We start from the raw sequence: 72,089 nt of genomic DNA on the forward strand, positions 1-72,089 counted from the left end.
GAGACGCCCGTGTGGCTCGCCGGAGGCCACGTGTCCGCCAGATGTAGATTTTATTTTATTTTATTTCATTTTTTTCATTTTTTGAAAATATATTTTTAATTTATATTTAATTTTATTTGTTTTTTTAATTTTTTTATTTGGTCCATTTGAAAAAAAATTAGAAATTTTAAAAAAATTTAAAAATAAAATAAAATCCACGTGTCCGTCAGGTATTGCTGAGCTGGCGGGACACCTGACGAACACGTGGATTCCGGCGAGCCACGCGGGCATCTCTGGCGCCGAAGGACTAAAACAACGAAAATTTCCCATTTATGGGACTAGTTTGCGACATGCTCCACTTACGGGACTAAAATGATAAGAGGTACAGTTACGAGACTAAAAAAAACAGCTTACCCTATATTAAAAACACATAGTAGACTATTCAATAATTTTATTAAACTAATAACGAATCCTTATTTTAAATAGCAGATGTTACATAGAAAAATATCATATATCTAACATAATAATAGTACACACACAACAATAAATATAATTATTATACAAGTTCATATAGAAAAAACAGCAACACAATGACTAGAAAATCACACACCGTGCAGCAAAAAAGCACAATAAATATATTTAAAAAATATATAGTAAAAGTAAGTAATTAAACCCTGAAACCTTAAAACTAATATTTGGATCGTACTACAATTTTTTAGCGTATTAGTAAAAATTCATTATTATTAGATTTTATATTTTTAAATAATTTTACTAAAATAATAACAATATCATACTTCAATTATACACATAATAGATAAATAGCACACATAATATAATATATATATATATATATATATATACAAAACAACCACATTATAGCAATACAAAATCACATACATCAAAACAAAATAACACAAAGAAATATATAAATATATATAATCAAAATCTATATATAAATCCTAAAACTAATTTATTGGCCGTACAACAATTTTCTAGTGTGTCAGTAAAAGTCATGATTATATTTTTCCAGTAACAGTACACACACGTAACAATATTATATAATATTTTCACATAAAATAAATAAATACTGAAACCCTAAAACTAATCTTCAAGCGCGTCAGTAAAAGTAATAATTATGTTTTCATAATTTTTTAATAATTTTATTAAGATAATAATATCATATTTAATATAAATACATTGATAGCACAAATTACAAGTAAATAAATCACATATACAATATATTAAAAGCGCATAGTAGATCATTCAATAATTTCATTGAACTAATAACGAATCATTATTTTAAATAGCAAATGTTACATAGAGAAACATCACATATCTAACACAATAATAGTACACACACAGTTATAAATATAATTTTTATACAAATTCGTATAGACAAAACAGCAACACAATATGATTACAAAATTACACAGCACAAAAAATATATTTTTAAAAATATATAGTAAAAATAAATAATTAAACCCTAAAACTAATATTTGGGTCGTAGTGCAATTTTTTAGTGTATCAGTAAAAATTAAGTATTATTAGATTTTTATATATTTGAATAATTTTGTTAAAATAATAACAATACCATACTTCAATTACGCATAATAGATAAATAACACATATAATATATAAATAAATCACATATACGACATATTAAAAGCACACAAAGTCTTTCTATTTATTAAACCATAACAACACACGAAAATATTTAATTTAGCAATTATTTCAACGGTTAATATACCACGTTAAATACATAAAAGAAATGAAATTATAGATATAACTCTCTTTAATGCGCACCGTCAGATTTAATATTATGTCGATCTAACGGTCATTAATAATTCAACACGATGCTGACGAAAAAGACGTCAGTATTGTAGCCGCCGCCAATCAATTAATTATAGGGAAAAAAATCATTTTTAGTCTCAATATAACCAAAATTCATCAATTTTGGTCCAAATATAAAACTTTTATCAATTTTGGTCCCAATATAACCAAACCTTATCAATTTTGGTCCCAATATAAGCAAAACTCATCATTTTTGGTCTAACTATACATTTTTTTTTTTTTTTATCAATTTTAGTCCAAATATAATCAAAACTCATCATTTTTTGTCCAAATATAATCAAACCTTGTCTTTTTTTGTCTCACCGTCAACAAACCGATGGAAAAAGTTGATGTGAAAAGAAATCAAACCTTATATTTATATTCGAAAAAATTGCATAATCTTGCAAGTCCACGTCAGCATTTTTCGTCGGTTTGTTGACGGTGGGACAAAAAAAATAAAGTTTGATCATATTTGGACAAAAATGATAGTTTTGGTTATATTGAGACTAAAATTGATAAAAATTTTATATTGAGACCAAAAATAATGAGTTTTGGTTATATTGGGATAAAAAATGATGAGTTTTAGTTATATCGGAACCAAAATTGATAAAATTTTTATATTGAGACCAAAATTGCTGAATTTTAGTTATATCGAGAAAAAAATGATTTTTTCCCTATAAAAATTGTGGTATTGAAAGTAGAATTAATTTTTTTGTGCAAATTAATAGTGGCTGTTCTTAAGTGGGATTTTGATTACCAACAATTTTTCTTCCTTCTTTTTTTTTTTATTACTTTTGAAATAACATTATTTATTTATTGTCAGATAATTGCATACTTTAACAAACTATATATAGCATTAACAAGTATATATTGTAGGATTTATTTTAATATTGTTAAAATTGATTAATAGTACATAAGTAGTACATTTTTTATTATAATAAAATTTCATTACATTTTTTGTTGGAATTTTTTTGAAGGTTTTGTTTATTCATGCTTTGGGGATACTAGTTCATTTACTTTTTCCACCAACAAAATATATTAAATCAAAGAAAATTATCAATTTTAAATTTTTATATTATATTGAAAATTCAATTTATATTAACAAATATTGCATTATAATATATTTATATCATATCAATTTTTTTTTTCTATTTAAAATTTAAATCCAAGATTAAAATTCCAGATAAACACATTTTATATAAATTTTAGCATTTTTTATATTATTCTTTTCTTATTATCTTAAATGACCACTGTTATTTTACACTCAATTAACACGCTTTCATGTCAGGACAACGATGAACGATGAACAAGGCGGGTGGGATTCAAACATGTGACGTTTTTTCTATGATATTGTTGAGTAAGAAAAAATCAATATATAGGGTTTTTTTAGAATGGGCTTATAAATTGGATTCATGTATATTCCAATGGGCCTGATAATGGTAGTAGGGTCTTAAATAAAGTCGGGCGAAGAAAAATGAGATGGCAGACACGGAGGTCGGACAAGAGGAAATGTCTGTTAATTGGTCGCTTAATTAAGCGACCTGTTAATCGTTTGATCGATTGGCCGGTCATTTGGTCAAACTGTAGTTCAGTCGCTTGAAAGGGCGGTCAGTTGGTCGCTTGATTGGGCGATCGATGAATGGTTGTCCAGCCGTTTGAAGGGACTGAATGGTGGTCGCTCGAGTGGGCGACTGATTAGTCGTTTGGTCTAGCGACCAGTTAGTATCTGGATTGGTCGGTTGGTCAATCGTTGGGTTATTCGGTAGGTTCAGTCGGTGGATGGTCCAGAAGATTTCTCAGTCGGGTGGTGATTTATGATCTGTCTGAAAAGGCGAAGGTTGTTTTCAAAGTTATAGGGTCGAGTAAACGGTTGCTAAATATAAATGCAACCAAAGACAGTTTTTCAAACGGTTGTAAACACGAGGAGGTTTCTCTGTCAGTTCTAACTGGTAGTGCACGATCTGATTACAGACTTAGAAGGCATATAAGGGAAGTTATAACCCGCGAGCGGATCGGACAAGTGGAAGGCGGGCAAGAGGAGACGTAGCAGCAGGTGTGCCGGTCGGACGAAAAGCAGTTCTAAGACGGTTGAGAGAAGTTACAACTGGCGAGCGGATATGAAGGCACGACCTGGTTGTGGCGGTTGACATAGGTTTTAAATAAGTCTGTTCATGACCTAAAGAAACCATCTTCAATCGACATCAAATTCACTAGAATTTCTTTTGGGGATCATGACCTGCCGCGCGGTCAATCAAATATTTCACCTAATCCGTGATCACAATTTAATGTAATACAGGGGAAGGGATCGTCTCCACAGGGATTGTGTGATTCACTATTTCGTGTTCTAATGCAGTAAATAAATGGGGGATTTTCTTTTATTATCTAATGAAAATAAAATAACAAAGCAATTAAATTAAAGGGGAACTGACTATCAAGGGGATGTCTGGCTCAAGGGATGATGCAGATATGACACTTGTGTTTTATCATTAATTCAATAAAGTTAATTCTTATTAAAGTATCAATAAATTGGTTATAGTTACCAACAAGCTCTGACAACCAATTTTTCCTTACAGTGTAGGTAATTAAGGTACGACCGTTAACTACCCCTAATTAAGCAAATAAACCAAGGTGCGCCCATAAGAATATTGCCTAACCGCATTGTAATATAGAAAAACCCAATTCAAAACAATTACTACCTAGGAGGAGCAATTATATTTGATTGTCTAACCCTTGGGAATGAACTATTTAACCCGGTTATCACCTATTCAAGTGTGAATACAATTACGGATATCCTACCTAAATTGACTTTAGATTATCAAACTAATTTAAATATCGGTACCAAAATATTCAATCAATCTAACAATCACAAACGCTATTATCAGAATTAGACAAATATTGATAATCAAAAAGAACTTTTATAAAGAAAATCAAGAATCTCCAAAACAAAAGAACCAAAACATTATCACCTCTCAAACTAGAAAAGTATCTACTCCATAATCAAATAACAAAGAATAAAAGAGAAAGATGAAGTCATAGTGGGAGGGGAAATCTTCTCTGTCGATTTGCTCCTGCGCGATCTATGAATCTGTCAGTCTCCTGCTCTTGTGCGTTTCTGCCCTAGCCGTCCTCTCTTGCCAAATAAGCGTGTCTTTTTCTTCTTATTTGATTTTTGCCCTAATTATTTTGTAGATGGGCTTTTGGGTCTTTAATTAATTTTATTTCCTTTTTTCTGCCAATTATGCTAAATTTAATATTTGCCCTCTGCACACAGTAAATAAACAATTCGCATATAAATTAGGTAGAATCCAATCAAAATCACCCAAATATCGCATATGATATGAATATAAAACGCATGCGATTTCTAACTATCAGATCACCATTTACTTTTACAGTCTGTAGTAGTTATTTTTTCTATTTTATTTATGTATCATACGGTGTCTAGGGATTCTTAAATCTCAGAAATTTATTTTAATCAAATTCGAAGATAATTTTACTTTCGGGTTTTATTTTTTATTGTTGAAAATCGGCATCAACAAATATATATCTTATTAAATAATCATCTCATGTAAAAGTTTAAACTTAAATAGATACGCATACTAGTTATTACTATATGATTACTCAACACTAGGCATAATTTTGATTCGACATATTAGATGATGTCCACAAGTTGAATATAATAGAGTGCGAAGTTGGTGTGAGACTTTAGAAAAGACGGCTGTTAGGACGTTGATTTGGTCAAGTCATTTGACCAAGTTTAGTAGTTAACACACTAAGTTGAAGCAATTAATATTTTATTATAAGACAAATATCATATCTTGTGTTATGTAGAAATATGTGTGCTATGAGTTATATATTGTGATATACTCCCTCCGTCCCACGTACCGTGTCTGCAACACTGTAGACACGGTATTTTAGGAGGTTTGTAATTAGTAGATAATTAAGAATGTATTAGTGAAAATTATTATCCTATAATATAAATAATTATAAATTAAGATTAAGATAACTAATTAGTTTAATTAAAATTTTTAAAAAAATAAATTAAAAATTTTAAAATAGGATTAAAGTTTGTAATCATTTTTCAAAAAAGGAAAGTGACATGGAATGTGGGACGGACAGAAACGGCAACATGGAAATGGTACGTGGGACGGATGGAGTATTATATAATGTTCTTATTGTGCTGAAATTATAATACATTGTGCTATATAAAATTATATAATATTTCATGCTATATTTGTTGCATGAGTTATATATTGTGTTTTATTGTATAATATGTTTATTGCACTGAAATCAAAATATATTGTTCTATATTTAATTATATAATATGCTATCAAAATATATGTTATATATTATATTAAGATGTATTATCGGATATGTGTTATTTTATTTATAAACATGTGCGGATTTGGTCAGATCAACATCATACTGATTTGACCAAATTAGCACAGTAACCAAAGCGTTTAAAACATATATGTATATATATACCTGAATTTGGATATAATTAGATTCGTAATGATGAGGGTAGTTAGGTAGTATTCTTTTATAAAACAATAGATAGAGACACGGCCGACTCTTAGCAGGAGCAACCTGAGCAATTGTCGAAGACCTCTACTTCAAAAGGGCCCAAATTTTAAAATTTTAGCTATTATTAGATATATTAAACTTTAATATAAATTTTATCCCATATTTTTCTCAATAATTACTTAATCTAATTTTAATTCTAAAATGAAATTCTTATCAGGATTTTTCTAAAATTAATCTCATCTTACCCGCCTTTAGAATTAGTACATATTTTTAAAGCTCATAATTATTATTAGATATATTAACATTTAATATAAATTTTATAAAAAAATTTCTACAATTACCCAATTCAATTATAATTCTAATAAATTATAATCAATTTTTTTTCTAATCTTATATTCCTTGTCTTTAAAATTTTTAGTTATTATTATTTAGCTATTGACTATATAATAGTCGAGATATTGTGGCCATCCTTTACTCGACACATAATATATATGATTAATATAATTTTTCTTTTGATATTTATTATTATATTGTTTGTTGACAGTATTTTTTTTAAAAAAAAATTATTTATTTATAGGGTCTATCATTTATTTTTGTTCAAGCCCTGAAAAAGTTCGAGACGCTGAGGATAGAGATTTATCCTTGAATGGCATGATATATTTCATTTGTTGAATTTTCTTTATTGCAGGATTGAATTTGACTAGAAATTGTTGTGCTCGATCCTCAAATGTAACAAGCGCGTAATAAAGTTTGTTTGTTAGTTCATCTTTCTAGAAAAATAGAATGAAAACACGATCAATTTGGTAGTGTTGTTAGATAAATCATTAAATTGAAAGTTACACAGATCCAGAAATACCTTTTCATGTGCATACGAGGACTATCATTTTGAAATTTGTAAATGTTCATTGCCCTAAAAGTGAAATTAGATCGGTCTTGGTTAAAACAATCTATTCACTGTAGAGGCAAAATTATATTCTCTTTGTCCACAAACTATAGCTTATTTCAAACGTTCAACAACTATTATCATTTTTTTTTGTCAGACACAAATTTTATTCTTTTCTCTTTCCCTTATTTATTTATTCTTATTTTATACACAAGATGAAAGACAAATTTATTAACTCATAACAAAAAACTCATTGTCTAAAAAAATGTGTAAATATCAATCAAAAAAGTAAAAATGGACCGAGAGAATATATTATAATAGGGTTATGTAAGACTTTAATATTGCGTATCCATTGAAATTCATTCCTCTAAGATTGATACATAAGTAGTATGTTGCTCTAGTTATATCGTGGGCATTACGGCAAAACATGTGGTAGCAAATGGTGGTCGGTAGAATTAGAGTGATGGCGAAAGCAACTTGCCTTTCATTCACCGATTTTTTTAAAGTTGTGTTTTTTTTTTTTTTTTTTCGGCTCTAACCATTTGATATTCTGCCGCATATCAATCATACTTGAATGGAAATTAATGATTTATGGTAGATACGGTAAGCTCCATCATTTTTATGTTCTTGTGGCATGTTGGATTAGGAGAGGCATTCACAATTTTAGTTTTATTGAGTTTGTCACATAAAATGCGATGTAGATTTTTCAAATGTAGACACCTTCTCTTGTTCTAGGTTTCATGCACATTTGGCTATACTAACATTTGCTATAAATTTGTTGTTAAAATTCACAGGAGAGGCCAATTTCTTCAAATTTAATAGCAGCGAACTTAGGAAATCATAAGGGTTCGCACTTCTGAAAAATATGTGTACAAATGATATTTTTCTATAGATGACCAAGTACAAATAAAAAATAAACAACAAACATGATTTGATGACAGAGTTAGGTTTAGAAGACGTCTAATAAATCTACCACTAGGTACACAATGGACTGTACGACTCAACAAATATTGACCAGTGATAATTCTCTCCTATAGCCCCTCTTAGGATATCCATCTATTAGAAATTAGCAAGAAAATCACTTTTAAAATACTAACAGACGACTTGGCAAGTTGAGAATAATTGTGTTCATATGTTAATATTTTTCTCCGGTTGAAAACTAAATTCTTTTTCTTGAAATTCAAATCGCCATGAAAACTCTGGTCTTCTTGAGCCTAGAGAGTATGAAAAACAAACTATTTGAGAGAAAATAGAAAGTTTCTTTGATTACAAACCAACCACTTTCCCACCTCTTAAATTATCTGATATAGTCTCCCAAAAACAAAACGTAGTCTATTCAGTGTTTGACTCTCGATCTTTTGGGAAATTAATTGCACCTTATGTTCTGAACCTGAATTTATCTTCTCCAGATTGTTCTACAACATTTGACTCTGCATATCCAAACAAATATGACCATAAAAAGACATAAATGGTCCATGCACAATGTGTTTAGCATTGTCTATCAATTTTATTTTTTGGTGTCGACCTCGAGTTTCCACACATTGCACAATAAATGTAACATATGTTAAAACAAGAGAGAGTATTTATGCATTATTGGCGTAATTGAATTGAAATGAGACGCTGTAAAATTTAGCTCCCAAAACTTTGAATAATTTTAAAAAATCAAATCAAATCAAGAGTAAAAATTTTCTAAAAACACAACATAAGAATTATAGGTTATTTTTTGGTTGATTTCTGTATGAAATGGTAGTTGATTGGATAAGAAGATACGAATAAATGTGTCAAGTTGTAATGTTTAACAACAGTCCAAATTTTAAATTTTCAAAGTCATTTTTACTAATGAGTGCTACGTTGATTTCTAGTTTAAAAAAAAAATAAAAAAAAATAAAAAAAATTTACCCTCTAAGTCTTATGAAAATGAGAAGTGGCGATATTTGTAATCGATGGTGAGAATTGGATGAATGAAGTGATGTTGGCGATTCCAAAGTAAAATAGAAAGCATGCACTTAATGATGCAGATAAATATCACATCACATCACTATATATTACCAGATGGAATCAGTCAAAACTATCTATGGCGGACCATATTTGCAATATTTTTGAAAATGACATGATTTATAAATATATATGTAATCCAACTAGAGACTTTAAAAACACAGTTTACTGTTACTCAAATGAGATTTAGTTGATACGTGAGAATCCGCAGCCGCTATCCGAAAGTGTACACTGAATAAATTTTCGGCCGAACTTAATAGCCTACAAATTAGGCCCGACAGGCAAGTCACACCGGACAAATCATGTGTCTCAGCTGAAATTTAGTCCATATTTGATTATAGCGTTGGTTGAGTGTTAATTTTACCTAGTCAGCACATTTATATAAGATACACAATGCATATCCATCACTTCAGTAAATATATATATATATATATATATATATGAGACCAATACGATTAAATTGAGTCATATATCTTTGCATAAATTTTTTATTTTTTTCATTTCTTAATGTCCGTAATATTATATTGACTCTATTTCTTTGGTTAAAAAAAAATTATTTAAACCTTGTATTTTTTAAAAAATAGATTATTTGTTTTAACAAAATATTACGTCAAATATTATTTAAATATGAATCGTATACTAAGTTTTCTAAACCAAACTCGAAGAAACACTTCAGATGAAATCATAATCATGAGTTTAGAATTGTTTGACTATATGTTTTTTTTTTTTTTTGGTTGAATTTTCTTACTGCATTTTTACTACTTTCCATGTAGGCTTTTTTAAAAGTGAATTTCACCATGAGTTTTCTTACTGAATTCATTTGGTTTGTTTGTTTCTTTAGTGCTTTGATTTGATTTTTTTTTTTTTTTTTTTTATGTAAAATATAAAAAATTGTGTCAATAATATAAAAAAAAATAATATATTATATTAAATATCGACTTTTGTAAAAAAAAAAGATATATATGAAAAATCATGTCGGACAAAAAAGTGTGTGGACACAAACTATTTTTGATAGGTATTTGTTAGGGCATATAATGAAAAATTAAAATAACGACAAAATGAAACACTACCAAAATCACTACTATTATTAATGTAAAGTCCTCATAAAAAACATTTTGATTTTCCAATATAATAAAAAATATCATATTCATTTTTAAAATTGCATAACAGCATGATAACGGAAATATTGTAAAAAATATCACAGACGTATATCCCATTATCACTTTTGTTTTGTATTTATCTCGCTGGCAAAATATATCCCACATGTTTGCAAAAGTTGCTATTTCTATCATTTGGCCGCGCGTAAGGGTGCGTGGTGTGAATTTCACGCGCGGACAAAAGACATAAATAGCGACTTTTGTAAACATGTGGGATATATTTTGCTAGGAAGATAACTATAAGACAAAAGTGATAATAGGGTATAAGTGTCAGATATTTTTTGCAATATTATCGCATGATAACTTTATAATAAAAAATTGAAAAAAAAAACCAAATCAAAGTAGAGCCAGAGTCGTGTTGTATTGATGACTCATTTTCCAATATTAATTTTTAACCATATCTATATTCATTCAAAGGAGAGGAGTCGACCCATTGTTTCCCATTTGAAATTTCTGCTCTACTTTTTTATCATAAAGAGAAAGTGGTATCAATGTGAGTGATTGTGGTAGAAAATTTTCACAACATTATTCGTCAACCACTTGTTAGGATCAACCATGCGTATTGACGCATTTTTTCAATAGCTTATGGACACATGTGCACAAAGACAATACAATAAGAAAAATAAACTATAATAATAATAATAATAATAATAATAATAATAATAAATAAATGTGGAAAAAGAGGTTGGGATTCCCTGTGCAAGGTTATCACTAACGTGTAGTAGAAATGCGTATATTTAGAATAATCTCTTCAAAAAATATATATATATATATATTTATATTTATATTTATACTTTATTAAAATTTAACGAAGATTGTTAGAAATATTATATTGCGAGAATATTAAATAATTATCGAAAATTAATAATAATTTATTGAAATAAATTCGATAATCACGTCGAGTTGAGGTAGAATCTCTCTCCGTAAAAACGAATAGCCTTGGTAGTACATCCTGTTCGTGGCGCCCAAAGGTAAAATGACTTTTGTCTCCGAATTAGGTGGTACACAATATTTCGGAGTTCCGGCGAACTAAAATAAGAGGATTTGAGCTATGTCGAAAGGCTTAATATTTAAGAAAAAGTTTACGAGTTTGTACCGGACAACTCATCGAAAACTTTGTCGGAAAATATTTCAGGGGAGGAGAGGATTAGAGAGAAGAGATTTTCTCTTGGTAGTATGGAATGGAGTGGTGGGAGATGGCTTTTTATAGACACATCCACCCTTATGATTTAATTACCAAGCCGAAACCGTCGGCTCATAAAAGCCTGTAATCACCGATCATAATTTCGGTAATGTACGACTATAAACACCACATTTAATTTTCGGTCATAAATATATAATTTGAATTTTCAAATTTCAAATAATTATTTATTATATATGCATGTATTGATAATTTTTGGGTCCGGGCAAGTGGTACGCGAGTCTGTAGTTTACCGTCATTTATATGCATAACCACACCATCAATAACCACTATACAACCTATATACATTTCAACTCACCGAATAATTAGTTCCGAAAATTATAAATTTAATTTAAATTCCATCGATTAAATAATTAACCGATTTTCCAACAATTCATTGTTGGATAATCGGTTAATCGGTTATTTATTTATTAGATGAAATTTAATTTATCATTTAAACTCAGAATTCTCGAAACCGATTATTCCCTGAGTTGAAATGCAAAAGAGCTATATAATGGTTATTAGGCATATGAATGCCAGTAGACATAGGCGTGCGCCGCCTGCCCGAACTAGATAATATGGTTGTGGGTTTGTGCTTGGACTTGAGTTTGGTAAATAAATTGATTAATATAGTTCATTGTGCTCCGAAGCTTAAATGAAATGACATATATTTTTTTTTTATCAAATCTAAAACCCGAGAAATTAAATTTATATACCAATAAATAGCCCCAAATTAAATGCGGGCATGCATGAATAATATAATGCATTTCAAATATAATTGTATGCATACTGTAAAATAAAACTTATGTTTTTATACACACATGCATGCATGGAGGTTTTTGAAATACATGCATGAAATCACCATTATATGCAATGATTAATAACACACAGTGGTTATGTAATTAAAATTTTAAATTGCATAATAGTGATTAATGCATGATATATTATGCAAATTAAATTGTATAAAAATATTTGCTACGTGGGCGGTTCTTAAGGTGCTGATGTTGTAAAACCATCAACACAATGCTTACTTTACTAGATTAAATTTAATTATTGATCAAATGGACGTCAATAACTAAGGTAAAATTTATAAATTTGTATAGAAAGATATTTATGAATATTTTTTTAAAATATACGTAATTTAAGTTAGTCAATTATAATGTCTCATTAATAAAACACGTTACTATAATTAACGATAATATTAATTATGGTATTAAATCTTATCTAGTTATTAACCCATATGATGTTATATTATTGGTTATATACACATATGCTATCAAAAACTCGTTGATATGATGTCTCATAGGATTTTATGCTATCAGTTGTATACAAATATGCTATCAATAACTCGATGATACAATATCATGTTATACACTGTTTGTTACACATTTTATTTGTTAAATTAAATTTTATATCTATTATATATGACATATTTTTTTAAAAAGTAAAATATTTTTTACAATAATTTTATTTATAGTAATTAATCATTTAAGAAAATAAATTGATATGATAGTAATTACAAATATTACCGTAATTATCAATATTACGTTAATTATGGTTTCAAATTTTATCCAAATATTGTCCCATATTTCAATATACTATCGACTAGATATGCATATGATATATGTAATTTTGTAATATACTTTATTCATGATTTATGATGTTTACTAAACATGTTACTTGCATAATTAATATTTTATATTTATGTAAATTTTTTTTTTTAAATTAAAACATTTTTGGTAATATTATTTAACCTAAGTAATTGTTGGATCCTGAAATTCGGAATATTCGTTGATTTGTCGGTGTGGGTTCCGGAAGTACTCCAGAGAGCCAATCCGTCGTCGGACAATGCGAATTTCACACGATTACTGAACTAAACTACGATTAACTATGGAAAACGAGTAAATAAATTGCAGAAAGCATATAATCGGAATTAAATTGCATAAACGAAAATAAAACAAGGAAGAAAAATATGAAAAGATACGATTTGTTATGTCGTGCGTGTGTGTGTTGTGTTTCTTTTCCTAATTGTAATTCTAGGCTAGAATAACCACTTCTCCCACTAACAGGGGTGGTTACAATTATTCTTCCACTGCTTTCTACCTCTCTTAACCACCAAGTAACCTCTTTCCATCAGTTCCCAGCGGCTTCCATTGCTCCTGGACCGGGTTCCATTCGTCTTGATCATCTTCCATCGTTCCTGGATCAAGTTCCATTCGCTTTGGATGTCTTCCATTGCCTTCAGATCAGACCTGCAGCCTACCCAAATTCGTTTCCATCATACTGTCAGCTGGTCTACGGGAATGTGTTCCCAACAGCCTTGAGTTACATGGAACACTCACTCTTCATGGTCTTCCATTAGTATCATGAGGTTGCCGATTCAAAGTTAATGGAGCTTGTCGTCCGAAGGTCTATGGAAGTCATATCTTCTTGCTCCATGGGAGCTCCGCAGCCTGATGGAAGTCCTTACCTTCGACATTAAAACCCTTTTGGACTTGGGGTCCAATAGGGTCCAACAATTGCCCTCCTTAAAAAGAGATGAAATATAAGCTATGTGAAACTTTGCTCTCTTTTTGGGATTTCCTTTGTGTGAGATTTACCGTCTTGGGCCTTAACACAATATTCCACCCAATTTGATATCTTGCGTAAAGCCCTTCAACCTTGATGTGACAGTAGCTTCCTTCGATTCCCGCGTCATCTGAGGAAGAAAAGACATTCAAGGGTTTTTCTTAAGGGTTTGACATTACTTCTCCTTTTCCACTTCCCTTCGTTTCTTCACCCCCTCTTCCTTCGAAGGATTTGTCTTGTTTGGTGAACGCGAGCTTCAAGCCGTATGGCTTCTTCGACAGCCTTTCCTTCCGGTAGTGTAGCTGAACCTTCACCACTAACGGTGGTCCCGAGTCCATTCGTGCGTAATGGGTCAGCTTATTTTCCAAAGTGAACACTTTCGCCCAATGCCGTAGGATGGCGAAAGAGAACCGAGATTTCGGGAGGATGCATTTGGATCAACTGGGAACGCTGCGGGATCAGAAACAATCCTTGCAAGACGAATTTTCGCATACTGAGGATGAAGCTTCCGATGCTTCGAGCTGGCTTGAAGCATCTCGCGCTGAACATCTAGCAAAACAAGCCGAGCTGGCTCGTCTCCAAGCTCGGCTCGCCCAATTAGGCCCCGAAATTGCGGGCTTGGAATGGCTATTGGCGGAGAAACGTCGAATACAAGCTGACTTGTACAAGAAGTCCCAGCGTCTAGATGCCCCCATAGCCGCTTTGTCGCAGAAAAAGGTCCTATACGAGTTTAATGCCGCCAACGGAGAGGCGAATTTGAAGGAGTTGGAGTCGGAATGGGGGGCCCTGGCCTTTTTGTGGGCAGTTTGTAAACCTTCAGCCCAGGTGTTTTCTTCACCATCTCCAGGTTCTGATGACAAACATGCAGGGGGTACATCACCTTCTGCTCCCGTGTTTGGTACTCCCATGGTTTCCCAAGCTGAACCTCCATTGCAGACTGTTGCCGACGTCCAAGTGTCTATTGCTCACGTTGTGAGGGATTTGATGTCGGCTTTAGAAGTGGCAGCAGACCATAATGCCTCCGGATTGCCTTTGACTTCAGCAGTCCCCGTCTCCAAGGAAGCAGCATCGATCCCAGAGGGCTCGGCCTTAGCAGGTGCAACCTCGAGCTCTAGTGGAACAACTTTATCTTCGGGGGGGTCTCATTTCTGCAGGTACAATTCCGATCGTTGATGGAGCAGCCCCGACCTTAGACATTTGAACTCCAGTGGAAGCGGTGCTAGTTCCTGGTGGAACAGCTCCAACTATTGAACATCCGATTCCACCCCCAACAATCCAATCCCCGTGGTAGCGGTTTCAGGGCCTGTTGGATTGGCTCCAGATTCGGAAAATTTGAGTTCAACTTCGACGGATTCAGTCCCTATGAGAGCGGCGTCAAGCCTCGATGGAATGGTTCCGTCTGTGGAAGATCCGATCCTAGTCCTGACAGATCCAACTCCCGAGGACACCGCACCTGGTCTTGATAACTCTGAACCCACTGTGGACCCAGTAGCAGAAGATACTCCTCCTGCAGTGTGTTAATTTTTGGAACCATCCGCCTCTCTTTGATCCACTCGCCGTTTTGTTTGGATTTTATGATCTACTACTCATTCGGCCATTTACGATGGCTCATTTTCGTTTTGTTTCCATTCGCATATTAGTGGCTTGCTAGCTTGCTTTCATTTTGTATATTAACGGCTTGCTAGCCTGCTTTCATTTTGCATATTAGCGGCTTAATAGCCTGCTTTCGTTTTACATATTAGCAGCTTAATAGCCTGCTTTCGTTTTGCTTTATATCTAACGGCCTAAACAGGGCCTGCTTTCATTTTGCATACTACATTTCTTTACCCAAGCTCGAGTGGCGACATGTATCCCTTAAGGTGCTTAGCATTGATAACGTTTCTATGTTCTGTCCCATCAATATTCATCAATCTATAAGCGCCGTTAGGTAACACTTTACTCACTTGATACGGACCTTCCTATGTAGGAGACCATTTCCCAAATGTATTATCTTTGAATCCTTCGGGTAGCACCGCCTTCCATACCAAATCTCCTTATCGGAATGTTCGCCGACGTATCTTCTTGTTGTAGGCTCGCGCCACTTTCACTTTATTTGCCCTGATATTTTCTAGAGCCATCATCCGATCCTCGTGTATGTCATCCAATCTTTGTAACATCGCTGTATCGTACTGCTCGGGACTAAGCGAATTCTGCTTCAACACTCGTAGCGATGGCACCGTGATTTCCAACGACAGTATCGCTTCTTGTCCGTAAACCAGTTGGAATGGAGTGCAACCAGTGGCTTTATTTCGGTATTGCTTGCAAGCCCATAAGGCCTCCCCTAACACTTCGTGCCATCTTCTCGGGTTATCTTCTACGGCCTTTTTTATTACCCCAATTAAGACTTTGTTGGCTGCTTCGGCCTGCCCATTTGCCTGTACATAATACGGAGACGAATGCAAAAGAGCTATCCCATACTGTGCGGCGAAGGCGGCCACTCTATCGCTGGTAAAAACAGTACCTTGATCGGCGGTGATCGTCTGCGGGATTCCATATCGGTGAATAATGTGCTCTTTAACGAACTTGATCACCTCCTGATACGTCACATTAGCCAACAGCACAGTTTCTATCCACTTTGTGAAATAATCCGTGGCCACCAATATGAACGACTGGCGTCTGGAAGATGGCGGGTGGATCTTCCCGATGATATCCATCACCCATCCCCAGAATGGCCATGGTTTCCCCACTACGTGCATTTCTTCCGCCGGAATTCGGATCAAAGGACCATGTCGCTGACACGCTTCACATCCTTGAGCGTACTTGATACAATCATCTGTCATTGATGGCCAGAAATACCTATATCGTCGGATCGTCCATCTCATGACTGGCCCGGATTTGTGTGCTCCACAAATTCCTTCATGCACATCACCCATCACCTTCATGGCTTCTTGATTATCTACGCATCTCATTAACATTCCATCGGCGGCTCTGCGGAAAAGATCTCCGTCAATCAGAGTATACTTCAGAGCCTCTTTCCGCAGCTTTTCCGGAGTTTCACCGGTTGGTTGTTCCAAATATTTCCTCAGCTCCATACGCTAGTCTTCCGCATCCACTGCGTACAGATGTACTCGACCTGATTTGAAGTTTCCTGCGGCTGATGACTTGTACCCAGATGCTTCTTGAGCCAAATCATTAGCTATTCTGTTTTCGGCTCGAGGTACGAATTCCACCACCGCGTCGTCGAAAGTTTGCAACATCCTAACTGCTTCCATTCGAAGATTTCTCATCCTCTCATCTTTGCATTGGAACTCTCCAGTAATCTGCTTCAAAATTAGTTGTGAGTCGCCTTGAACTCTGATCGCCTTAGCCCCCTTTTTATGTATGATTCTCAATCCAACTAATAAGGCTTCGTATTCTGCTTGCTTGTTAGTGAATCCGGGTGTTAATTACCTGGCAACAGTACACTTTTGTCCCCAGGTACTCTCAATGAATACCCCAGCCCCAGTATTAGTCTGCGTGCTGGACCCGTCGAACTTCAAGATCCAGGGCATCGGACTAATAACAGCTTCCACGCGATTAGCTGCTTGGTCAGCCACCGGACTCGGATGATCTGCTAGAAAGTTAGCAACAACCTGTCCCTTAACAGCTTTGATCGGTACATATCGTAGATCGAACGTGGCTAGCTTTACGGCCCATTTTGCTTGTCTTCCCCTTAAAGCTGGCCTGCCTAAAAGATATCTCAAAATATCGATGTGACATACCACTTCTGTTTCTCTCGGGGCTAAATAGTATTCAAGTTTCGTACAAGCGTAAAATAATGCGAGACATAATTTTTCCATAGGGGTGTACCTTGTCTCCGCATCATTCATTACCTTACTGAGGTAAAAATTGGCACGTTCGGTTCTATCGGGAGCTTCCTGCGCCAGTAAGCAACCAACCGTATTCTCAGTGGCGGAAACATACAAGCGCAGAGGTTTGCCTGCTTGCGGCGGCATCAACACTGGTGGATTGGCCATAGCTCCTTTAATGGTTTCGAAAGCCTGCTGGTGTAGTGGCTCCCACACGAACTCTTCTGTTTTCTGCAACTTGAGCAGTGTAGAAAAAGCTTTAAGCTTGCCTGCAGCGTTCGAGACAAATCTCTGTAGAAAATTGACCTGCCCAAGGAATCCTTGAAGTTGTTTCAGATTCTCAAGGGGTCGGGCGTTGATGATAGCTTTCGTTTTATTACTATCCACCTCAATGCCCTTATTATGCACCATGAAACCCTAAAAGTTTCCGGAGGCCACTCCGAACGCGCACTTCGCTGGATTCATCTTCAAGTTATAGTGCCTCATTCTTCGGAAGGCTTGTTCGAGATCCACCATGTGCTCCAGAAAACTCTTGGATTTCACCACTATGTCGTTGATGTAAACTTCCACCGACTGCCCAATTAAATCGCGGAATATGGTGTTCATTGCTCGCTGGTAAGTCGCTCCAGCATTCTTCAACCCAAACGGCATCACCACCCGTTCGTACACTCCAAGGGCTCCTGGGCATCGGAATGCCGTCTTTGCAACATCCTCCTCGGCTATAAAAATCTGATTATAGCTGGAATACCCATCCATAAACGACAAACTCCCGTTCATGGCGGCTGCATCTACTAACATATCGGCAACAGGCATGACGTACTCGTCTTCGGGTGTTGCCAGATTCAGATTGCGATAATCGACACATACCCATAATTTTCCGTTTTTCTTGAGTACGGGAATGACATTGGCTACCCATTCCGGGTAACGACAAGTCCGAATGAATCCTGCTCCCAAAAGCCGTTGGATCTCTTCCTTGATCTTCGGGTATACATCTGGATTGAACCTTCGCGGAGGCTGCTTGTGAGGTTTATATCCGGCTTTTATGGGTAGCCGATGTTCCACTAGTTCTCGAGCCAAGCCTGACATTTCATCGTAATTCCAAGCGAAACAGTCCCGGTACTCCTTTATAAGTGTCACCAAAGCAGCTCGATCTTCTGACTTCAACAGCGCACTAACTTTGGTGATTCGCGGAGATTCATCGGTACTCAGGTCAACATCTTCCAGTGGATCCTGGGCCTGGAACGCTGGATAGGCCTTATGCTTTCCACTTCACCAGTACTTTCCTTGGACAGATCCGGACCGTCGGTGCATTTTCCTCTAAGCTGTTCTGCGTCTTCCTCGGGGTTTGCTCCGGTCGGCTCTGGATGTTGCGTAACAAAGCCTGTTTCCGGCGGCCCAGGGTTTCCCAAGGGGCCAGCTCTAGACGGCTCCGAACTCGCTACAGACCCTATTTCAAACCGCTCATCGCCTTTTGTGGAACCTACTCTGGACGGCTCTATATTCGTAACAGAGCCTGCTCCGGGCGGCTCAAATTGAGTTTCGGCGCATTCGAAATTCATCATAATCTTCTTCATTCATAGGCCGTGGATCAGCCCTCGCTTGAATTCTGAATTGATTATCGCTAAACACGCATTCATAATTTCCCTCGTTAGGCATGGAGGCGATTACTTCAGACAACAGGATTATCTTCGAATAGTAGAAAGTTGCATCTACAGCTGTAACTTCCGCTGGGAATGGGTATTTCTCCGCCTCCACTTCTTGAACCTCATCGCCATCCCAGAACAGCAACTTCTGGTGCAAAGTTGACGGTACACACTCGCAAGTGTGAATCGAATCTTGCCCGAATAATGCCGCGTACGAAAGACAACTGTCTATTATTACGAACGCTGAAGACAACTTCTTAGTGCATACTTGTACCTCCACATTAGCGATTCTTGCCGGTTTATACGAGTTTCCCATGAAATCCGTAGCTCGCACCGAAGTTGGTATTAAATCATCCCTTGTCTTCCCTAACTTTCTGAACGTCTGAAATGGCATTACATTGGCAAATGCGCCGCCGTCTATCAGTACCCTGCCTACTGGTCGTCCTTCCATTAAAGCTCGTACGTATAAGGGTTTTACGTGTTTATTTTGCCCGGATCCAATCCGATCAAACGTGACCGTTGTCACTACCTCGTTCCATGCTGCCACTGGTTCTTCATCTACAATCACTCCCTCATAATTCTGCTCCCCTTCTGGAGCTTTGAATTCAGATGGCAATACCCCACAACCGATAGCTGACCACCTTCAGCATTACACTCCTTCGATTGTGTAGTTTTCGGCACCCATCGGCGTTGCAAGTTTGGAGTTGGTCCGGTTTTTGGAGTAGAGAAAATTAGGCGAGGTTGTAACTCTTGGTTTTCCTGAGGTCTCTCCTTCTGCTCACGGGTTTCCGAGGCTTTTTCGCCTTGACTTGTTGCTTGCTGAATTTCCGATTCAATTCTCTAGCCTTTAGACCCTGCGCTTTTCTGGTTTGGTTGAACACCTTCAGCTTCCAACTTAGCCTTGTAGCCGTCTCCTTTGTGCTCTTCTTTTCTGGGAACGTGTCAGGTCACCCATTGCCCTCCTGACATTTGTCTCCGGCACATTAACAGTCTATTTCTCCGAATCTACGGCTGACGGAGGTTTCCGTGTCTTTCTTGGAGTAATAGTAATCTGATCGGCAGATGTAATGTTCCGGACTCATTTCCCACTAGCAACTTTCACTTCAGCCACCGTAGCATTCGGCTTAATAGTGGAGCCTGGAGCTGTGGCTTTATTTATCATAGCATAACGCTCCCGAACTTCCTGGGCATTCGGAATTGTCACTTTCAGATTAGGGCTCCTTTCTACGACCTTAGGCTCCTTATTTCCAACATTTCCATTAGGCGTCTTTCTTACAGACAACCTATTGAACACTGAACCCCGTTGTGGAATCCTGGGCCTGAGTCGTTCATGAACCGATTGCCGAACCGGTTGCTTTCCTTTGTTCTGTCCCTTGAGACCTTTTGTAGACATGGTATTGATGGATGGTGCAGGAAACAGATTCGCATCCACCTACATACTCTTTTTTGCTAGCTTCAGTCTACCTTCGTCTAAAGCCTTCTGAATTGCGTTTCGTAGGTACGTACAATTGGCGGTAGCATGTGTATAACTCCCATGCCACTTGCAATAAACTTTCCCTTTCAATTCCTCTGGTAACGGCACTCGCTGCCCGTCTCGGAGTTTGATTTGTTTGTCCTTCAGGAGATGATCAAAAATCTGTTCTACTTTAGACACATCGAAGGTATACTGCATGCCTCCGACCTCTTTACCTCTTGTAGGTTTTAATGCCGAACAAGAGTAAGTTTTTCCTTTCAACAGTTCAGCCGCTAGCACGTCTTGTTCCTCACCACAGTCTTCGTCGGCTGAACTTTCCTCATCGGCACAGTAAGTTATTCCTGCTTTTCCATCATTTTTCCACCTACCTACAGCAGCATCCCGTCTTTCTCGAATAAGCTTTTCTGCCCTCATTGCGAGTACACTTAAATGCGAAAAATCCTGGAAATCCTGAACTCCCAACCGGTCTCGAAGATCTGATCGCATATTATCCACTACCATCGCGGTTGCCTGCTGTTCAGGTATCTGCACTGTGTACCGAGTCTTAGCTTGTCGAAATCTCTCCAAAAATTGTGCCTTAGGCTCATCATATCCCTGTTTTACAGCTACCAGATGGGATATTGTAGTTTCCACCGGTGGCGCATAAAAACGGTCGTGAAAAAGCCTCTCCAGATCCGACCAAGACTGCACAGTACCTGGAGCTAACGATGTATACCACAAAAATGCCGTACCCGTCAGAGACAAAGAAAATAATTGTAAACGATACCAATCATTTCCTCCCAAATCTCCGCACTGAGCTGTAAACTTCCCGATATGCTCTATCGTTGATCTCCCATCTTCGCCTGAGAACAGTGAAAAATCCGGTGTTTTAGTTCGAACGGGCAACGGCATCATCTCACTTCCCAAGCTAGGTAGGGTCTTTGATACACCGGTCGCTCTTCGAATTTCATTCGCGGGAAAGCTCTTCGGATACTTTCCACTAGAATATCTGTATCTATTAATGGTCGGGCTTCCTGCTGATTAGGAATCAGCGGCTGCCCTCCTGGTCCCCAAGCTTGACCAACCATTCCTCCTTGAGGGACAGCGGCATAAGGAGCCTGCTGCGCCCATGGCGGTGGAGGTGCGTTCCAAGCAGGTTGTCCTGCGACCTGACCTGACAACGCTGTTCCTGGAGGGGCTCCGTAGACGCCGCTTCCTGCGACATCTTGTCCTACCACCATATGAGGGCCACCACCTCCATTGGCTTGCCTTCCTTGCGGGCGTTGGAGAATCGTTATATTGCCGAACTGCAACCCTGCTCCACCCGTCGGTCCACTAGGCGATCCAGTGTTTCCCTGAACCAAGTTAGAACCGACGTTTCCTGTGAGAGGTGGAATCCTTGCAACAGATGGAGTTATCCCTCTCGGTCCTCCATATGTGTTTCCTGAAATTCTAGAATTCTGGATTCCACTAGCCGCTGCTTAGCGTTCTCCTTCGCGAATCTGAAACGCTTTATTCCTTACAGTTGGCCGGATCACATCAGCCAATTGCCTGGAAATTTCATACGCGATGTCTCCGATTCCGGCCTGAATACACTGATTCACTTCTCTGCGCACCATGATCACCATCATCTCGGTCGACGATGATTCCTCATCTCTCCTCAGCCCTGGGATGCGGCTTCCACTGGGATGAACCGGCATTCCAGTTCTAGTAAATCTTGCACCCTGATTCTGATTGGTCCCGACTTCGTCCCACTGGGCGTGCCAATTGTTGGATCCTGAAATTCGGAATGTTCGTCGATTTGTCGGTGTGGGTTCCGGAAGTACTCCAGTGAGCCAATCCGTCGTCGGGCGATGCGAATTTCACACGATTACTGAACTAAACTACGATTAACTACGGAAAATGAGTAAATAAATTGCAAAAAACATATAATCGGAATTAAATTGCATAAACAAAAATAAAACAAGGAAGAAAAATATGAAAAGATACGATTAGTTCTGTCGTGCGTGTGTGTGTTGTGTTTCGTTTTCCTAATTGTAGTTCTAGGTTAGAATAACCACTTCTTCCACTAACAGAGGTGGTTACAATTATTCTTCCACTCCTTTATACCTCTCTTAACCACCAAGTAACCTTTTTTCATCAGTTCCCAGCGGCTTCCATTGCTCCTGGACTGGGTTCCATTCGTCTTGATCATCTTCCATCATTCTTGGATCAAGTTTCATTCGCTTTGGATCTCTTCCATTGCCTTTAGATCAGACCTGCAGCCTACCATGATTCGTTTCCATCATACTGTCAGCCGGTCTACGGGAATGTGTTCCCAATAGCCTCGAGTTACATGGAACCCTCACTCTTCATGGTCTTCCATTAGTATCATGAGGTTGCCAATTCAAAGTTGATGGAGCTTGTCGTCCGAAGGTCTATGGAAGTCATATCTTCTTGCTCCATGGGAGCTCCGCAGCCTGATGGAAGTCCTTACCTTCGACATTAAAACCCTTTTGGACTTGGGGTCCAACAGGGTCCAACAGTAATTAATTTAATTAAGTCAAGAAATTGATATGACATTAATTACAAACATTAACATAATTAACGATCTCATTAATTATGGTATCAAATCTTATTAATTATGGTATCAAATATTATCTAAATATTAACTCATAAGATGTTGTGCTATCGGATGTATATATATATTATCAACAACTTGATGACACTATTTGTTGTATATGTTATTTGTTGAATTAAATTTTATATCTATTACATATGAAATTTTTTTTTGAAATTAAAATATTTTTACCAATAGTTTTATTTAAAGTGATTAGTTCAAATAAAGCAAGAAATTGATTTGACATTAATTAAAAATATTTCCATAATTATAAAACATCTTATTAATTATGATATCAAATTTTATCTGGATTTTAACCCATAGGCTATTAAGCTATCGGTTGTATACACATATGCTATCAACAACTCGATGATATGATTTTACGTTATGCACTGTTTGTTGTACATATTCTTTGCGGGACTCCCAATTAGATTGCAACCTTATCTTCGACATACACCCGGTTCTTGTTTCATGTATTGCCCTTAATTTCGCAACTTTATGGGATGTACTTATATCCTCTGAATTATTTTTTTTGTGTTTTCTGGATCAAGTACACTCCCAGTCCTATGTTTTTCCTTATTGCGAGAATATTCAATGTACTATATGCACTGTGGATCATTTTTTATTATTTTTTTTGCATCTTAATTTTGACGGCGTACCCTATGTGCGTATCCACAATAGAACTCGTCACCTCATTGGGTGTGCTAAATTCAAGATCTCTCAAATCAAATAAATCTACGAAAATGTGAACATTATTTAACTAATTATACGTTCAGCATAACACTAATCGTATGCAATTTAAAGTATAAGACATTTTTCATATAAGCAATATATGATGTCAACTATTGAATAATATGCTATTAGAAACAATAAAATATACTGTGGAGTATATTCCGAACAACCAGCTGGCAAAATGTATATATAAGCTTACTTGTGTTTGGTGACGAAGAAGAGACATTATCGTTGTATACAATAGCAGGGTTGGGATGTACGTCTTCTAAAATATTGTTCATCTACTTCACATGGAAAATAATTAACCGATTGGAGGATTTAGGAAGAAATTTAAAAAAAAAAAAATGGTCAATATAAAAAAAAAATGGTATAAATTTTTGTGGATAAATTTTGTTATTTCTTTCCATTTAGAAAAATGATTTCTATTCCGTATGTAAATCATATTAATTAGTAATGATATAATAGTTTTATATTCCTATAATTATTAGAGTATATAGAATTACATTTTAATCATTTCTTCAAATCTCAATCGTTGATTTCATCTTCCATCCGTCGGCCCGGATTATTTCAGCACCGTACTAATTATAAAATCAACATCATAAGCAAATTGTTGCTCCGTGTGTAGGTTTCAAAATCGCAATTTATTTGCAATTTATTGGTATGCAATTAATCTTCGACCATTATATCCGTGGGAGTGCCTATGAAAAAGGTGTTGTGCATCTTATTTGAAAAAACTAACACCAAGGGGAATCATCTTCCTCTCTCTAAACCTCTCCTCGTCGGAAATGTTTTCCGGCAGAGTTTTTTGAGGAGTTGTCCGGTACAAATTTTTGGAAACTATATGTTAAATATTAAGCCTCTAGACACAGCTCTAGTCCCCTCATTTTAGTTGGCCAGAGCTCCGAAATATTGGGTTGACACCTAATTTGGAGACGAACGTTGTTTTATCTTTGGAATATTGTGCCACGAAACGGAGGCACTGCCAGGGCATATTCAATTTTAAGGAGGGAGGTTATACCTCGACTCGACGTCATTTCGAATTTAATTCCATAAATTGATTATCAAATTTATTTTGATAAAATTATTGAGATTATCGAACTTGTTTCAATTAATTGATTATCGAATATAAAATTGTCTTGATTATCGAATTTATTTCGATAAATTATTATTGATTGCCGAATTTATTTTGATAAATTAATGTTATTATCGAATTTATTTCGTTCAATTATTTTGATATTGAATCTTATTTTTCGATAATATTTGATATTTTCGCGATATAAAATATACTCTAACAAATTTGGTATCCAACATTAAGTATTTTTATTTATGTTTAGAATTTTATTTTTTTGAAAATTCTTTTTGGCATATATTTCCAACTAAAGTATTTTTTTTTTCAATTTCTGTTTGTTTCGCTTAGAAATATTTATTTTTATTATACTAAAATAATAATATCAAAACTGTCTTATATACTTCAACCAACTAATAAAATACTAATATTTTTTAATTTATTATAAAAATTCAAATGAATACTTTGAACTGAAACACAAAGTAAATCAAAATGCAATATTAAAGGTAGTCTCTCTGTACAAGCAGACTATGATATATTTTTTGCTCTTGTCAAATTCAAATACTAAGTTTATGAAAATTGATAATTTGTAGTCAATATATGACATTTTTGGACTCAAGATTCGCTTGGGTGCGAAGGACGGTTATTTTGCATACTTTAAAAGTATATGTTTGTGTTGGACATGGGTTCAAAAGTACCTGAATGTAAAGGAGACTCAAAGATAAAAGTGGAGTCCGAGCTCATTGGTTACAAAGTTGCTCAACAGTAATTAAGCTTCAAGCCTTGGAGCCAAAGACTGTTACCTCCAAAAAGCCGAAGACAACAGTTTTCATTGGATTGTGGTGCTTCCACAGGGCCGAAAGCAACAGCCTCTAAGGACCTTAGGGCAGCAACTCCTTGGACTATGGTGCCTCCATCCCGGAACAATGTTTCCATAAGGTCAGAAAGTGTTGTCTCCATTGGGTTGAAAACAACTATCTCCATTGGACTGCGATGCTTCCATAAAGCAGAGGAAGGTTGCCTCTACAAGATAGAAAACAACATCTTCCACAGATCATGGGATAACTACCTCCGTTGGCTCTGGGTTAATAATTTTGTACTTAACATTATTGGAGGGCCTATGCATTTTCATACTGTAATGCCCCGATTTTGGAGTGTATAAAATAATATTATTATAGAAAATAAATATTTTTATAATATTTTGGGATCAAGAAATTAATATTTCGGAATAAATTTTATTCCTATTTTATAACTTGATTATGATTAAAAAAACTGTTAAACAGATAAATATTCGATAAGGATAAATATAAAATATATAGTATATATAATAAAATATAAAGATAAGGATGATAATAATAATAACGTTACTACCAATAATAATAATATAATATAATATATAAAAATAATAATAATAAAAAATTATTGTTATTATTATTATAATATAATTATAAATGTAAATACAACCTTACCTACGAAGGAAGAAGAAGGAGAACGCGTAGGAGAAGAAGGCAGAGAAGAAGAAAGAAGAAGAAACAGAAAAGAAGAAAGAAAAAGATTTAGTCGTTCGATTTCGATTCCGACTTCGGTATTGTATTCCTTGTTATACGTAGAATTTAATTATGAATTTTAATATGAATTTAGAAATTGAAGATATTAAATTAGAAATTCTTCAAAAATTCATAACTGGTTATTTGGCTATCTAATCGACGAATTTCTTTAGTTAATAGCCTATTCATAGTCCTAGCATTATATTCTGAGAATTTCGTATCGATCCGAACCAAATTGAAAACGGCAGTGTACTGCACTAGTCTGTTTATTCATATATTTAAGTATTTTTATTTAATAATCGGCTAATATAAATATTATGAGGTATAAGAGTTTAATGGCTAGAATATCGTATTATGCTAAATATAAAAGTTTGAAACCCAACGAGCTAATTATAGAAATTAGCTTTTGAATAAGTAGGTAGCTCATATGAATAAACATATAGCTCAGCCGATTTGAGTAAATAATAGGGCAGGTGTACGTTGGAGGAGATTCAGGTGAGATTGCAAAAGCTAAGTAATGTTGATAAGAGGTAAGTAGTAAGGAATTAAATCTAATTTTAAGAAATTAGGTATGCATGTTGCATGCGATTCTGATTAATATGTTAATGTGATATTATGTGAATCATTTTGTCAGTGCATGTATATATTTATATATATGTGTGCGTATGCATGTGGGAGACTTCACGGTTCATGATATTTGATATATGTATTTGATCGCGTAGGTGAATTTATGAAAAGGAGGATAAGTGAGCTGTTTCACCAGCTCTTTTCGGTAAATTCACTTATTTGACATGCTGCAAACATATTGCAAGGTTTATCAGATATGTTTTATGGATCTATCGTTTAGTCGGCGTGTGCGGTAGTGCTAGGCGAGGGCATCATCTGGGGTTAGAATACTCGACCCCGATGTACCGTAACACTTTGGCGATAGTAGACGATAGTAGTCGGACAATTGGGTGACTCAGTCGCACGGTCATTCAGGGATTAGACCCATTGTAGTTGAGACATATTTGGTCTGATCATTCGTGTTCGGTGTTGTTCCACTCATTGGACTGATCACTAGTGAGGTCTACCGGTAGTTTAGGATCATATGCCAAACTCCAAACGCAATCCCGTTAGGGCGCGCGAGGAGGAGTAGAGTTTCCGGGTTTCCCTTGGGTGATTCCAGGTTGCACGGATTCTACGACATTACACGGGATAGGGCTAGTCAGTGGGGGTCCTATCTTCGCTATCACAGACTATGGGGCGTTTTGTGGTTAATGGCGACAATGTTCGGCTATCTATGTATTGATTGTGGGAGTCGTATGGTGGGTATATGGGAGTGACCGGATGACCGTTATATTATTATGGGTTTATCAAGTCCTTCCTTGAGCCGAGGATTTTCCGGCTATTTTATTGATGATGGTCTAGTGAGATTGTTATTGCGGGGCCGAGGATTTTCCAGCTGCTCACTTAGACAGATGCAGTGAGCCTACTATTATGGAGCCGAGGTTATTTCGGCTGCTCACTTCGGCGGATGTATATATATATGCATGTGCATTTTTGTGGAGTTTAATATCTTTCTTACATCATTTCACTATTGACATAACATGACACGTATTTTATGATTGACGGGAATTAGACTTTATTTTAAAAGGTATAACATGACATACTTCACGTTAGTTCTTAAAATGGATTTAAGTCTAGACTGCTTTTAAGAAAAATATTTTTTTCAGGTATGCATGGCACATCCGAGACAGGGGACGTCTCGGGATATAGAAAGACGGGCTGAGTGAGTGAACTTACATCTATTGTATTATATGTAAATTTTTAACCGGAAAAACTTCTTGTTAAGGATTGTGTTTTGTAAATATTCATAAATCAGATTTTGTTATATAATAATGCGTTTTTATGGTTAATTTTAGCCTTAACACTGTATTGTGGGGCCCGAAGTAGGAGGTGACGAGCTCAGGATGCAGTGTGGCGGTAGCATTTCCAGTATGAGCCTACTGGGGGTGTTACACATACTTCATTCAAAAAGCTCCATGGAAAAATCCAACAAGAGGAAACCCGAAGATTCCATTTAACTCGAGGCTGCTGGGATACATCCCCGTGGACCGACTAGGAGTACGATGGAAACAAGTCGGAGTAAGCGGCATATCTGGTCCAAAGGTAATGGAAGAAGTTCAGAGCAAGTGGAACCCGGTCCAGACTCAATGTAAGTGATTGGGAGCAGATGGAAGAAGGTTACTAGGTGGTTAGGAGCTGATGGAAGGAGGTTACCAGGGAACTGATGGAAGGAGGTTACCAGGGAACTGATGGAAGGAGGTTACCAGATAATTGGAGGTAGTCGTAGGAGGTTACCAGGCAGTTGGAGGTAGTAGTGGGAGGTTACCAGATGGTTGAGAGTGGTGGAAGAATAATTAGAACTGCCCATTTTAGTGGGAATAGGCAGTTATTCCATCTTAGAATTAAAACTAGGAAAAAACACATCTCACACACGCACAAGAAGATGAACTCGTATTTTTCTCTATTTTCTTTTCATGTTTTAGTTTTGTTTTATGCATTTTAATTCGAATTACATGTTTTTTTATTCGCTTTCCAGTAGATTTATCCGAGTTTTAGTAGATGTTAATTTAAATCCATCGAAATCTATTGTTTAGGCTCGAAGTTGTGCAGGCTCCACCGAAGGAGCCGCCCAAAATCCGACGACGGACAGGCTCTTTGGAGTACTTCTAGAACCTACACCGACAAATCGACGAAAGGTCTTGGAACCTTCGAATTTTAGGATCCAACAACTGGCATGCCTGGTGGGACCAAAGTCGGATTTTTCGAAGAGTGATGTCGAGGTTGACATGGGGTTCATTTGTACCACCTGAAGAAAGCTACAGAATTGTTGCAGAACATCCAATGCTTCAGGTCTTAGGGTTGGGGCAGACAAGATCAGGCTGGAACCAACAGGGTTGGAACCACGAGACTGCGGAAGGCTGGAACCAACAACCTGTAGGAACCTGAAAGCAACAGCCTGCGGATGGCTGGAGCGAACAACCTATGAAAGGCTGGCAACAGCCTGCGGAGCGCTGGAGCCAACAGGCTACGGAGGGCTGGAATTCCTTGTCCGTTGGAGTTTTGAAGAGCAGTTTTGAGCCTCCACGAGGGGCAAGCAAATTTCCAGCATTTGGCATGATCCTGCCAGGGCGATTAAGCGCACAACCTATGTGGAGTGCACCAACACCACCATGGGGATGTCACGGTCCGAACGTGGCTAATCTCCAATGGAAGGGGATCATCGAAACACAAGGGCAAGGAGGGCAACCGCCAACCTTCCATCAACAGGCAACTGAAGTGCAGCCGCTGACACCAAATCAATGGGAGGCCAAGCCTCTACTGGATGTTGATGTCATCGCAGATTGCAGAAGGAGGTCATTTTCAAAAAGAAGGTTTGAAAAGAAGCCTATTGCTACTTTGATCATGGAAAATTCATCTCCATATGAAAATGAAGCTGCAGGGGCAGAGACTCCAGATGATGTGGAGGCTCCATTCGAAAAGAAGTTTGTGGAGACAGAGGTTCCAGAATCCAAGAAAGCTCAAGAGCTTTTGGAGGCAGAGACTCAAAACGCTTTGGAGGCTCCAGTTGAAAAGCAGTCTGCGGAGGCAGAGGTTCCAGAAGCCATGGAAGCTCCAGAGCTTGTGTAGTTTATTATAAAAAAATATAATGTTAGAATATTATAATATGAATTTATTTTTCACAAAATCTATTAAATTAAAATTTTTATTTTATATGATCAATATAATGACAATTTGAAACATCTTAAAAAATATGTAAACATTTGGATTTTTGGTCCAGTCCACCCCAATATAAGATAACACAACCATGCAACCCAAGTGATACCTAGGCCCTGACCCACTTCTCAAGCTCACGACCTGTGCCTACCTTTACCCATGACCCGGGTCCACGACCCTTGACACTGTTAGGATCCGCATCCCTTGAAAGATGAAGCGCCAACCGTCCGGTCTAGGGGTTTAATATAGGTTGTCCGTTGGTTTTTGACCTATGTATATACATTGAGTCAGAGAGAGGAGGCTGTCAGATATACATTTTCATATCCTCTCTCTAAATTCACCCTCTCTAGCTTCTTCCTCTTCTCTCTCTTACGCACACTCTTTTTCGGCAACTTTTCCCGACGGTTCCATAGCTGCCTTCCTCATATTCTTTTGTGGAGTTTCCTTGGCACGTTTTCTCCCTTGCTTTGTTGTTTGTCCGCAAGGGGTAGTTCAACTTGGTTGGCTTGTGGTTTTGTTCGTGTATGCCTTGTTTCGGTCTGTGGGGGTTATTTATTTATTTATTTTTTGTGAGTTTTGGGCCGGTGTTCTTTAGTTAGTAGCTAGTTGGTGTGTGCTGTGTCGATTTTGTATTTCTAAGTTGGTTTGCGGCTGAGCCTAAACCAAATCTAGTTCAAAACTTTTTGTCAATTTCGTAATAATATCTCGATCTAATTCTTTATTTTTAGTAACAAGTGGTATCAGAGATTTTTGGTGTGGTTTTTATTTTGAAATTGTGTTCTCCTTTTGGTTTTATAAAGTTTCGGTTGTAAATAGCATAGATCTAAAAGGATCTGGTTGAATAAGACTATTTTTCAGTGTTTCGATTCTTTTCTTTTTTTGATCCACTCTAAACCGGCCTAAATCTCACTCGATTTGTGCTTTCTAGCCTCGGTTTAGTGCAATTTGTGTAGTTTTGATTTAATCCCTACAAATCCGTGTAGTTCGGTTAAGCTTGAGACTAGTTTTGGTTAGTTTGTGACAACCGTTTCCATTTTTTATAAATGAGTTTTGTTTACAAACTTCCTTTAATAAAAAAGTGTAAATCAATGTTCATTGCCTCTGTTTTGTAAAGTTCCGTTAAAGAATTTTTAAAAAACTGTTCGGATCTATTTTTCGAGGAGTCAAATCTAAAAGGATTTTCAAAATCTTAAAAGTTTTGTAAAAATCTTTTAATATACAAACCTTCCTCGTGTTATATATTGTATATTCTTTAAGCCTTCTCATGTTTTCTGTTTGTTCTTGTCGGATCTGTGCTTAGTCTTCTTTCAGTTCAAGTTTTGGTAATACTAACCTTTTGTTAAAAGAGGAACATAATTTTTTGTTTCTGTTGTGATATATAATCCTTGGCTAACCCCTATTTTCAAAAAGAGAATAGGTTTGTTTGTGTATTCTCCTACTGTTTTGTAGGAATATATTTTGTTGTTGTGCTACGAGGATAAACCCTAAATTTACACTTTACTGTTTTTTGTGATTGGTTTAATTTCTACATTTAATATTTGCGCTTAAACAATTGTAAAGGCTATTGTGAAACCAAAGTTACTAAACTCTGATCCTAACTGCCGTGAGTGATTCGCGAGTACCTTCGATTGAACGGTCACAAATATATGTTGTAATTGTTAGATGATATATTGTTGTGATTATTTGTTTTTGTATGATAATCTGGATTTTTTTTTTGTTTCGTGTGCTTTGCTTGCCAAATTCTCTATCTTGTGAAAATTATAATATATTTTTTTTCTGAAACTAAAACAAAATATTATTTTTAAAAATACATTGTCTATTTTTTGAAAATAATTAAATTTCTAGTCAAACTGTGTATGGTATTCAGCCTTTTGACGGAAAAATAAATTTTGCAATTTGGAAACAAAAATTAAGAGTATTTTGCTTACTCAAAGATTAATTAGAGCAATTGAGCTGGATGAAATGGTTGCCTCTATTATAATATTGAATTTGGCAGACCATATAATTAGAAAAGTAGGCAAATAAGAAACTCCTTTGTCATTGTAGAACAAATTGAATGAACTATATATTCAAACATCCCTTCATAGTAGGTTGGATTTGTTAGAAATTTTTTTTAGCTTGAAATTTGATTTGTCAAAATATATAGGTGAAAACCTGGATAATTTTTCTAAACTAATACAAGGTACAAAACGTATTGGTGATAAAAATATTGATGATTATAGTGCAATAATTTTGTTAAATGTCATTCCTAACTCGTACTCAAATGTTAAATATGCTATTAAATATGAGTGTGATAATGTGATATTAGATATAGTTATTAATGGTTTAAAATCTAAAGAATTGCATTTGCAAATTTATAAGTCTAATAGGGTGAAGTCATGTATGCTAGAGTAGGTCTCCTTTTACATCAAATAAAAGAAAATTTCTAGTAATAATAACAATAATAATAATAATAATAATAATAATAATAATAACCAGAATAATAATAATAATAATAATAATAATAATAATAATAATAATAATAATAATAATAATAATAATAATAGATCTAAAATTAGAGGTAATAATAGATCTAAAACCCCTGACAGAGGGGTAAAAGATGTTATAATTGTGGTGACCATAACCATTTTATATATGATTGTCCCAAGAAGAAGAAGAATAATTCGAACAATAATAATAGTAATGGTAGTCAACAACATATTAATGAGTTAGCCAATATGACATTGCTTGTTCAAAAGTGTTGTAATGTGTTTAATGTTACTTTCGACTATATGAAAGTGAACAATGTATGTTTGAATGAATGGTTTATTCATTCTGGTTGTACATAGCATATGACTCCTTAAAAATAGATTTTATGTAAATATAAAATCTTTATAAAAATTGCATTGTTTCCATGGCTATCATTTTGTTTCTAATGTGCTTGAAATTTGTAGAGTAAATTTAAAATTTAACACTGATTTTGTATTGAAATTAAATAATGTGAGACATGTTCCTAGTTTATAAAATAATTTTTTGTCATGTGCTGCCTTAGCTCATTTAGTCTTAGAGGGAAAATGGGAAATTAATGGCATGAAAATTACTAAGGGTTCATTAGTGCGGTTTAAACTTGTAATTCGTAACAACTTATATGTTACTTGTGCTAAATCAATTAATATGTGTTAATACTGTAAATTCTGTATCTGAAAGTTATGATTTGTGGTATAATTAGGTATAAGACTGTCCCCTATAGACGCCAGCGAAATGGGGTGGCTGAGAGGATGAACCGGACCCTATTGCAGAGGGTTAAAAGCCTTTTGGCTTCCTTCGGTTTGTCTAAAAATTTTTGGGGCGAAGTTTTTATGACGGCAACTTATGTAGTCAATAGATCACCCTCAATTCATTTGTATAGTGCTTGTCCTGAATCTAGGTGGACTGGTAGGAAAATTGATTTTCAAATATTTGGGTGTTTGGGTGTTTGGGTTTTATACGTGTTGATAATGACAAATTAGACCCTAGAGCTGAAAAATATGTTTTCTTGGGTTATTCGTAGGGAGTAAAGGTTATAGATTGTGGTTAAAATCTAGGTCTGGTTTTAAAACTGTTATTAGTATAGATGTTATTTTTAATTAAAATGAAATGCCTTGTTTAAATGTTGAAAAATATGTTTGGATAAATATGAAATTAATATAGAAAATTTAGACTATAGTAATATTCCAAATGAGGTGGAGCATAATATTGTTCGTATAAGAGTGGCTGAAAATTCTGAATATAATGCTAAAATTCGTGTGCATTCTGATGTGAGTGAGGAAAATATTTCGGAAATTGATAATAATATTTCTAAATATGAAAATGATTCTGATTTTGATAATATTAATTAAAATGCGTTAGAAAATTATCCACTAACTAGAGATAGAGATAGAAGAGTCCCTAGGCTTCCTTTTAGGTTTCGTGATTTTGATTTATCCTCTTTGGATTTTATTGTGTTTGAGAATTTAGATGGTAATGAAAATAAGACTTTTAGAGAGGCCATGAATTTTGAAAATAAAATTCAATGGTTAAGAGCAATGAAAGATGAAATGGATTCATTATATGGTAATAAAACTTGGTGTTTAGTCTCAAAACTTCATAATTGTTCTCTTATTGATTGTAAATGGGTTTATAAAGTTAAACAAGAAGATAGTGAAATTAGGTTTAAGGCAAGATTAGTAGCCAAGGGTTTTACCCAGAACAAGTGAATAGATTATAATGAAATTTTTGTCCATACTGTCAAATTTACCACTGTTAGAGTCATTTTAGCTTTAGTTGCATTTTATGATTAAAAGCTAAAACAATTAGATGTTAGAACAACTTCTTTACTTGGTGAACTAAATGAGAAAATTTATATAAAACAACCTGAAGATTTTGTTGAAAAAAACAAAATGAATGATGTTTGTTTGTAAAATAAATTATTGTATGGTTTAAAACAGTCATCTAGACAATGAAATATCAAATTTGATAATTGTATGAAAAACTTGAATTTACAAAAAAAAAAAAAATTGATTATTGTTTGTATTTTAAGATTGTTAAAAATAAACTTATTTTTCTTCTCATTTATGTTGATGATATGTTTATTATTAATCCATGTTTAAAGTTGATTGATCAGTGGACTAAATATTCGTGTGATAAGTTTGACATGAAATTGTTGGGTGAAGCCAAAGTGATTTTAGGTTGAGTGTCACTAGAGATAGAAAAAATTTAAGACTGTTTTTAAAGCAGTCAGCTTATATTTAAAAAATTATTAAAAAAATTTCTATAAGTGATACTAAATCTGTTTCTATTTCTATGGGTTCTAATTTTGTATTAAGTAAAGATCAATATCCAAAGTCTGAATCTGATTGTAAATATATGAAACATGTGCCTTAATCTAATTCAATGGGTTCCGTAATGTACTTAATGGTTAGCACTAGGACAAATTTAGAATATGCAATTAGTTGTTTAAGTAGATATATGTCGAATTCTTGGTTATAACATTGACATGCTTTAATATGGGTTTTTAGATACTTAGTTGACACAATAAATGTTCGTCATGTCTTTGGTAAAAATAAAAACTTAAGTTATAGGGTTTTGTGGATTCAAATTATGCAAATAATAGAGATATTAGAAAAAATACAACTTCTTATATCTTTACCTTATGTGGAACTTCTAGAAGTTGGAAATCCTAATTACAACACATTGTAGTATTATCTACAACAAGATCCGAATATGTAACAGTAAATGAGGCTTTATAAGAAGTATTATGGTTAAAAAATTTAATCAATGAATTATGTTATTTGCAACATATTGTTACTGTTTTTTGGGACAGTCAGTCGGAATTCAACTGTGTCAAAACCCTGTATTCCACGACAAAACCAAACATATTGAAATTGGAAAAAAGTTCCTCACTAGGTATAAACCAGATGATGTTGGTACTATAGTTTTGTCTGTAAACAAGTTTGTATCTTGTATAAAAAATATACACTGCGATACTTTTGATTAGCTTTGTACTATTTAGTATAGTTGGTAGGATAAGTTAATATATATTCTTCAAAAACTAACATTATGTATTTTCTTTTAATGCAGATAAATAGACGGGCGATAATGTTTCCAACCACTTGAACAAAAAATCAGGTGGACAATTTGTTGGATTTTTGTTCCGAATGGATCCACCCCAATATAAGATACAATACACACACAACCATGTAGCCCAAGTGATACCTAGGCCTTGGCCCACTTCTCAAGCCCACGAATCCGTGCCTACCCTTACCCGTGTCCGAAGCCCGCAACCCTTGAGCCGGTTAGGATCCGCGTCCCTTGCAAGATGATGCGCTAGCCGTTCGATCTAGGGGTTTAATCTCATCCGTCCATTGATTTTTGACCTATGTATATATATAGAGTAAGAGACATGGCGCCGTCAGATATACACTTTTATATTTTCTCTCTAAATTCACCATCTCTAGCCTCTCCCTCTCTTTTACGCGCACTCTTTTCTGGCGACTTTTTCGACGGTTCTACGGCGGTGCCTTCCTCCTGTTATTTTGTGGAGTATACTTGGTACATTTTCTCCCTTGTTTGGTTGTTCGTAGTCGCAAGGGACTTGTTCAACATGGTAGGCTTGTGGTGTTATTCATATATCCCTTATTTCGGTCTTTGGGGGTTATTTTATGTCTTTTTGTGAGTTTTTGGCCAATGTTCTTGTGTTAGTCGCTAGTTGGTGTGTGTTGTGCCGATTTTGTGTTTCTGAGTTGGTTTGAGGTTGAGTCTAAACCAAATCTAGTTTTAAAAAAAATTCTTCGATTTCGTAATAAAATTTTGATTTATTTATTTATTTTTAATAATATAAACACATCCAAAATAAAAAATAATCCGCAACAACTATTCCCCGAACATATCGAGAATTCCAAATATCTTTTAAATCATATCCAAACAAAAGCTTTGATCATTGTTCCACGATATAGAGTGTTCAGGAAATTTTGTTGATCTAATATCTATACCAAAATTAAATAATGTTGAACGAATAATGAAGTCGTTTAAACTTGTGGTAAAATTTATTTAAATGTCGAATTTATTGAATATGTATAATCAATTTGTAATTAAATATTTTAGGGTAAACTGTTTTTTTAGTCCCGTAACTGGACCCCCTTATCATTTTAGTCCTGTAAGTGGAGCTTGTTGCAAATTAGTCCTATAAGTGAAAAATTTTCGATGTTTTAGTCCTCCGGCGCCGGAGACGCCCGCGTGGCTCGCCGGAGGTGACGTGTCCGCCAGGTCAGCGACACCTGGCGGACACGTGGATTTAATTTTTTTTTTTCACTTTTTTTTTTAAAATTTTTAAAATTTTTTATTTAATTGGACCAAATAAAAAATTACAAATAAAATTAAAAATAAGTTTTAAAAAAAATGAAAAAAAAAAAAAATCCACGTGTCCGCCAGGTGTCGCTGACCTGGCGGACACGTCACCTCCGGCGAGCTATGCGGGCATCTCCGGCGCCGGAGGACTAAAACAGCGAAAATTTTTCACTTATGGGACTAGTTTGCGACAGGCTCCACTTACGGAACTAAAATGATAAGGGGGTCCAGTTACGGGACTAAAAAAACAGTTTATCCAATATTTTATTAACTAGTACACATTCAGGCCGTTTTCAAATTTTTAGGGTCTGAGAAAAAAAAACATATTAGGTCCTATAAATAAATAATTAATTTTCTTAAAAAAAATACTATCAACTATAAATATAATAATAAATCTCACAAAAGTGGAATTATATTAATCATATAATCCAATAAATAAAATATACCTACAAAGTGTATATCAGTTGAAAATAAACAGTACTTTGACTATTGTAAAACGATCAATAACCCAATAGTAATAGTAATAATAACAATAATAATTATGAATTCTAAATGCTGAGAAAAATAAAATTAATTTTAATAAAAATGTGGTTAGAGTTTAATTTTAGATATCGAATTGGATTGAGTAATTACAGAAAAAAATATCGAATAAAATTTAAATTAAATTTTAATAATAATAATAATAATAATAATAATAGACTAAAATTTCAAAAACACGAGTCTCCTTAAAATAAAAATCTTGAGCAAGTTCTCATGTTGGTCTTACTAAAATAGGAGCTCTGTACATATGCTTTACACATTATTTTAGCCCAGTGAAAGAAGCTTCAGCCCCTCTCTCCCTCTCTCTCTCTTCTTTTCTTTTTTTTTTTTTTTTAAGTAATAACGAATCTTAAAAATTACTCGTGTATTTTTTGGAGTTTAATTATTTTTATTTTTATTTTTTAATTTTAATATTAATTTGAAACTGATAATTATATTTATAAAAATAATAGTATTTTCATTCAAATTTATGATGATTACATAATAAAAGAATAAAATCAAATGGAATTTATATGATATTACATATCCAACAATTTGACATTATTTGATTCATTCTACCTATTAGAGTTTGATAGCAAAAAGAGCTGTTCAGTACATGGAACATCATTATTAACTAAACATAAATAATAAGTCTCTTTGGAGAGACTTTATTATCTTCATTTTCCACTTGTTTCGTATATATTTGACAATAATCACACTACCTATAAAATGCCATCATTTTATTCCATATCTTATTTTACCAGTCATATTAGAAAAATAAAAAAATAAAAAATAATAAAAACTTACACAAAAATGCAAAGTTGACGCTAGTTTCATTAATATTTTCAAAGTGTAAATTACCAATAGATTACATCAAATATATGGAGGTGTAACTCAAAATACTATCACGTGCCCAAATAAACTGGATGAACTGACACTCGAGGGCTTGATGTACAATACTTTTGAAACTTCAATTTGAATTTTATAACACATTAGTAACCCTAAATCCTCAAACTCTCGACGTCTATAAATTTTGTCTGCCACACATGATTTGTGTAATACTCCCTCCGTTCCAAAAGAAGTGTCTTATTGAGAGTTGACACGGGAATTAAAGAATAATAGTATTTAATTGAAAGTGGGTATAAAATAGAATGTAAATGATTAAAATGTGTTTACTTTTTGAAGAATTTTAAAGAGTATGTTAGATTAATAATTAGAGGTAGTATGAAAAAGTAGGAATAATTTTGTTATAAAGTGAGGACCACGACTACTAAATAAGGAAACAAGACAATTGTTTTGGAACGAATGAAAATGAAAAACAAAACAAATCTTTTAGGACGGAGGGAGTATGACTTATCTTATGTTATGGAATCTAATTTGCATATTATTCAATTCCATCTGAATTTTTCCCAAAACACACTTGAAGATAATCCGCTACAACTTTCACCTACGAAAACACACAAATATATATACATATATTGGCCCCACAGCTTAATAATGAAAAGCATGAAAACTATATAAATTTTCTCTTATCAATCAGAATATGTTAATTAAAATATTGCTAATTTTTTTTAGTGACTTTTTATTATTTTTTTAAAAATTACATTAAATTATCCCTTTTTGTTATAAATAAGCATCGTCGTTCTCATCCAAAAATTATACCATCTTCCGAAAATAATTCCGTAAGGATATTAACCAAATAAAAAATGGCCTCCAGAGTATCCACATTTCTGATCCTTTGCTTGGCTATGGTTCTTCTCATTTCCTCCAAAGTTTCATCTCAGACTTCAGTCGAAACTGAATGTAAGCATAAATTATTTCTAATTCTATGAACTTAATTAATTAAAACTCGGCTGAAAATTTAAATGTCAATTATTTTTAATATTTGTATTCATCTTGTGTTTTTGGATGTTGTATATATTAGTTAGGTATGAAAATTGTCCGTATAATATAAAAAATAATATTTTGTGTTGAAAACTCCGATTTCTTTTAGCAGATTAAGTGTATATATTATACAAATTATACTAATATATGTATATATTATATATTTTTTTATAATATTTATAGAAAATTGTATCATAAAAAAGCATAAAGTTCGGGCTGCGAGAGCGGTACCAAATCGAGGCAAACAAATTATTTTTTTTTCAAATTATGCAATAACTAATAAGTTTACAGATAAAGGGTGTGTTTTTTCGGGTTTGGATTTTGAGTCGTAATTTTAAATAGTAAAAATTTTAAAATTGAATATAATGATCTTATATATCTAAACATAGAATGAAAAATTACTTTAACATAAAATAAATTTTTGGCATAGTATATATAAAAAATTTAAATTTAATGACGTAAAATTTTTTAAGAAAAAAAAAAATTGATGAATAATAAAAAATGTGTAGAAGTCCTCCAAACAACTGTCATTCTATGAACTGAACTGATGTGTTCTTGTAATTCAGCTGTAGGGACCGACCAATACGGTGGCTGCCGCTACCGCTACTGCTGCTTGCGAGGAAGTTACGGCTGCCTCCGCTGGTGCTGTCGTTATACTAAAGACAGCTCACATGCGACCTACGATCCTAGGCCGGGAGACAAGCCGCAAAACTAGGGAGAGATCGGGTTCGGACTAGTCGAAATGCGCAAGTCTACGAGGATCAGACCTGCTGTTAAATTAAATCCATGTCTATTTACTACTGAGTTTAGCTGTGTTGAGGAATAATATGCATGAAGTCATCTACGAATGTTTGTCCATGCATGGATAATAAAACTGGTGCAGTCAGTGTGCCCCAGTGCTCTCAGTGTGTAATGTTTGTTATATATATATATAGTGTGTGAAATTGACTGATCCCGTGAGCATATATACCAATTATTTCACACTTATTAAGAACAAAATTGAAGAGTTTTAAGTTCTAGCAGTATCCGGGAAGCCGAAACGCATATTTTAGGTGTATCGGAACCGAAGTATGGAAGTGCACTATTTATTTGCCTTCTCGAGTATCTATATATTCAAACTATATAAACTACGGTTACCCCGTGCTACATATAGGTATTAGATAATACATTAATTTTAATTATTTTTATATTATATATCATGCACATTGATAAATTTATATTAGAAACAAATAGTTGATATAGTTATTTGTGCAGATAAATATATACTAAGGGTGCTGTTTGTTTCGGAGATTCTTTTCAAAATTTATTATTCATCAATTTTTTTTTTAACAAAAACAACAAATCAAACATCTATTTTTTATTTTAAAAGATTATTACACATAATATATAATTAACACTAATTATTGAAAGGTATAAAATCAGCCCCTAAATATATTCCAAAGATTTGCTAAATCAATGTATAAACTAGTCAATCAAATGGATAGACTTTATGTAGCATAACTAATATTGGCATATTAAAAATGCCAAAAATCTTTTTATTTCTATTTTTAGCATATGATCAAGTGTGTTGGTCGTTGTTGGAGCGGTCGGTTCACACCATTTTCGAAAATCTGCACAGTTGCGCATAGTTGACCCACATTAATGGATTTTGACCGATACAAAAAATCAAATAACAAAAATTCCATGTAACAACACTTTCCGTAACAAAAGGTTGATGTTCAATGCCCTTATTACGCACGTGCTAAATTTATTTGTAATGGTTCAATTCATTTTTTATAGCGATATTATCCGTTACAAAAAAGCCGGTATTATTATTTTTTGTCGTGATAATAACCTCTTGTTACAAAAATTTCCGTTACAAATTAGACGTTACAAATACTTAAATCTCGTTAAAAAAATATTTGTTACGAAAGTTCCATGTAACAACAAAACTATTTTAATTTCCTCGTGACCGTAACATAACTTTTTGTAACGACTTAACAGAAATAACAAAAATAATGGTATTTGTTACAAAATTAATCCTGTTGTTTATACTAAATACATAAATCATGTAGAAAGATACAAAATGATAGAGATCCAACGTTTTCTAACACACCAAAAATATAAATACAATATTATGCCCAAACAACCATATTCAGACATATTTGAATTACCTAACATCCAAAATATCCAGCTTCCAAAATATATAAAAATAAACATAAGTATGACAGATGTTTTCGACAATAAAAAGTAAACTTGTTTATTTTTATCCTTGCCAAATGAATATAATTAGCTTTCAAGGAAAAATATTTAAAAGAACAAATTATGTACAACTTTACATGTCCAATTGATGGACTCGATGTTGACTACCTCGTCAAATGTGCGTGCACCAACATTTGTAGGTAGGATTAGAGTGGTATCCAGAACCATAGCAGATGTGACAAACATCTTAACTATTGCAAATTATCACCTAATTACAAATCACAAATACATGTTATGTTTAAAGAAATAATTGAGAATATCACAAAACAATTAACAAATAAATAATAACAATGAATTTAAACATCAGTAATGATTCAAAGAAAATGAAACATAACTGAGGTGATTCTCAAATGTTGCAAAATCCAAGAGCTGTCCTACTTAGAACCCGCACACTACACCGCAAATAAATTAGGCATACAAAGCTCCAAACTATCCAACAAAATTTCCAGCATTGTTCGTAATGCATACTAAATAAACATAAGAACCTAAAATCATAGCATAACATTGGTAATTCAAATAATTATATTCAACTTTAAGTTTGAGTATCTACTGCGATGACAACGTAAATATCCACAAAGAGTAAGTTCCAAACCGGAGAACCATGTACAACAACGAATTAACGACAAAAATAAACTGCTTGGAAACCACACATCAACAATATAAAGTTCTTGAATATTTGATCAACAATTTTGAATGTTTCCACAAACCAATAATGCCATAGCAGCAAGAACAAAATACTGTCACAACATCACAATTAAGAAAAAGTACAAGAAGGCCACCCGTGTTACGAAACACTCAAAAACTAGTTGGCACCCGAAGATTGAAAAAGAAAAAACAAACCTATAGTTGGTACGGTTAGCAGGACCCGTCACCCGCTACTTGTTTTTCTAAGTTAGGAGAGAGCAAAATAACCCAGGATCCAACCTATATCAAGATATTTTCTTGATTGCAGCTGCAGCATTGCAATCTCAGCCTCATAAGTCTTAGTTTGTGACAACCATTTCCATTTCCTCCACAAGGCTTACCCACTTTCAAATATGTATCATTATTATTATTATTATCATCATCATCATCATCATCCTGTTGTGTTATCTCACAACATGAAAATGCTGCTACTGCTGCTGTCTCATTTTCTTTCGGAAACCTGCTTAAGTAGAGTCGATACTTGTGAAACCATGCATTAGAGAATAAAAGGTTTTGTTTGTTATCGTGGATAATCGATAATTGATAATAGATAATAGATGGATGGGTGGTTGATCTAGCCATCTAGCAAGCTCTTAAGTGAATGAATGAATAATTCATTAGATAAGTCACAACAAGAAATGAAATCATATTTACCTCACTAACTAACTAACAAACTACCTGTAAATGATTCTTTACATGTGTTTGGATCGATTGCATATTATCCCATAAAAGAATCAAAGTTCAATTCAAGAGCGAGAAAAGCTATTTAAGTAAGGATATCATCTTGTGTAAAAGGATATCGCCTATGGTGCCCAAAGATGAGAAAAGTGATCCTTAGCAGGGATGTTACTTTCAACGAATCAACAATGTTTAATAAAATAACCGAGCAACAAATGGATGGTACTTCCCCAAAGGTGGAGAGTTCTCCCGAACATGTGGAGTTTTTGTCACCTATGACCAAACCAGTAGATGGTCAACCAATGGAAGATGATGATTCATGTGCCACAGAAGAGCTCATAGAAAGAGAGGTTTTCAACAAGATTTACTAATTGCAGTTAGGAGGCCCAGAAGAGAAATTCAAAAACGTGTTCGATTTCAAAGTATGGTGGCCTATGCACTTCCTGTTATTGAAGAAGGCATACCAGAAACTTTTCTTGATGCAGTGCATTCTTCTGACAAAGAAAAGTGGATGAAAGCCATGGACGAGGAAATACATTCCCTTGATGCAAATCACACATGGAAGCTAGTTGAGCAACCAAAGGGAAAGAAGGCAATTGGATGCAAGCGGATTTATGCTCAGAAAGAAGGATTTCTCAATTGTAATGACATCCGCTACAAGGCAAGATTTAGCCAAAGGCTATGCTCAAAAGGAAAGAATTGATTACAATGAGGTATTCTCTCATGTTGTAAAATATTCCTCTATTCGTATTTTGTTGGCCTTGGTAGCGCAGTATAATTTGGAACTAGTTCAAATAGATGTAAAGACGGCATTCTTACACGGTGATTTGGAGGAGGAAATCTACATGGTTCAATCCGAAGGATTTAAGGTTGCTGGAAAAGAAGATTGGGTATGCAAGTTGAGCAAATCGTTGTATGGATTGAAACAATCTCGAAGACAGTTATACAGACGATTTGATCAATTTATGACCAACCAAAAAGTACACCAGGAGCAGTTCCGATCACTGTGTATACGTTTGTAAGCTATCTGATGGATCATTTATTTATCTTATTCTCTATGTAGATGACATGTTAATGCTTCGAAGGATAGATGAGAGATAAACAGGTTGAAGTCCAAACTCAACAAAGAGTTTGAAATGAAAGATCTTGGTGAAGCGAAAAAGATTCTCGGCATAAAAATAATGAGAGATTGAAATAGAGACACATTGTGCTTGATCCAAAAGCAATACTTAAAAAGAAATTACTACAAAAATTTGGCATGACGGACAAAACCAAACCTGTGAGTACACCACTTGCCTCTCATTTCAAACTTAGCGTTTCACAGTGTCCGAAAACGAAAGAGAAACATGATTACATGTGAAAGGTTCCTTATTCAAATGTCGTTGGTAGCTTGATGTATGCGATGGTGTGTACCAGACCTGATATTTCACATGCAATTGGGATCATGAGCAGATATATGCATGATCCAGGAAAAGAACACTCACAAGCCATGAAATGGATTCTAAGGTCTATCTTGAAAACCTTAGATTTTGGATTATTGTTTCAAAGAAATGATACTGTTCAATATATAGTTGGGTACTGCGATTTAGACTATGCAGGAGATTTGGATAAACTACTAGTTATGTGTTTACTCTATCAAACGCACCAGTTAGTTGAAAGTCGACCTTATAGTCTATTGTTGCTCTGTCAACAACAGAGGCAGAATACATGGTCATAACTGAGGTTGTTAAAGAGGCAATCTGGTTACAGGGATTACTAGATGACTTTGGAGTCCATCACAAACACATTACGGTGTTTTGTGACAACCAAAGTGCTATTCATTTAGCAAAGAATCAAGTATATCATGTCTCAACAAAACATATAGATGTATGGTACCATTTTGTGCGGGAAATAATTGAAGAAGGTGGAGTCAAGGTACAAAAGATTAAGACCATTGAATATCCTGCGAATATGCTGACAAAAGCTGTAACAAGTATCAAGTTTGAACATTGTTTGGACTTGATAAATATTCTGAGAGTTTGAATTTTGTGTTTAAAGCGCATTTGGAGGCCCTGCCATATTTTTTGGCTGAAGAGTTTTGGAGAAGATATTTCAGATGGGATTAGAAGATCGACAAAGGTGGAGATTTGTAAGAAAAGTCAACAATTGTTGGCTCCTTCATCCCACATCGTTTGGGAGATTGGATGAGGGAGAAATTCATTCTATAAAATGATCCCTTATCCAATGTAAAAATCATCCCACGGCGCAATTCTCTTCTTCTGTGTTGTATTTCTTATCTCCTCTTATAATATAATTTTGGTTGGGGTCCGAGGAAGTAGGCATAATTTTGCTGAATTCAGTTAAATTTGGTATTCTTTATTTTGCTCTGGTATTTTGGTTATTTTGCGGGCATTTATTGTACTTTAATTTTGACGGAGAAATTTTGTCAAAAAGAGTATAGAAGGTCTAAGGAAATTGAGTTTTAAATGAGCCTCGTGTCTCCTCCAATTGCTTGGGAATTTTCTTCGATATTAATTGGATACGATAATTCGCCGTTTCTATGGGCTAACCTGTATTTCCGTATCACAAGGCATAAAGGAGCATAGAGAATAATTGTAAAAGTAAATTGCTAGTATGTTTCTGAATGAAGCGAAAACTTTGAATTTATTTGTTTATTTTTAAGTTTATTTATTATTCACCAGTAAAAAAATATTTTTGCATATGTTTGAATTTATATAAATATATTTTTTATAAATAGTAATATAAATAGAATGTTTTGATTGGATTCCATTATATGAAATTCTGAAAAATAAATAAATAAATAATCAAACACAATACCAATTTAAGTCCAACCGGTAACCAAACATATTGTAAATTGGAATCCACTTCAAAATATTTCACAACAGAGAGCACAAATTTATGACTTGGTTTTTTTTTTTTTTTTTTTTTTAAGTGGATGTATTTATCAATGCTAAGTTAAAAAGAAAACAAACAAAAAAAAAACCTTACATGTAATTTTTATTTTTTGATAAAGTATTTGGATTTGTTTTAGTGGATATATTTATCAATGGTTAAGTTAAAAAGAAAGCAAACAAAAAAAACTTACATGTAATTTTTATTTTTTTATAAAGTATTGAAGTAAATACATTTTTTTGCGGTTTTAAAAATATTAACTTTTATTGGAGTGGAATAATGTGCTAAATAAAAATATTCGGTAGAAGAGCTACAAGCCTTATAATTAAATATCATAATTATATTAATAATAAAATTTAATTATACAAATTAAAATATTTATGTTTTAAGTCTTTCAACACCCTGCTGAATGTTTCCATTCAATATCTGATCCATATGCCTTTTTATTGATATAGAAATTTCGACAAAATTATTGTAATACTAATGTTGAATATTGGCAGAATTACATGACTCAAAATTATTATATTAAAATTAATAAAGATAAAAATATATTTATATAATTTGTTCGGGAGTAGATATATTCATTAATAATATATGCTAATTTATTTTTTTTAGAAAAAATAAAAAAAGTACAGTATATATCTATTTTTTAAAACTCAACTATCGTATTAAATACAATTTTTTATTATTATTATTATTTTAAAATTTTTCAAAAACTTTTATTTATGTGGAAATCTTGACAAAATAATTGTAGTACGTGTTAACCAACTATTAACAAAAGTACGTAATTTAAACTATTATATAAAAATTAAAGATGGTAAATGCTTGTATTTGATTTTAATTTGAATATTTTTCTGTATGGTAAATTTCTTATGTAAGTTTGTTTGGATACCTAAATTAAAAAAATAAAATAGTATTTTAATAAAAATAAGTTAGGTAAAAAGAAAATTATAAGTATTTTTAAAAAATTTATTAAAAATTTGATAAAAATATGATGAAATAAATAGAAAAAAAAATATTATTATTTGATAGATTAAACAAATAAAATTATGAGTAAATAATATTATTTACTGTAAATAAAATAGACATAAGTTTAGGGAACCTCCAAATAAGAAATATTGATATAATTTTAGAAAATAAGTAATATTTTTATCAAGTAGAAAGTATTGCTGTGTCTAATCGACTTTATTATTCTTATTATTAAGATTACTATTTTTTATGGTGCGGAAACAAGCCATCGTTACTCGTGAAGTGTGCTTCGTGTAAATTTTCAGTCGAGCGTGATAGTTTAAAAATTTTGATCTTGCCTAAACCAACCGATCCTTCGATAATAGAAGTTGGCCATTGGATTTTGGCGCCAAAACCCTTTAACTCAAACTCAAGTCCAAACTCTTAAACTCATTTTCTAGCCCAATTAGTCTGTGTGAGTTCCTTGGTTTGGTAGGTGGTTTATTAGGCAAGTACCGTGTGTGTATCTTGTTCAAAATAAAAATAGAGGGAGAGGGAGAAGAGAGAGAGAGAGCAGCCTTCCAATTCAGATGTGATTCCAATGAGTTCTTCCGATCGGTTCGATAGGTATTCCGGTGAGAATCAAAGCTCCTTTTCTTGCGACTGATTTCAATAGGTATCAAGCCACCTTGCAGCATGGTTATCGTGGCTATTCAATACCATGGGCTAAGCCGAAATATACCGTCCCTATTTTTGATAAAAAAAAAAAAGAAAAAAAAGTATGAAGAAGTTCGAAGAAGACCAAAAAAATTTCAGTGCTATTTGTTAAGATTTGATTCAAAAATAATTAGGATATATTTTATATTTATTATTTACTATATTCAGTTTTAGAAGGAGGATTTGATTAATAATTATTCCATATTTATGTTGGAATGTAATCTCAATATATTGAGATGTTTCCCATTGAATAATACAAAGGTCTTTGAAGTTTATCAAAAAAGAAAAAAAACATGCCCTGCACGATCCTCTCCTCTCTACTCTTTCTTCTCCATTGTTTACAACTTAGTTTGATGGCAATTTCTCTCTTGATTTGCAACAATTCTGGTATCAGAGCGTAGGTATGGCAAACAACTCCGGATTGAGCATCTCGCAGCCTGCAATTCCAATTCTTTCGGGCGAAAACTATGAATTTTGGAGCATTAAGATGAAGACGCTGTTCAAGTCCCAAGATCCGTGGGACTTTGTCGAGACCGGATACTTGGAGCAAGATCCCGATGAAGCGATATTGAGGGAGAATAAGAAAAAGGATTCCAAGGCGCTGTTCTTCATACAACAAGCAGTCCATGACTCAATCTTTTCAAAGATTTCATCAGCTTCAACATCGAAAGAAGCATGGAACACCTTGAAAATGGCATTTCAAGGATCTGCAAAGGTTCTTACCGTGAAGCTTTAAACTCTCAGACGTGATTTCGAAACTGCGCATATGAAGGAAGGAGAAACAGTGCAAGATTTTCTCACTAGAGTCTCTGGAATCGTAAGCCAAATGAAGTCCTACGGTGAAAGGGTTAACGATCAAATTGTGGTTGCAAAAATTCTCAGGAGTTTGACTCCCAAATTTGATCATGTCGTTGCCGCTATTGAAGAGTCAAAGGATTTAAACACATACTCCTTTGATGAATTGATGGGTTCACTGCAATCCCATGAAGCGAGGTTTAGCACATCGGAAGAAAAACATGAAGAGAAAGCTTTTAATGTTAAAGGTGATTCATCGGAAAAAAATGAACCGAGATATGCAGGCATTAGAGGACGTGGAAGAGGTCGCTACCAAGCGAGGAATGGTCGTGGCAGAGGACGAGGAGATGCACACTTCAATGATCGGAGCAATAATCAGCGTGGTAATAATTTACAAGGCAATAAAAGTCATGTGCAATGCCATTATTGCAAAAAGGTTTGGACATGTACAAGCTGATTGCTGGAAGCGAGAAAAACAGGCTTGTTATGCAGAACAACGAGATGATGAACTCAAGTTGTTTATGACCAGCCGAGGTGATACAACCACTTCTAATAATATATGGTTTCTGGATAGTGGTTGTTCTAATCACATGATAGGGATAAAGTCGTTGTTTAAGGAGATTGACGAAACTTACATGTTACAAGTAAGGCTTGGAGATGATAAACAAATGCAGGTTGAGGGCAGAGGCATCGTTGAAGTCATGAATGATCGGGGTAATTTGAAGCTCCTTTATGATGTCTATTTTGTTCCTACGTTGACTCAAAATTTATTGAGTGTTGGGCAACTCATTGATAGTGGATATGCCATTTTATTTGAAAATTCTTCATGCGTGATTAGACATAAAAAATCTGGTCAAGTGATTTTCAATATTCAGATGATGCCGAACAAATTATTTCCACTTGAGGTGTCGAAAGTTGATGAACGTGTACTTGGTGTCAAAGCAGCTTGCGAGTCTAAATTGTGGCATTTAAGGTATGGGCATTTAAATGTGAATGGTTTGAAATTGTTGAGTCAAAAGGATATGGTTTATGGCTTGCCTAAAATTGAATCATTGGAGTTATGTGAGGGCTGTGTTCTTGGCAAACAAACAAAGAGATCTTTTCCGGTAGGAGTTTCTAGACGTGCATCTACTTGTCTTGAGCTTATACATGCAGATTTGGTAGGCCCGATGAAAACAAAATCTTTCAATGGGAGCATATTCTTCTTGTTGCTAACCGATGATTACAGTTGAATGAGCTGGGTTTATTTTCTACAAGCCAAGTTAGAAACATTCGATATGTTCAAAAAATTCAAGGCTCTTGTGGAAAATCAATCCGGAAAATATGTGAAGGTGCTGCGTACAGACAGAGGTGGTGAGTTTGTATCTCACAAGTTTAATCAATTTTGTGATGAGCATGGCATACGAAGAGAATTAACAGCCCCATACACTCCGGAGCAAAATGGTGTCGCCGAGCGCAAAAATAGAACATTCGTGGAGATGGCAAGAAGCTTGCTGAAATCTAAAGGACTTCCAGATATGTTTTGGGCTGAGGCAGTAGCGACAACAGTGTTTTTGCTTAATTTATCTCCTACAAAGGCTGTTTTGAACCGCACACCATATGAGGCTTGGAATCGAAGGAAACCGGGAGTAAGTCATTTGAAAGTATTTGGTTGTGTTGCCTATGCTTTAGTTGATGCATCTCATCGTAGCAAGCTTGATGTAAAATCAACAAAATGCATTTTTCTTGGCTATTGTTCACAGTCCAAAGCCTATAGATTGTACGATCTTGTTGCGGGCAAAGTTATCATAAATAGAAATGTGGTTTTCGATGAAGAAGCAAGATGGAAGTGGGATAATAGCTCAAGGAACATTGCTGTTACAGTTTTTGGTGAAAATGAGACCATTGGATGGGAGATACAACAGCCGCCTTCACCATACTCTTTAGGCTCGTCATCACCGTCTTCACCTAGACTCATACCTGAAGGATCAAGAAGCAATTCTGATGATGAAACACCTCCACTCAGGTTTCGATCATTGGAAGAAATATATGCAGATTCCTTATGCTATGTTTGTAGGTGATCCTATAACCTTTCAAGAAGCAGTGAAGGGAGAAGAATGGCGTGCAGCGATGAAGGATGAAATAACCTCAATTCAAAAAAAATAAGACTTGGGAATTGGTAGATCTTCCGGAAGGAAAAAAACCAATTGGAGTTAAATGGGTCTTTCGAACAAAATATGGAGCTGATGGCGCTGTTAAAAAACATAAGGCGCGACTTGTGGCCAAGGGGTATGCACAACAACAGGGAGTTGATTATGTCGTCACTTTCTCTCCGGTCGCACGATTTGAGACAGTGAGAATCCTTCTTGCAATGGCTGCAAAATTAAATTGGCCATATACCAATTTGATGTGAAATCAGCTTTTCTAAATGGTGATTTAAATGAGAAGGTTTATGTCACTCAGCCGGAAGGATTTATAATTAAAGGTAATGAGGAGAAGGTGTACAGGCTGCACAAAACCTTGTACGGGTTAAAACAAGCTCCGCGTGCATGGTATGGAAAGATAGATTCCTATCTTTGTGAAAATGGATTTGAGCGAAGCAAGAATGAGCCCACATTATATGTGAAGAAGCAAGGTAAAAATGATTTTCTCATTATTTGCCTTTATGTTGATGATATGATTTATATGGGTTCATCTCCTTCTCTTATTGACGACTTTAAAGTCCGCATGAAGAAAATGACAGATTTAGGAAAGTTGTTGACAATATTGTTTGAGGTTGGAAGTGAAGCAAGGTAATGATGGAATTTTTATGTCTCAACAAAAGTATGCTTGCGATTTGTTGAAAAAGTTTAACATGTTGAATTGTAAGGCTTCAGCAACGCCTATGAACTTGAATGAGAGGTTACAAGTTGATGATGGTTCTGGACAAGCAAACGAGAAACAATTCAGAAGCTTGATTGGAGGATTGATTTATTTGGCGCATACACGTCCAGACATTGCTTTCTCAGTGGGAGTACTGTCCAGGTTTATGCATTCCCCTTCACAACATCACTTTGGTGCTGCAAAAAGAGTGTTACGCTATGTTTCTGGAACAGTCCAATTTCGATTATGGTATAGCCATGCATCCGATTTCAAGTTGATCGGTTATACAGACAGCGATTGGGCAGGCTGTTTGGAGGACAGAAGAAGCACCTCTGGTTACGTGTTTAGTCTTGGATCTGGTTCGATATGTTGGAGTTCGAAGAAGTAAGAATCTACAGCACTTTCAACGTCTGAAGCTGAATATATAGCAGCGACAACATCAGCCTGTCAAGCAGTTTGGCTGCGTCGTATTCTTGCCGATTTTGCTCAAGTCCAATCTGAACCAACTGAAATCTTTTGTGACAATAACGTAGCGATTTCCATGTTGAAGAATCCAACCTACCATGGAAGGACAAAGCACATAGATATTTGAGTACACTTTATTCGAGATCTTGTGTCAATGAATTTAATAACTTTAAAGTATTGCAGTACGCATGAGCAGATGGCTGACATGATGACCAAGTCTCTTCCTCGAGACAAGCATATTCACTTTCGATCGAAGCTTGGTGTTTGCACTTTTGAATCAAGGAGTGTTAAGATTTAATTCAAAAATAATTAGGATATATTATATTTATTATTTACTATATTCAGTTTTAGAAGGTGGATTTGATTAATAATTATTTCATATTTATCTTGGAATGTAATCTCAATATATTGAGATGTTTTCCATTGAATAATACGAAGGTCTTTGAAGTTTATCCAAAAAAACACGCCCTGCGCCATCCTCTCCTGTGTGCTCTGTTCTTCTCCATTGTTTACAACCTAGTTTGGTGGCAATTTCTCTCTTGATTTGTAACATTATTTGGGTGAAATGAGAAAATTGTGAGATCTGTTTTGGAGGAAGAATGTATTGGTGTTCTTGGGAGGACGCTGCCCCTGGAATGTTTTGCTGCTGTCGACAAAGGAAGTCTGACGAGAGCCGCCGCCGCTGGTGCCGTTCAGAGGAGAAAGAAAATGCTGTCGATCAGCCAAAAGAGCTGCTACCTGACTGGAGCTGTCGCCGGAAGATCAACGCTGTGCCGCCGGGAGTCGTCTATTTGTTCGGAGCGAAGCCAGAGCTCAGCTATCCGCCGCCATGAGTCATCGGTCGTTGTTGTCTGCTGATTTGGCTGAAATCGTAGTTGCACAAACATAATGAATCTATTTTTCTCCAAAACACGAACAGGGAAGTGATTAATTTCTATCTTCATTTTAGTTCCTCGTTTGTTTGCAAATTATTTTTCCACTTCCATTCTTGTGTTTTGCATGTTTGCTTTTAATATGAATGTTAGTGTTTAATTTCAATTCGATTTAGTATTATCGATATGAGTTTATTTGATTGTTCGCTTCCGTTAATTAAAACATAATTTTGGTTATGAAATTTGTTCGAAAATTTCATCTATCAGGAATATAATTTTATAATAGTGGTAACAGAGTTTCGAATCATTAACCGATTGCAAAATTAAAAGAAAATAATAGTTCGTGTTTGGTAGGATCGATCCGTAGTAGAAGGCTAAATCCTCTTCTATTTTTTTTTTTTTTGTATATAATTATTTTTATTTGTGAAAATATTGATGATAATATACTGAAATTTTTTAGTGTTTGATTTGGTACTTTCTTGGTGAGTAGTTAAATAATGTTGGAATATATTGTTGTTTCTTTGATATTTTGGCAAGTTTATTGAAAATTATTTTTAGTTTTTTGGTTATTTTTTACTTTTGTAGTTTTTAATTATATTTGTGCTAGCTTTGTGAATTTAAATCTTTATAGCCAATTGTTCAATGCATTTTTTAGTGACATAGAAAATGCATGTTAGGTATTAATAAAAAATGCCTAAAAAATATATAGACGGAGGATGAATCAAGAATAAAATTAGCGTTGTTGCATTATGAAATTTTTGGGTGAAAATGCATATAAACAATCTATATTATGTTTTTTAAGTCAGTGATCAGAACCCTTCGTCCGGAGGTGTTGAATACGTTCTCATCCTATTGGGTATTTAGGCTGAGCTTGAATTCTTTTTGTTAGATCGTCTTCTAGGCTTGGCCTACCTATACATATATATATATATATGTATTTAGATATATCATATCACCTTTTAGGATTATTCATAATTTGGATGAAATAAGTTTATTCACGTTGCAACTCTCTCGCTTCTCCTCTGGATTCGTATCCAGAATTCCTTCATCCTATTTCACTCCTTTCCGCAAACTATCATAATTTCTTCATGTTTCCTTCTCTGGTTAATGAACCATACCCTCTATGGCTTTGTTTCTCCTGAAGTCCTCATAGCAATTGAACTTTGGTGGTAAGGACCGGTGGTACAAGATTTTTGGAGAAGCAGCGCATATCAATTGGTCGTAGGATCGAGTTACTATCTATGGTTGTATCGATTCCCTTGTGATTGTATTTTTCTTACTAAATCCATTTCTTAGTTTTATGGCTTGTATTGTATTTACAGCACAGTACTGCTTCTGTTGTTTAATAGATTGATAGACCTTGTATGATCACCGGCGTTGACACTGTATTTACCCTCTTGCACTTACCATTAAATTTAATAGGGTAAACTGCGTTATTTTAGTCCCGTAATTGGACCCTTTATCATTATAGTCCTGTAAGTGGAGCCTGTCGCAAACTAGTCCCATAAGTGAAAATTTTTCGCTGTTTTAGTCCTCCGGCGCCGGAGACACCCGCGTGGCTCACCGGAGGTGACGTGTCCGCCAGGTGTCCCGCCACGTCAGCGACACCAAGCGGACACGTGGATTTATTATTTTTTTTTTTCATTTTTTAATTTTTTTTTTAATTGGAGCAAATAAAAAAAAATAAAAAAACTACAAATAAAATTTAAAATAAATTAAAAATAAGTTTTAAAAAAAATTTAAAAAATGAAAAAATAAATAAAAAATCCATGTGTCCGCTAGGTCAGCGACACCTGGCGGACACGTCACCTCCGGCGAGCCATGCGGGCATCTCCGGCGCCGGAGGACTAAAACAGCGAAATTTTTTCACTTATGGGACTAGTTTGCGACAGGCTCCACTTACGGGACTAAAATGATAAAGGGTCCAGTTACGAAACTAAAAAAACAATTTACCCAATTTAATAATAATGTGTGGTGAGTGTAGGTTTTCTTAACTCAAATAGCTCTGGGTATTTCTTTTTTTTTTTTTTTTTTATTCGACTAATTTTACAACGTATGTCTAATTCCGGTATAGAATATTGAAATGCACTAAAATGGCTTTTACGTATCTAGTAGGTACTTAAAATGTGGGACTTTGTGTATGGTAAATATGATTGTGGTTTAGATTTAAAAAGGTTACGGGGATTCAAACTAAGCAAGTGATAGGGATAATAGGAAATCAACTACATCATATGTATTTACCTTTGGTGGGTCATGTGTGAGTTGAAAATCAAAATTACTGTTGTAGTTGCTCTTTAAACTACAGAATCTGAATATATTGTAATAACTGAGGCATTATAGGAAGAAACACGGTTGAAAGGTTTCTTGTTTGAAATTGGATATATTTTTAGTGATGTGTTATATTTTGATAGTCAATACCGAATTCAACTCTGTAAAAACTGTATCTTTCATGATCGTACAAAATATATTGATATTAGATTTCATTCCATTTGAGATATTGTTGCAAAAGGTGGTGTTAAAATTGAAAAATTTCCTACAGAATACAACACAACGGATATCGGTACAAAACTTCCACCTGTGTCGAATTTTTTTTTATCATTTTTAAAGGAAATCAATTATGACATATTGGTGCGAGGTTGTTGTTGGGTCCAATATATTTGTATCTGTGTTGTCTAGACTTATTTAAAGATTTACTAACGCAGTGTTTTATTTTTATTTTTCTTTTTCAAGTACTAGGTTGTGATGATGCCCTCGTAACATCAACTAATGGTATGGTGTCATAAAACATTTCAAGATTTATTGGAATACAACCCGGGACATACGCTACAACTCAAAAGCAGTTGGAACCATTGGATCAATTAGGGTTAATTTGTGGCCGTTAGATGTTGTATCTCTATATTTACCCAGATGTTTATTTTTGTAGCTGTAATTCACTCATTCACACTCTATATTCAATGCCAGTTATCTTCAGTGCGATTTTGGGCTTTCCTTAGCTATTCATCATCTCGATTTTCATTGGTGGTCTCCGGAAAAGTTTCCGGTGAGGAATCACCTTTCTATTGAGACCTGCTTACGACATTGTTATTCTATGATGCAAGTTTCTCTGTAGGTAACTTGTGAGTGATTTTGTATAGATTGCTTTGTATATTTGTGTGGTCGAATTTTGGAGGGGTTTTGGTATGTCCGTGGTGTCGATTGATTGCGGTGTTGGGTTCGGTTACCTGTTTTGTGAGTACGTGTTTTGTGTGTATGATGGAGGGTCTGATACCCTTTTGAAAACCCTTCATTTTTTATTTGAGATATGTTTGAGATATTCTTTAGAATTAATGTGTTGTTTTTATGTTTTTTACATCGAAATCTCTAAAATACTAAAACAAGTTTTGGATTCAAAACTCAACAATGAGATCATAGATTCGAATTTTCAACGCCTCCAAATATTGCCTAGTAGTAGGTTTACCTTGAGATTTATTTCGAACACACTTGAAAAATAGCTTACATCATAAAATAATATAAAAAAATTATGGATAATCTAGCAAGGTGTAAGGTAGAAATAAAGTTGAGTAGAAAATGATGTCTAGATTTTAACAATATTTGTAATAATTTGTCATTGAGTATCATAAAAACTTGTGATTTAAAAGCCTCCGCAAACTCCAACACTACTCTACAATTTGTAATTCTAGATAGAAAAAATAAAATTGGCGTCGGTCCAGTATTGGGAAAACATAAATATATATATATGAATATATCCTTGGCTAATAACTAGAAAATTCATGTGTATTTATTGAGTGTTTTAATTTAAGCTATCTTTTACATGAGATATACAAAATTGTATCAAAAATATAAAAAATACTCCCTCCGTCCCAAAAGTATAGTCTTATTATGTTGAACACGAGATTTAAAAAATATTGATATTATATTGGTAGTTGGTAAAAAGTAAGAGTAAATGACTTTTTTTTTTTTTTGCCCTTGTGAGTATATTAGTATAAAAAGTAGTGGCAATTGTGTAACAATAATGAAAAAAGTAGGGATAGTTTTATGGTGATATGGTTATTTATGGAAATGAGACTATTGTTATGGGACGAACAAAAATGCTAAACAAGACTATTGTATTGGGACGAAGGGAGTATTATTTTTTAAGAAAATCACTACCAAAATTTCTTTCATTAGCATCGGAATTGTATCAAAATCAATTAATATTTTTGTCTCGAATAGTTTCGGAATTTCCGAACCTATTGTATATAGTCTCGGAAATTCCGAATTTTTCCAGTCTCGAAAATTTTGAATCTCTATTAATTAGTCTAGGAAAATTTCGAACTTTTAGTTAGTCTCGGAAGTTTGTGAACCTATTCTAAACGGTCTCTGAAATTTTGAACTTTTACAGCCTCAAAAAATTTTAAAGCTATTTGAATTAGTCTCGGAATTTTCCGAATATATTCTAAATAGTCTCTTAAATTTTGAACTTTTACAGTCAATGAAAATTCCGAACCTATCAAATTATTTAAATTCACCCGCCACTAAAAATTATTTAATTTTGATTTTGATTTTGATTTTGATTTTATTTAGACATATATTTATAATTTATTTAATGTGTAAAAAATATAAAAATAATAATTGATTAAGTTATTACAATATAAAAATAATTAAAATAATAAATTTCATAGGTAATTAAAATAAACTTTGAATTTACAAAAAAATTAAAAATAAATTGATGTATTAGTTAATATGATAATTTAAATTCAATTCTATTTATATGACAAAAATTACAAATTTAAAATATAAATATACAAAATAATACAATTATAGTATAATTATTATATTTTTATATTATTAATAAAAATTTATTTTTATTAATATTTATAGTATTAAAAAAAACTAAACAAAACAAATCCTACTGCAATTTTCTACAAATAAACCCTAAACAAACACTAATTTCAGCCACCGCGGTCGTGGAGGTATGCGAAACTTGCACATGCATATGACGCAAATGAGGACGGTATTCCATGTCGGATGCAGAAAATTTAGATTTCAAAGAGATTAAACTTCTAGCCGAACGAGTAAATAAGAAACCGGATTAAAGATTCGATTATTGATTTTAAATAATCTTTTTATTCAACTGATAAATTGGTTATAGACATTAGAGACGATCATAACACCCAATTTTTCCTTACTTTATTGGCGGAAATGGTATGACCGATTAACCGCATCCCTAATCAAAGAAATAATCTAGGTACGACCATAAATTAATTTCTCCAATTGAAAATTGCATGAGAAAAATTCAATTCAAATATTTAATCAATTACGAAAAGATTAAATTATTTGATCATTCGATTCCTAGGCTAAGCTTGTTAACCTATTTACCACTTTATGAAACACATACACAACTACAGATGTAAATGTTCAATTGACACACAATTGCTAAACCAATCTAAGATTCGGCCACGATAAAAGATTAAATAAACCAATTGCAGGCATGAATCACATAAATCACACAAATATCAATATACTTAAACAAGATTTAAATTAAATCAAAACACAATCTCACAAATCTCAATCCAAAATCTACTTTCAACCCTAGACTAGACTAGGAATTTACCTACTCATACTTATAAATAAATAAATAAAACAATAACGTTGATGATTATCCGAAAGTGCTTCCTCTCTAAACGGTCTTCTCAATCCTCCACTTACACTACGAAAAGTGAACCTGAATTGTGATACCACATCCAATGCCTTGGCCCCCCTTTTATAGATGACCGGATCCTTAATCACTCCCTTAATTGCTCCTTATTAATCATGATGCCAACAATCGAGCTTTAATTTCCGTAATCCACATCTTTCCTTAGCATGGGAGCTTAATTCAAGTCTTTCCAAAATTCTTTGATCGAAAATATGGCATTGACGTGAATCACTCAATTACCTTGCACAAATCAATACATGCCAAAAATGAGTATGATCCAAAATATTGATTGAATCTTATAATTTATCTCTAGAAAATATATAACAATATATATTTATGAATTCCCCCACACCCAAACCACGCTTGCCCTCAAGCATAAACGAAACAAGCACACGAAAGAACTTGATGCAATCATAATCTCCACAACAAATTCATATTATCATTACCTTAATGAAACTCAAAACATACCAAGCGCAACATAACCTCACTAGAAATAAAGTGTATACACTCAACACCCAAATATATATGAATTAACAAGTCATTCGTGTCGCATCGTAAAAATGATTATCCCATAGGCTTGCATATTGATCACATCTCTTAATTTTTCAAATTCTAATGCAAATAATCTAAGGGTCTTTAAATAAGGTTGTAGCGGGGCTTTAGGTTGGGGTAGGATATAGGATATTATTCGGCTAAATAAGTCAAAAAAAATATTTCAAGCTCATTTTGTAATATATAGACTCCGTGTAAAACTTCTCATTCCTCACTTATTCCTTCATTAACATGCATACTCAAAACTTTATTCTTGCAATTTAGGTAAGAAGAATGCTCGCCAAGATAACCCGTAGTACACCCAACTCAACCGACAAGTTAACGTCAAAATGCCCATTCCTGCTATAATGCGATGAAAATTTGTGCCATGTTTTTTTTTTTTTTTTTACACTTTTCTCTCATAAGCAATAAACAACAATAAATATACATAACTTCCCATTCCCTTGAGACTTTAAAATAATATGAGCTCGAAACATTTTCTTTTGATTATAGGTTCAAATAAATTTTGGCTTTAGAAAGAAAGATCATAGGTTAAAATGTGGCTCTTTAAACAATAAAAAATAGGATATTCAAGCTCAAAAAGGCTCACTAATTGATTAATTTTTTAGGTAGGAAATATATCAGGCTAAATGGTTTACCCTAATACCCTTATCACATTAATCGCATAGACTTATCGGAAATCAAATTCGACATGCATTGCTATGCAAGTTCTAGAAAACCCAGTCTAGATCAAAAATCATACAAAGAAGAAATATGTAGAATTTAAAATGAATGCTCAATTAGGCTCAAATCTCACGAAGGATAAAACATGTCATGCTCGGCATATTTATCGTCTACTTCATTGGCAAGTCATCTAATGAAAATACGTCATGTTGAAAAGAAATACACGCAAGTCTTTAGCACACAAGTCAGTCATGCAATCGGGCAAACAATAGATATTCAACCCCCTCCCCCCTCCCACATCTACTATTCACATTGTCCTCAATATAGGGCATCGCGAAAAGTAAGAAGTTTAAGAAACAGTAGACTTCCCTAAGCCTAGGCATGCTTGCGTCCGGCATAGGCATACCAAAATTCGCATCACCTCCTCGAATGCCAATTAAATGCTCGAATCAAGGCTCTGGGCATCAGAAAAATCATCATCACTTACAGAAAGCAAAGACAAGCAAAGAATCACACAAAAAATGCAAGAGAAAACATGAAATATAATAAGATTGGGTTGCCTCCCAAAAGCGTTTTTTTTTAACGTCTTTGGCTAGACATTATTAATTGAGAAATTAAATAAGGGATCCTCAACTGCCATCCAAACCACGTCCTCAACTTCAGCGCTCTTTAGATAGGGCTTTAATCGATGTCATTCACCACAAATTTCTTTTCAGTCTTCGAGCTTTGAATTTCGACTGCACCATAAGGCAAAACATTAGTATTAACAAAAGGGCCAATTCATCTGGAATGTAAGTTACCGGGAAAAAGCATGAGCTTAAAATTTATAAAAAAGCACTTTATGACCGACATAAAAAATTTTCCTTCATATTTGTTGGTCATGAAAGGCTTTTGTCTTTGCTTTGTACGTCAAGGTGCTCTCATATGCCTCATTCTGAATCTCCTCAAATTCCTGCAACTACAACTTTCTATGAATTCTCGCTTCGTCAATAATCATGTTGCATTTTTTTATTGCCCAAAAAGCATGGTGCTCAAATTCAACAGGAAGATGACACGGCTTACCGAATACCAACCTATATGGCGACATTCCGATAGGCGTCTTGTAAGCGGTGCGGTAAGCCCATAGTGCATCTAGGAGGCGGAGACTCCAGTCCTTCCTATCCGGTCGAACAGTCTTTTCAAGAATAGACTTGATTTCTCGATTCGATACCTGCGCTTGACCATTTTTCTAAGGATGGTATGAGGTCGAAACTTTGTGCAACACACCATACCTCTTGAAGAGAGCAGCCATGGTCTTGTTGCAAAAGTAGGTTCCCTTATCGCTCACTATAGCCCTAGGCATTCCAAACCGGGTGAATATGGTAGACTTAATAAACTTTGCAACCACTTTAGAATCGTTAGTCCGGGTGGCTGTTGCTTCCATCCATTTTGAAACATTATCAATGGCGAGAATGATATATGAAAATCCATGAGACATGGGAAATGGGCCAAAAAAGTCGATACCCTATACGTAAAAAATTTCAACAAATAAAATTGGTACTTGAGGCATCTCAGCTCGAGAGGAAAAATTACCTATACGTTGGCAATTATTGCATGAATTGCAAAAAGTGTGGGCATCCTTAAACAATGTTGGCCAATAGAACCCGTTATCCAAAACTTTCCTTGCCGTTCGTTGGGAAACAAAGTGTCCCCCACAATTAAGGGTATGACAGAATCGAATAATGGATTGGTGCTCCCCTTTTTGCACGTATCTTCGCAAAATTTGATCTGAGCAACGCTTCCACATGTAAGGGTCATCCCAGATGTAGTACTTTGCGTCGCTTTTGAGTTTGTCCCTTTTAGCTTTTGGCCAACCTGCGGGAAACGCTTTAGTTACTATATAATTAACTATATCGGCATACAATGGAATACAATAATCAACTTGAAGGAGCAACTGTTTGTCCAGTGTTGTCTTCTTTAGTTGTAAATTGTCATTGTTGGCACAAGGGAGACGACTCAGATGATCGGCGACAAAGTTCTCCGATCCCTTTTTGTCCCAAATCTCCAAATCGAATTTCTGTAAAAGCAATAGCCATCTGATAAGTCTTGGTTTCGCTTCCTTTTTCGCCACTAGATATCGTAATGCTTTGAAATGTCGCCGGGGCATTGCAAAGACTGAATGGAATTCCTCTATAGGCAAACACTCCGAATGGGCATGTGAATGATGTTTTCTCTTGATCTTCCGGGGCAATGGAAATTTGAAAATATCCTAAAAATCCATCTAGAAAACAATAGTGAGCTCGATCAGCTAATCTTTCAATCATTTGGTCAATAAATAGGAGAGAAAAATGTTCTTTCTTTGTCATGGCATTAAGCTTACGGTAATCGATGCATTGTCGCCAACCAGTTTGCTTTCTTACCGGGACTAACTCACCATTTTGATTTGTCTCCACGGTTACCCCGGACTTCTTAGGAACAACTTGGATTAGACCTATCCAAGGACTATCAGCAATAGGAAATATGATTCCTGCATCCCGGAGTTTAAGAACCTCCTTCTTAACAACTTCTGTCATAATTGAATTCAACTTTCTTTGTCCCTGCCTCACCGGCTTTGCGCCATCGTCAAGTGTGATCTTATGCGTGCAAAATAAGGGGTTTATACCTTTGATATCCGCTATCGTCCATCATATTGCTTGTTTGTGTTCTTTTAGTACTTGAATCAAATGGCTCGGCAGCGGTTTTAATTCCAACTCCGGTGGCTGCACAATCTAAGACAATAAATGTAAGAATATAGGAGCTTGGGCATACCTGTGTGAAACTAAAGTTGTAGCTTCTAAGGCTTGCATCACTTCCGACAAATCTGGACTCAATCCTCAAGTAGGCATGCTTTGAACCTCCAAGTGTTTCATGAGTACTACTTCGAGCGCATCGTCACCCCTCAACTCAAAAGCATCCTGTACTTCAAGGTTAATAACATCTAACGAGAAAACAGAGTGAGGATCCAGGGGATATTTAATCGCATCGAAAATTTTGGATTCAATTTTTTCCCCATAAAATTCCATAGTCAAAATTCCATTCTTTACATCATCTTAGTATCCGCTGTACACATAAAGGTCTTCCTAAGACTAGTGGTGATGGGTTGGACGAATGTTCATCATGCATTTCTAGGATATAGAAGTCAACCAGGAAAATTAATTCAATGACTTGGACAAGAACATCCTCTATAATTCCTTTGGGATATGGCATGACATTAATTGTTGCACCTAAATCTAACATAGCATGCTTGACTTCTAATTGCCATATTTTACATGGGATTGTGAACATACCTGGGTCTCCGCACTTTGGTGGAATCTTTCTTTGGAGAAGGGCCGATATATTTTCGTTTATGATGATACATTTGTCACCCTTCAACTTCCGCTTGTTGGTGCACAATTTCTTTAAGAACTTCGCGTACTTTGGAATTTGGTGGATTGCATCCAAGAACGGTATATTGAGCTCGACCTTCCGAAATATCTCCAAAACTTCATTCTCCCTTTTTGGCCTTTTCAGCTTTGCCAACCTGAGATTTGGATGATCCTTTCACCCTTGGTTGTAGGTGTTTGAATAGGGATCATATTGTGGGCGCCTTAGTTGGTTGAAATCGGTTGCATTCACATCGGCATGACTGTCCTTATGCAGGGTAGGGCATGCATCGGTGCATGCTCCGGGCTCGTGCAAATTCCACAAGCTTTCAAATGGCGTGTGCTTCCTGCAGCCAATTGATGAACAACTTTTGTTAGTTCAGAAATTTATTGTCGAAGAGAATCGTAATCTTCCGAATATTCAACTCCTCTGGTTCCGAATTGTTGAGAATTCTTAGTCATCCTTACGATCAACTCCCATGCAGCTTTCGGGGTTTTATCCGCCAATGCTCCTTGGCTAGCAGCATCAATGTTGTTCCGGTCTCGCATGCCCAGTCCTTCATAAGAGTATTGGAACAAAAATTGGTTAGTAATTTGGTGTTTTGGGCATCGCGCACAAAGCCTGTCGAACCTCTCTAGCTATTCATGTAATGTCACTCATTGTTGTTGCTTGATTCCACAAATTTCCTTCCGTAATGTCGCCGCCCGCGATGCCAGAAAATACTTCTCCAAAAAAAAAATTTTCATGTCCCTCCAAGTAGTCATGCGTCCCGCCAGTAGAAAAAATAGTCATTCCTTTGCCGCATCCTTCAATGAGAAAGGGAATGCCCATAGTTTTACTTGCTTTTCCGTAATCATTGGTGGTTTCATGCTCGAACAAACCACATCGAATTCCTGCAGATGTTTATGTGGTTCTTCTCTCCCTGAGCATGCGGGTATCCTCTTCTCCCATATCGGGCTCTTGCTTGATCAATTCGCTCAGTTGAGAACTCGACGCCTTTTCAAATTCCAGCTTTCTTTTTGCTTCCTTTTGTAATGTCCTTGTCAATCTCTCGATTTCCGCTTCGTATATTAAATTTCCTGTGCGAAAAGAGCGGGGCATAAACAATTGAAATATATAATATATAATAATAAAATTGAATGACACGAAAAAAACAAAAAAAAACAAACGCCAGTCCCCGGCAATGGCGCCAAAAATTGGTAGCCTTGATGCTTCCAATAAAGATTGTCTAACAACACATATAGCAAGTGATGCCGAGGTCGATCCACAGGGACTGTGAAGTTTAATTCCTGATTTTGTCACATATTCAAGTATTTGAGGGAATGGATTAGCAATTCACTAAAATAATTAAAATAAGCGATGGAAAATAAAATTTAGATTTCAAAGAGATTAAACTTCTAGCCCAATGAGTTAATAAGAAACTGGATTAAAGATTCGATCATTGATTTTAAATAATTTTTTTATTAAACTGATAAATTGGTTATAGGCATTAGATACAATCATAACACCCAATTTTTTTCCTTACTTTATTGGCGGAAATGGTACAACCGATTAACCGCATCCCTAATCAAAGAAATAATCTAGGTACGGCCATAAATTAATTTCTCCAATTGAAAATAGCATAAGAAAAACTCAATTCAAATATTTAATCAATTACCAAAAGATTAAATTATTTGATCATGTGATTCCTAGGCAAAGCTTGTTAACGTATTTATCACTTTATGAAACACATACACAATTACGGATGTAAATGTTCAATGGGCACACAATTGCTAAACCAATCTAAGATCCGACCACGATAAAAGATTAAATAAAAAAATTGCAGGCATGAATCACAGAAATAACAAAAATATCAATTTACTCAAACAAGATTCAAATTAAATTAAAACACAATCTCACAAATCCTAATCCAAAATCTACATTCAACCTTGGACTAGACTAAGAATTTAGCTACTCATACTTATAAATAAATAAATAAAACAGTAAACTTGATGATCCTTCGAAAGTGCTTCCTCTCTAAACGGCCTTCTCAATCCCCCACTTAGACCATGAAAGTAAGTCTGAATTGTGATACCACATCCAATGCCTTGGCCCCCCTTTTATAGATGACCGAGTCTTCAATCACTCCGTTAATTGCTCTTTATTAATCATGATGCCAACAATCAAACTTTAATTCTCATAATTCACCCATTTCCTTAGCATGAGAGCTTAATTCAAGTATTTCAAAAATTCTTTGATCGAAAATATGGCATAGACGTGAATCACTCAATTACCTAGTACAAATCAATACATGCCAAAAATGAGTATGAATCTATCCAAAACATTGATTAAATCTTATAATTTATTTCTAGAAAATATATAACAATATATATTTCTCACCAAAATCTATATTCTTCTTCTCCTCCTTCCTCTCATTCTCCATCTTCTTCTCTAGCGACGAAGGCAGCAGCGGTGGCAGCGGACGACCAGTGGATCTATCTCTTCCTTTTTCAGCGACGGTGGTGACAACAGCGGCAGTTACGATGACAATGACGGTGGAAGGTCGACGGAGCCTTCTTTTTCTTCTTCTCTAGCGACGGCGGCGACAAGGACGACCACGGCAGCCGGTGGAGCATTCCCCTCCTTCTCCGGCGACAGAGGCGACGAAAGCTGCGGCTGCAACCACGGCAGCCGGCGGCTTGCGGAGCCTCCTCCTCCTACTCCGGTGACGGCGGCGACGATGATGACGGTGGCGGCAGCAGCTGCAGCAGTGACGGATGAGGCAGCCCCTCCTCGTCTTTCTTCTTCTTCTCCGGCGACAGCGGGGTTGGCAGATCTACATATTCATTTGTCTTCTTCTTCGGCAGCGGTGATGGCAGCGGGTTGGTGGCTATGGGGGTAGTGGCAGAAATTCAGTATTATATAAATACTCTGTTGGAAATCGCGATGGGTCCCAAAGAGGTCCAACGCCTCCGACTTTTATGCGAAGCGGAAAATATGAAACCGTGGGTTGTCGACATAGCTTTGAACGCGTTGTTGCCTTATGGTTGTAAAAAAAGTGTGTGTACGTGCACAAATCGATTGGTGGTGAGTGCAAAGAAGAACAACACACAAAAGGTTTAATTACCCAGTTCGGTTTTCGAACCTACGTCTGGGGAATTCCAATCTAGAAAACTTAACTAAACCAACCACTTGGTTTACACCATATAAGACACCAAACCGAACTACTCAACCTATCTTCTACCCAAACTCCATTTAGTTTATACAAACTCTCATGGACTGATTGTTACTGCGCCGTAACGACACCAACAGACCTGTGGCCAAGCTAAGAATAAGGTTGTTAATCGGATGAATGACTTATTCCGCTTCAGCTCCAAGAAATCCTTCTTCTTGTCTTCAAACCTCCATTGAAGAACCTTTCAACACTCAAGGTGAAGAGAATACACTCACAAGTGCTCTAATGGTTGTGTGTGAGATACACAAACAAAATATATACAACTACACAAAGGACAAAGCTAACTATGACAACTTTTGGGGAAGTGTGTTCAAAGTCATTTAATGCCATGCAGGATGTATAAAATACTCCACAGTCACTTCTGCATCTCTTCCACATATAACAAGTTATTTTGTCCCACAACATTTAAAATCCTATAGTCAAACCTGTTTCCTGTCAGATTTATGTTACTGGGTAGCTGCAACAACATGTCAGTGCTTGTTCATTGCTAAAAATTGCAAAAAGATGGTTTTGGCTTTTTGCTTGTTCCAACAATCTCCCTTTTTTTTTGAAGCAAGACATACAAAACAACAAGAAAACACACCATATGTATACAGACATAATCCACTCACAGTTATTACAAGCCATCAATTCGATAAGCCACATGCGGTTTTGACATCCAAATATTGTTGTAACGATCCAACAACACAACATATCACAAAAATATGGCAGAAATTAAACATAGTCAGCAAATGACAATACCAACATCCAAACACTGCCCCTTAATTGCACACGCTCCCCCTGGTTTGCTGCATTTTCTCCCCCTTGCATTGCAGCAGAGCCAAAAAGGAGGCATCAAGGGCCGACCTCCTCATCATCATGACCTTTCTTCCCAACAATATATAATCTCAAGTAGAAAAACAACAATAATGATTTATTTTCTCCCGCCTTTTTTTTATCTTTTTTTTTTTGTCTATGCCTTTTTTGTAATTGAAAACAAAGCAATAATTGCAAATGAAGTAAAGGGATAGAATTTCATGACCTTGAAGTGGAGCTATAAGGATCCAATTCACGACACAAGTTGGTTCCTTGTTGATCATATCGTGAATGAATAGTATATCTTTTTGCTCCATCAAGTTGTTGTTGATGACCATATTTGCATCTTGGAGTTTCTTGAATAATATTGCATCCATTAGTTTCTGATTTCTTTTGGGTCTCCACTCCATTCTGAATTTGATACGTTGTTTGAGCTCTTCAGTGGCCAATGAACCTTTCTTCCGACCATCAGATCCTTTGCCAACTTTAAACAATGAGATTCAGCATGACCAAATCGATAGTAGTACTTGAAGTTACTCAACTGTTGTGATATCGGATTGACATGTCTGTTCTTTCTGCGATTTTGGTTCTGCCTCTCATTCATGTTTTGCTTAGTACCTTCAGTCACCTTCTCATTTGGGGGTTTCCTTGGAATTTTTACATAAGTAAGGAGACCTTCCTTCACAAAAGTAGTGGGTTTCATCACCATTGATTATTGATAACCACTTCCTTTATGATGTCCGAATAGTTTTCCAAAGGACAATACTTCATCAAGCTTGTCCTTTCATTTTCGGAACCTCTTATTCTCTTCTTTTAGCTTTTCATTCTCCACTTTCATATTTTCAATTTCCTTCTAAAGATTTTCACAACTCTCAAACATTTTTTCATTCATTTCTTCGGCCTTTTCAACTCGAGTTTCCAATCGATAAGCTGTGTTGATCAGCTTTGTTTTTCTTGCAATACATATCTTTTGTTCAACAACAACTTCTTCATAAGCTTTCATCAGCTTATAAATATCCATTTTTATGGTTTCGTTGCTATCACAATCATCTTTGGAACATTCTTCAAAACATGCATTCTTATGGATTTTGCTTGATTCACCATTTTTTACCATAAATGCAACAACTTCTTCATCATCAGAAATAATAGTACCTTCACCATCATCACTCCATGTAGCTTGAAATGCATGCTTTCTTTTCTTTTTATCCTAGAGAGTAGAGATTTTGACTTCGAACTTTTTGGTAACAGATCCCATCATCTTTCGAACCAACGTTTGTTAATCATATTCCAAGCCAAGAGCATAAGCTTGATTCACTACATCTTTGAATCGAGTGTTGAACTGAGATACTATTTCATTATCATTCCTTTTCAAAGCTTCGAACATATTTTCCACCCTTTGAAGTTTTGTTTTTTTAACTTCAGCAATCCCTTCGAATGCATTTTCCAAGGCTCTCTATGCATCCTTTGCTTTATTGCAGTTTGAGATGACACGAAACTAAACTTCATCGACATAATAAAATATAGCATTTAAAACTTTGGCATTTCTACCAGCATCAATTTTTTCTTTAGGTGTCCACTCATTTTTCGGCTTCAAAACAATCGTTGGGGAGGGGTCGTTTTGAGTTTCTCCAGGCATTACATTGGTTGGAGCAGTCCAGCCAAGCTCTACAGCTTCCCAAGTTTCATCACCAAGAGTTAACGGGTAGCCCTCCATCCTGTTTTTCTAGTAGGTGTAGTTGTTCCCATCGAACACAGATGGACGAATGGACGAGATTACTTCACGACTCATCTTGAACCACAGACATATCTACTCGGGGCATTGAGCACGTTGCTCTGATACCAGATGCTGGAAATCACAGGGAAAAATGAATAAGAGGTCCAACGCCTCCGAGTACCTTGCACAACGGAAATGTGAAACGTTCGACGTAACCACAGCTTTACAACATAGATGTCTTGCTGTTATAACAGCAGTGTGTGTGCCTGCACAAATCGATGGGTGAGTGAGTTCAAAGAACAACAACACACACGAGGTTTGTTTACCCAGTTCGGTTTTCCATTCTATGTCTAGGGGATTCTAATTTAGGAGACTTAACTAAACCAACTACTTGGTTTACACCATATAAGACACCAAACCGAACTACTCAACCTATCTTCTACCCAAACTCCATTTAGTTTATACAAACTTTCATGGACTGGTTGTTACTGTGCCATAACGACACCAGCAAACCTATGGCCAAGCCAAGAATAAGGTTGTTTATCGGATGAATGACTCATTCGGCTTCAGTTCCAAGAAATCATTCTTCTCGTCTTCAAACCTCCATCGAAAAACCTCTCAACACTCACCCAAGGTTGAGTGAACACACTCACAAGTGTTCTAATCGTTGTGTGTGAGATACACAAACACAAACATACAAACAAAATATATACACACTACACAAAGGACAAAGTTGACTATGACAACATTTGGGGTAGCGTGTTCAAAGCCATTTAATGCAATGCAGGATGTATAAAACACTCCACATTCACGTCTGCATCTCTTCCACACATGACAAGTTATTTTGTCCCACAACATTTAAAATCCGATGGTCAAACCTGTTTCCTATCAGATCTGTGTTACTGGGTAGCTGCAATGACGTGTCAGTGCTTGTTCATTGCCAAAAATAGCAAAAAGATGATTTTGGCTTTTTGTTTGTTCCAACATACTCCATCCGTCCTAATTGAAAGTACTATTTTTACGATTTTTGTTTAACTCATTTCAAGGTATTCATTTCATAGCTTCAGAAAAAATAATCATACATTAATATCAAAATACCCTTAACTTTTACTTTAATTACAAGCATACAATTACACATATAATTACTTTATACATAAAGTCAAATGACAAAAATGTCAAAAACTCTTACACACTTGTACTAACTAATAAAATATTATTATTTTTTAATCTATTACAAAATCTCAAAAGGCCCATTTGATTTGGACAAGGAGTATATAAATATATATATATATATTTAATTCAATTGTTTAGGAAATTCCGAGAAAATTCAAATTTTTGAAGCTATTTTGAGTGGTACGAGAATTCCCAAACTTTTGAAATAAGTTCGGAAATTTCGAGATAACTCAAAATAGTTTCGGAATTTTCAATCTATCCAAAACAATGACGAGATTTTTGTTACAGGCACATATCCAAGACAATATCCGAGGCTAAATAAAAATAGGTTCGAACATAGATACAATTTCGGATACAATTTTCCGAAACAATTGACAAAGATTCTGGTAGTAAAATAATATATATGTATTATTTATATTTAAAATGATAGCTAGAAAAAAAAACCTACATATCCACTGGATGGTATCTTCAAGAGGGATAAACGATGACCTGGTGGTGTAGGGATGATCTCGTGACTGTGAGGTCATAGGTACTTACATTGTTGGGCCTAGTTTGCAGGTATTATATTCAATCGAGGGTTTACACAAAACGCATTCGGCGAGTAGCAGCTATGGATTCCCACGTTAAAAAAAAAAAAAAGAAAAAAAGAAAAAAGTGTGGTCCCATGATAATACATGAATTTCTTGTAACAAAAAATTATTTTATTTTTAGTTTTTTTTTCTTTATATTATGTAATCTACTTTTTATTTAATATTTAATTTATTTTCAAAATATCTTGTTCACGAATTATATTTATTTAAATAAATAAAAAATATCAAAGGGAAGACAAATAAAACTAAAATAGAAGTATATATACATACTCTAATTTCCAACATATGAACCCGAATGTTAATTATAATTTACTTCGTGTATACTATTATTGGCTTAATGACATAAAATATATTGATTATTTTCAAATAACACAAAATGTGTTGTGTTAAATGAAATATATAAAATTTGATTATTTCATCCGTCTCATATCTATATATCTTTTTTTTTTTTTACGAAATTTTAGAAATATTAGTATTATATTAGAATGTAGTAGAAATAAATGTAAAAAGACTAAACTAACCTTATTAGTATTGTATGATATCAAAGAAATGACATTTGTGCAATATATTATAAATTGAAAGACTATTTCTAATATTAGATAGATAGTACAATTACTTTAAAAAAAAATGAAATGGATACTTTGTCATGGAACGGACAAAAATAGAAAAATTGATAGATTGTTAAGGGACGGAGGAAGTATTTTTTATGTGTTGATTATGACAAATTATCGTGATTTAACTCATGAATCAACAACTAAATCAACCTTGTAGTAATACTACACTCTATTTTATAACAATTATTTTATTCTTGTAAAGTGTTTTTTTTTCAATTATTTGAAAAAAAAATTCTTATAAAAATATAACAAAGTTTATCTAAAAATAATAAATAAATATAACATAAAAAATACAAAAAGAATACAAATTATATATCACGATATAATTAAATATGCCACGAAAAACTTTTGTACGGCAACTTGCAATTTATTCAAAGCCATCACCTACTGAATCAAGACTATGATTTGTAGCCCTACAAAGGGTGACCAAGTTGGCGTGCTGATTTACCGTTATTACAAAGCTATGAATTTTGAATTTCATTGTATGTCTTTTGGAGCGACTTTGTCATTCAAAATTTGTCCTTAAGTAATTTTCTGACTGACATGATTTACAAGCTAATAGGAGTCACTATAAAAAAGTTTATAATTAGCTATA

General features: G+C 34.8%; 2 long non-coding RNA genes across 4 annotated transcripts; one reads left to right on the forward strand and one right to left on the reverse strand.

Moving 5' to 3' along the window:
- Window positions 1-39,779: 39,779 nt before the first annotated feature.
- On the forward strand, window positions 39,780-40,940 carry LOC127241825 (uncharacterized). Its single transcript, XR_007836638.1, has 2 exons — window positions 39,780-39,907; window positions 40,555-40,940. It is a non-coding gene; the product is annotated as an uncharacterized LOC127241825 (long non-coding RNA).
- Window positions 40,941-58,601: 17,661 nt separating this feature from the next.
- On the reverse strand, window positions 58,602-64,468 carry LOC127241606 (uncharacterized). Of its 3 annotated transcripts, none has more exons than XR_007836576.1 (3): window positions 63,862-64,468; window positions 60,648-63,740; window positions 58,602-60,470 (listed from the first exon to the last, which is right to left on the reverse strand). It is a non-coding gene; the product is annotated as an uncharacterized LOC127241606 (long non-coding RNA). The 3 variants fall into 3 exon arrangements; XR_007836577.1 differs by having other exon boundaries at window positions 60,648-61,867; window positions 61,948-64,468; XR_007836578.1 differs by having other exon boundaries at window positions 60,648-60,965; window positions 61,087-64,468.
- Window positions 64,469-72,089: the final 7,621 nt, after the last annotated feature.

The sequence above is a fragment of the Andrographis paniculata genome, unplaced genomic scaffold (genome assembly GCF_009805555.1).
Source record: "Andrographis paniculata isolate CXL003 unplaced genomic scaffold, ASM980555v1 Contig83END, whole genome shotgun sequence".
NCBI lineage: Eukaryota > Viridiplantae > Streptophyta > Magnoliopsida > Lamiales > Acanthaceae > Andrographis > Andrographis paniculata.